This window comes from Lepisosteus platostomus, chromosome 7 (assembly GCF_059453375.1).
Source record: "Lepisosteus platostomus isolate fLepPlt1 chromosome 7, fLepPlt1.hap1, whole genome shotgun sequence".
Taxonomy (NCBI): domain Eukaryota; kingdom Metazoa; phylum Chordata; class Actinopteri; order Semionotiformes; family Lepisosteidae; genus Lepisosteus; species Lepisosteus platostomus.
The window spans coordinates 41,440,105-41,495,242 of NC_142617.1; the positions used below are offsets into that span (position 1 = coordinate 41,440,105).

The 55,138-nt window shown below is 42.6% G+C and overlaps 1 protein-coding gene across 1 annotated transcript; it reads left to right on the forward strand.

Annotated features, from left to right (window-relative positions):
* Positions 1-356: 356 nt before the first annotated feature.
* lrrn2 (leucine rich repeat neuronal 2) lies at positions 357-54,879 on the forward strand. Its single transcript, XM_088640453.1, has 2 exons — positions 357-923; positions 49,866-54,879. Exon 2 carries the CDS (start codon positions 50,572-50,574, stop codon positions 52,711-52,713), a length of 2,142 nt encoding a protein of 713 aa, XP_088496579.1. The 5' UTR covers positions 357-923; positions 49,866-50,571; the 3' UTR covers positions 52,714-54,879.
* The last annotated feature ends 259 nt before the right edge of the window (positions 54,880-55,138 follow it).

Genomic DNA, 55,138 nt, shown 5'->3' on the forward strand with positions numbered 1-55,138 from the left:
TCGCTGGCAGCGCAGTCACAGGTGGGTATGAATTTATTGTGATTCTAGAAACCTGAGGTGTTGAGGTCGGCTTTAGGAGCCACATTAATTTATAATACAGGAAAGCGAGAAGCAGCAGTACATCTGCATACAGCTGTAGCTGTAAAAAGGACAAATGATTCTAATCTCTGCGCTCGAACGCACCCCACACACGCGCACTTGCTCTGCTGTTGTGTCCAACCTGCGAAAAGTGTACAGCATATATCCTGTAAACCTGTTAAAACATTTATGACACGACTTGTCAAGAGCCGAGGGGAGTGGGGGAGCCCACCTCAGTTCTGTCTGCCGGCTGCTCCCCACTGTGCCGCTGGGGAAAACGAACAAGCAGCAATTACAAGCGAGGCTGCAGCGAGGAGTGACAGGGGAAGGCAGACTGCACGGAGGGGAATGAGACAGAATGAATGGGAGAGGGTGAGAGAGAGAGCAGGAGATGCAGTAAGAGGGACGAGAGAGAGAAAAAAAAATACAAGGAGAGAGAGAGCAGGGGAGACGAAGAAAGTGGAGGGTGGCGAGAGGGAGGAGACAAGCCTGAGAGGAAAGGGAAAAAAATCTCAGCTGAATTCTTCTCCAGTTTACCTCTCTCTGCTCAGCCGCGCCAGCCTCTGACAGCAGCGCGCAGAGGAGGAGAAACAGAGACGCGAGAGAGGGAGCCGGAGACACACAGCTCTGTCCTCCTCAACTCGCCCACACACCGTCAGAAAATAAAGGGATGTTTTGTGTATTGGGTGGGGGGGAGAGATTTCGGTAAAAGCCCGGGAGATGCACTGATGCCCTGATGTGGGGAGAAGAGAAACCGATTAAATAGAAAAAACAAAAAGAAGACATCAGGCAAACGGGAGGACAGGAGGATCCGAGGATGCTGTAGTATTCTGCCTCTTCTCACGGTAGGGAAGTTTATTTTGTTTCAATATTTTCAGTGCTAAAGGATTGGTTTGCGTTATGGGCAAAAACCGAAAACCAGACAGATAACTGTAACTCCTTGCGTGTATTTGAATCCCAGGCAAATAAACACGCAGGCAGAAAAGGAACGTACAGTGAATCCTCTTTGCTCTAGGGGGCTGTTGCCCGTGGTTTGCCACTGTTGCCAGTTTTTGCCCGCATGACAAACATCCACGTCTGATTCTGCAGTTTCGGATTGATGCATTGAAAGGGAGGAAAAGGGGGTTCGTTTTCGCAGTTGGGCTGGCAGACTCCCGTTTCTTTTCAGCGCTTCGTTATTGCACTTGTTTTGTTAGTGGGGAAGGGAAACAGTGTCACAGGTAGCTTGGCCGCCTTAAAGCGTTTTCATGTATAATCGTTCACTACAAAACGAAAAATGAAAATGCATCACTCAAAAAGGACATTTCCAAATGCCCGAATCCATTCCTAGTGCGTAAATAATGGAGGCTTTATGGCCCCCAGCAGAATTTTTAGGAGCGACAGAGTTCCGTTTTCTCGTGTCTGCCTTTTTACCGAGCAGAGCTGTAAGTAACGAAAGAACGATTCCAACGTCGCTATCATCGGCTCAGGCTCGCCTGCCTACGTCGTTTCAACATTTCCCCTGGTATCGCCGGAGTCCGCCTCGGCATATTGAAGGCTCCTGAATGCTCATCCGCTATACAACATCGTGCAGGCTTCAGTCTGCATAGTGTGCTCTTTGTGAGGGGGGGTTAGAAATGCGTGTGGGTGTCTACGGTAAAGGATTTGTTCCAAGAACATGTATGTGCGTGGTTGTGCAATACATGTAGGCGTGCTGTATGCTGTTATTGCCGAACATGTGTGCGCGCGGACGTGCTCAGTGGGAGAGCTTATCGCTTTGCGCGAGTGTGTGTGTTTTTCGCGGGGTGGGTGACTCGAGTACGTGAAAGAAGGAACAGGTGTATCGTTGTAAGTCGTCCTGTAACACGCGCTACAGCGCACGACAGAGCGTGTATAGGTATGGCCATTACAGAAAGAGGCACAGCAGGATTATACACACACACTCTCAGCAAGAACAACAAGGTCTCATTTTTTTTTCACGTAGCCCACGCGTATGATTCCACTGTGCCCGAAGAACATCCAGCCACAGTTAACGGGTCTTAAACGTCACAGAATAATACAGAAGCGAAAAACGTATGATACAGTATACAGCATTAAAATTTAAAAAGGAGGTAGGTGTTGATTCTACCCCACATGAAAAGTTTTTTTAAAAGCATCCTCGCTAAAAAAAAGTAGGCAGGAATATAGCTCTGACCACATTCCACCGACACCCGCAATCAAAACCAAAATAGGAAACGGGGACTTTGCCAATTTGAATTTGCAGAGAGTAAAAGAGAACGGTGGAATTCCGAATGCAAAGAAATTCTGAAAAAAAAATCAATGCAAATAAACAATAGTGAGAATAAGATTGGGACTCTTAGTTTATGTTTACACTTTGGGTCAGCAAACAGGCCTAAGACGGTGCGAAAGTTTGTTTTACAACACGATGATGTTCTGCTGTATCCGAGAAGACTAATTTATGTTGCCATCCGAATACTGGGTTCGTCGGGGTTGAGATTTATCTTCCACCCTTATGCAAACTACAGAAATGAGTGCTAAACTGAGACAAACCACGACGTCGCTCCTAATCCATATTAAATTCCATCTAAAACACGCAAATAATAGTAGTAACAATTGTTAGAGGAAGAGGAAGAATTGGTGGTATGTGCAAGTCCATCTTTTCAGTTCTGATGACTTCTTTCACCTTAATTTTGTACGAGACACAGGGAAGATAATAAAGTCTTTTTATTAATTAACATAATAATCACCCCCCCCCCCCCCGAAAAAAATTGCCATTTAACCTCGTAACCTCGCGAGGTGCTCACATCAAAGCTAAAAAGTCCCTAAAAGAAAGTGCTCGTATTTTCTTATTTGCAATCCCAGCGGCTCTTGTTGTTATGCTATTGCTTTGATTGGATTTGCAATTAGATTTCTTAATTTTCTGGCATTGGTACAATGTCTTTAAATCAGCAGTCTGACAGAGTTCTGCTGTATTACTGTCAATTCCAGTTGCTCTCCTCTTTTGGGGTGCGTGATGAGATGGAACAATAGCTGGCGTTTCATGATTTTATCCTGGAGCGCAACGACGATTCCGATCTCCTGCTCAGCGTGTAGGCTGTTAATTGGACAGATACACCTCCTCAGATGAGTGTACTGGTACAACAGGGCATCAAACACATGATAGGCACCCCCCTTCCATAAGCCAGCAGCCTTTCTTCTGCAACTTGTAGGGTTTAGATACTGTAAGCAGTTATTTAGCAGACGTGCAGAGGTTTGAGAAAGTACAACATCAAAGACGCCCGCTGCCGAGTCGCTCGAAGTAGCACTTCAGTGCTATACTTCAGCTGAAGACGGGGCACAAGCGGTTCACTCACCCCCTCCGGGGGTACAGTGACGGAGCAAAGGTTTGAACCAGGAACCGCTGCGTGGCGAAGCCCTCTTTTCTTTAACCGCCCAACAAACGACCTTAACATAACTCCCTTGCTACGAATTGTTTTTCAAAACCCGTTTGAGGTTGTTTTTTTTTTTCAAAATAAAGAAAAGATACTTTAAAAATAATGACACTGTAGAGCAAACTATGGGCTTCGTATAACATTTCTAGCAAAGCAAAGTTCATTGAAAAGGTACAGTATGGGTCCATGCATTGCACAGGGCTTTGTATTTGAGGCGTGAAGGGTAACATATTGCCATACTGTCAGGGTCTTACTTTGAGTGTCGCAAATTATTACTGTGTTCTCAACCGGTCACACACAGAAATGTGAACACCATCAACTTGGGTTATTGCATGATCCATACTGCACCTTTGCAATCCCAGATATTACCTGTTTATACAACAATGGATTTGACCCTGAATAATACCCATTGTTGTAGAAATACAGTGGCGTGATAACCTGACAGTGTCATCGTCTCACAGCGCTTACACACTTCTTTCTGGTTTCATTTCATTCGCTAATTCCTGAATTGGGGTGTTGGCCCATCTTCCAAACTTGCTGGTGTGGTAAGCTGGGGTTTCAAAATGGACCCTATGTGTTTGTGTGTGCAGGAGTAAGTGGCTTTTCTGATACTGGATGGGTAGCTGGATAGTTCTCAAATGGGTTTCTGGTATGGCCCTGAATCTAGTAGCATCAGGGCAGAAGTTAAAGACTTCACATATGACAGCGTTAACGCCTTGCAATGTGTGAAACATACAAATCAGCCCCTGAGGGTTCTCAGCGACTGCAGCATGCAAACAAAATCACCTAAAGCCAAGACATTCTCCTTTGCCAGGCTTGAATGTTTACAATCAACCCCTTGGTATGTCAGTGCCTCCAAACCGATACCTAGAGTAGTAAAATCTCCTGAGTCATAACTTCTGTGATTTACTCCCACTCCATCTTGCTTCATTACAAAGTTTGGAAACTGCCTGATATTACCTAATAGCAGTTGTTTTTTCCCTACTGTTTGAGTTGCTTTGGTAGAACGCCTCAAGGATGTACGATGCTCCAGCTTCTATATAAACATCTGTTTCATCATTACCATTGTGTTACACTTACTAACAAGCCTTGGACATGACAGAGCAGATGCTTCCAAGCGTTTAAACACTGTACAGACAGCCTGGTAACACCCCCCCAACCACCACCACCAATTAAGATATTCATTAGAGACAGATGTTTAGCTTATTTGTTTCCCTAAACTATAGCATTTTTGCGTCTTCTGAAATCTTGAATGAAATAGGACCCTAAAAGAACTTTGCAAGCAAAAGCAGAAAAGTACTGTAATTGATCACACAGTGATGGGCAGTGATCGTGGAGCTAAAGAGAAACCAGATGCTGACACTCCAGTACAGTGTCAGTATTGGCTTCTGGGCTGCGAACCCACAAACCGCAAGAGTTCCCCCTGCCCAGCTGTGCAGTTGCTCCTGAACTGAGCCTTGAACTCCACCATCAATTAGTTGTGGGATGTGTGAAGGCAAGTTGACCAAACCTTGCCACTAATCTCTTTGGCAGCTCTGTGATCTTAACACATATCCACCGCAGGCTAAACGGAGACCAGTAAACTGACATTCACAGGTTTTCTGACCTAGATGGAAGCCCCAGAGACCTGCACAAGGACAAGGCTGGAGTAATTCGAGCTGTCACCTTCCTCACAAGTTTCAAAGCACTTTCCTCCTCCTTTTTTTAATCACCAAGAGGTGAAAGCACCCCCCCCCCCCCCCCCCCCGCCTCTGTCTCTGTGTGGTTATTGCTCTGCTGTACCGGAAATGGCAACCCAGAGGAAAAACAGCCCCCATAGCCGTACGAACACAAACATTAACTTTGTATTAATAACACCAAAATAGAGAGATAAAAACAGGGGCAGCCAAAATCAAAACCTCAAACTGCAGGCCGTAGTAACAACACAGAGATTCTATCAAAAAAAGAGCCAGTTAAGGACATTGCGAAGCAATATTAAGATTGGCAAATGCACACTTCTTGTCTTTACAAATTAAGAAAGGTTTAGCAGATAAGGCTAGGGACTCGCCGTGCCAGTTATTTCTGTGAGCTGTCTTTAATTACCTCTGCCCAGAAGAGGTCTTCCCCGTGTGTCTGCAGCCTTGACTTATCTGGATCGGGCAGCCTGCTAAAAGCCCCAGGCTGAGTTGTATCTGGGACGCCTAAGAAGCACGGCTCTTGGAGAGACAAAAATGTCTTTTTTTCCGAGGCGCTCAGATCCAAGAGGTTCCAGGGCGGCGTCCACAAAGGCAGAGACAAGCCAGAAGATGCAAGATAGGGAAACTGTGTCAGGTCTTTAAGGGGAAATGAATGTCATCACAACTGAGTGCATTGTCCGTGACTCCAAACACTCAGTCATGACATATCCAATAAGAAACACTGTACTTGGAGAATCCCCTCAAAACAAGTCAGCTAAAGCAGCGGTCCAGTAATGCATTTTGATGTTCATCTTCTTCAAAGTACTATTGCCAACTGGTCCCCAGATCAGCTGGACACCATGAGACATTAAATCCTTTCATTTCTTTTCCTGTTACAACCAGCTACTCACAATGAGGCGATGTGAACTAGAGAAGTGCATTAATTACCAGAAGGCAAAAGGCAGCCCATAATATACTGTAGGAACAGTGACTGCAGAATAGAAGTAATTGTTTAAAAGACATGGATCAAATGCAAAATATCAAAGGTAACTTTCATTTTCATCCCATGTTACATTATGGTATTTTATAGCTGTCTAGCTATAATTAAGCTGGATTAAAATAATAATAACAACAATAATAATAATAATAAACTTTATTTTCTATAGCACCTGAGGTGCTATTGTGTTTCATTTTAGAGGTAATGTAAAACTGCTGTCCCGTCTGTCTGGTGTACAATTGATCTGGAGCCTGTAGAAAGCCCTACATCAAAAAACACTTGGGCAGGTTTGGCTTGTTCCGGTAGAGTTTAAATTAAAACCTAGAGCCTGGTTTTACAGTGTAGTAATTGCTAGTATACGCCTGGCATACTGTGCTTACTATCAGACTTCTTTATTAACATAAAATTGTGTGGTTAGACTTGAAATTACAGAATCAAACACCTCCATTACTCAAGGTTTAAATAAGAAAAACTGTAATTCTATGAAATATGTTAGAATACTTCACACATACAAGGATTCAGGATAATAAATATAAATCTTCAATGTGAGATTGCCTTAATTCATTTATTAGTAACATTCCCATTAAGTGTTTCAATTGTAATGTCCTTTAGAATGCAGTTATTTCTTAGCCTGCAGCCATTCTGAATTATGTGTATTGAAGCTTTTGGAGAGCTGGCCTTCTGTACAGCGAGCAATATCGTCCCTGAGTTTAGCAGCCCTCTGCATGACCTCCTTTTTATAGCTCATTGGGAATTCTATCTATAAAGTGAATGCAAAAGAAGTATCCATATTTTCTCACTAAAGAGGCTTGGCTGACATTTCAGAACTTTGCAAGCAGATGCAAAAGAAGGGAGAAAGGGCTTCTGAGCCGCGGTGGCATTTTCCAATTACAAGTTACGAGGGGAAGCTCCTCGCCTTGTGCAATGCAATTACTAAAGGGTATCATCTGCACTTTCTGTGTTTCTAACTAAAAGAAGGCAAGGAACATGTCTGCATTGTTGGATGTAATTTTGGCAACATTAACAGATGCATCCCTTCTGCCAAAAATGTATATCCCCCAAAAAGCTGGAAACGATAGCCAGGGATCTGCTGTGGAACTGATGGACCTTGTCGGAGCTTCAGGAACATCTGTCCAAGACAGACGGGACACTTCCTGCAAGCTCCCCGCTGATGAGAGCTAGGTTTCGTTCCTTGTGCATTAATGGACCAAAAACAGGAAGAAACCTTCTATTCCACGTGGCTTTTTTCAGCCACCTTTCAGATTCAGCACGGCCAATTAAAGTAAATGAACAGCTTTCATTCTGCACAGGTCTGTCCTGGGAGAACTCGGCCTAAAGTATTTGCTCTTCAGCGTCAGAATAAAGACATAATAAAGACACCAATCCCTGTTTTACTTAGAGCTCACATAACAGCACAGAACACCCTGGGTAGCGAATTGATGATAATGTTAAATGCCCTAATTAAGAAAACAAGTATCAGCATTTAATACCAATGTTTCTTGTTATGTAACCAGATTCTGGGCTATAATCCTCCCATAAATACTGTCTTTTTCTGGGGTTTTCGAGCTTCCCTTAAAATAGGCCTTAACACTGGTTATCCTATTATTACAGCAGGTACGGCAGCCAGGTGGACCTGAGGTTAGGGCTCTAGAGTCGCAGTTGTGGGCTCAAATCCCAGGTGGGACACTACTATTGTATTCTTGAGAAAGATACATCACTCATATTGCTGCAATAAAATACCCTTTTCTTTAAATAGCTGTGTAAATGGGTTCCAGTGTTTGTCATTTTGGATAAAGGGGTCAGCCAAATTAATTATTACCACTCATGCCTATTCTTCCAAAGTACTGTATATTCATGTGATAAACTAAGTGAGGCCAACAAAATCAGTTTGCACACAATTCAGATTCCAACCCAAGCCAGCTATTGTTAATCCAATGTGGTGTGCCACCAGCACATCCAATTCCCGGTGGAAAACAAGGATGGGAAGTCACTTGTGCACTAAACTCGAGAGGTATTAGATGGGGGGTAGGGTTGACAGAACTGTCAATGGTTACCAAAATGTTGCCTAATTTTCTGCTCCATTTCCCTTGTAACCCCGGTGCCGTCTCCTTCAATCAGGACGCTCTCATGTTTCAAACATCTTTAACAAGGTAGATCGATCCAGTATGAAATGACTACCTCCCTGTCGATGGCTTTGGGAGCCTGTTCTTCGCCCCAAGGGGAGCTGTTTTGTTAGCCGTCTCTGTGTTGATTGACATCGACACACACGCGTGCCTCTGGGAGCTGTGGCCCCATGTTCCCACAGCGCCAGAGCAAAAGGGGAAGTCAGATCTTAATGGGTGAAAGAAACCCCTCAGCACCCAGGGGATCATAGTCACAGTTTCAGTGCTTGTCTGATGTTATGGCATCGGGATCGGAAGGCACCAGGTTTTATCCTGTTATGTGTAGTACTACTGTAGGATTCAATCAAGGATACATGCTTTAGTATGGAGTTAACAGCTGGGAGACGGCACAGGATACAGGCAAGTGAAATGAACAAGGAAGCACAAGGCACACATGGAAAACAACATTAATAGTGAACGGATCTAATAATTCAATTTAAAAAATCAAACAACAAGTGAACAAAGGAAACTTATTGAAAAGAGAATGTGGTGTTTAATATGGAACTCCCAGGACCGTAACACAAGGGTGGGGCTCTTGTGGGGCTTTGGTCACTGTAGCTATATTTTTAAAAACTGCACAAGAGCTGTCATGTGGGCAGAAGCATCACAAGATATACATTTAGTGTTCTAAACAATATTTTAAAACACTTGGCAACTTTGCTGGTATGCACACAAAGAAGGAAAGAAAGACAAGAGGGTCAAAGACGTTTTCCCTTGCTTTGGAATCTGTGATATTGATTGGTTTTCCAAACATTTCCAAATCTCATCTTTCTCACCTGCAGTTTGGGTGCAGTCTGGGGGCCACTGGATCTGAACATCCTAATTCACTGCAAGTGTACAGCACAAGCGGCTCCCGCTATGTAACTGTTGGTTAGTTTTCCAGTAAAATAGGGTTTTAGCCTACGGATAAAATGCCAGGTCTTTGGTGTGTCAGCTTTTGTTTATTACATAAATGCCTTGAACTCTGCATACTTCTGAAATCCAAAGAAAAACTCTTTTTCAAAAGTTAAAAACAGTAGTACGGAATGATCTCCAACCTGGAAATCAAAAAGATACAGCGGCAGATGACCTGTGATGCTGACTTTGCCTTAAAATCAAGGAATATTTCCTAAGAGCAGTTCATAATTGCACTGAAAAATACTGTAGTTCAAATGGAAAGCACAAAATTCTGACTGCGATGCAAAACAACCTGTCAAGGTACAACAAAACAATTAAACTAGCATATGGCAGGACACTTTTATTCTCTCAATATTGTGTGTCTAGTACGAGGTACTGCTGAAAGGCAATTCACACATATGGTATCCAGCCTGCATTAGTGATTCTGCAATAGCTGCACTTGGGTATGTAGCTAGTGTACTACGGTTAGCTTGGCTTTGTCTTTTCTACTGAAGCTGCATTCCAATTGTACATGTAAAGTCTCCTTGCAAACCACAGCTTTTGCCTTTGATTACCCTGGAAGCTACTAAATGGGTTACGTTTCCTGGTCTTGTTTTGACAGAACACGACACGGACCCTGATTAGTTACAGTAGCAAGTTCCTTAAACGGAAGGAAGAGAGCTTAAACGTCTCAATTCTCCAGGTGGGGAGACGAGGCAGAGGCTCTACATTGAAAAGGCGAAAAGGACGGTGGTCCGTCTTCTAAGGCAGGCAACACTGTACCCCGATGGAGCCTCCCCCTCCCCATCCCAACAAGTTCAAAGTCTGGTCAATTCCTTGGACCGCTCAAGCATGACCCTTATACTTCCTTATACTTCACAGAAGAAAGAAAACGTGCGGCTGAGCGTATTCGCACGGCTGTCAGCATGCAAAGGCAGAGACGTAATGTAATTATGCATCAGAGCTAATGCAGTTTAAATCTCTAAAGTCTCAATGATAGCAGAAAATTGGATGGCTAGTCTTGCAGAGCTTTAGTTTCTCTGTAATTTCAATCAAGCCCTTTTGATATAGAGAAAAAATAAATAACCTGAGAAACTTCTGTAATTGCTCGGGGAACATTTCATCTCATATAGTAAAAGAAGGACAATCCTTGTCAGGGCATCTTGGGCTGTGTACACAGCTACTGAAGCGAACACCTCTTATCAGCAGACCACCAAACCGATCCATACTAATGAGGGAGTTCATTACAATAGGCTTTAATTGTTTAATTATTTTGCCGATCATTACTCAATGCTGTTAAATGATGAAGGATCAGGGTGTAAGGGATGCTTGTGGTTCAGAAATGCTGTGTGTTGATGAGACATCTAGCAGATTGTGCACAACCTCTGCAATATGATTTTAGGATTCTCAAATTTAACACACTCAGTATGCCTAAAATAAAATGGGAAATTAAAATAATAAACATCACATGCTAAGAAGTAGAATGTACTTTTATTGCATATGTATATTAATTTTAATTTGTAGTAGTTCAGGTGGGTAGCTGCATCAGCATGCATAGGCTGCAAAGGAACCAGTAATAGGTTTATTCCACGCTGGAAAGAGAAGAAAGAAAACACAATGTTTCGGCCGTGGAGCCTTCTTCACGTGTGAGCCTTTTGTAATTATAATTGTAATTTGCGGTACACTTCCAGATTCTTAACAAGAAGTACAGCCATGAACCCCGTAACCACCAGCCTTCAAGGCTGTAATAAAAAAACAGCTACATTTTAAAGAAAGGGAGAAATATTAAAAGGGAGCAAGTTATTTCAGGACTTTCTCCAGACAGGGAGGCTAAAGAGCTCAACAACCTGCTGGGACACGGGACCGAGAAGGGGGCTCTGGGATAGCGAAACTCCTGACAACCAAACGGATGAGATGAGTTCAACGGCCTCAGCTCTTTTATAGCCTTTCTCTAGTGTTCTCGGAGCCCCATCGGATTCAAAAACTGCACAAAGCGGGGCCCATGCGAGCGCGAACAATAAAACTCCAGTCAAACCCCGGCCTTGCGAACCCTAACCTGATGCCCACCGTGGCTGGCAGGCTGGCAGGGGGTGGGCTGAGCGCCACGCTTGCTTTCTTGATTAACTGCCTTTACAGCCTGGAAGCACGCACCCAGCTGAGCCTGGTGAGAAGTTAATTGTTTCCCCAAAGGGGTGATGCTTTTAATTAGCATCAGAAATTACGTCTCCCGTCTTGCTGGGTTTGGATATTGCTTTCGGGGGGAAGAGGAGACACCCTCTTAGCTTTGCAGGCCGCAGAAAAAAGTCTTTCCCTGGGGCGTCATTGTGGAGCCCTTCAGTGGTGATCAAGTTCTCCTGAATGCGGCAAGAGACAGTGTTGTTGTGTTTTATTGCACAAACACAAATGCAGAAATTCAATACAGCTGAGCTTATTTTAATTACACTTTCTTTATTAAATATTTAGGCTTCATGAGGGAGACACAAGATGTGCGTTGAGACGCGATGGTCTTATTCCATTAGGGCTGAATGATGTTTGCAGACGCAATGCACTCCTGCAATCTTTAGAATAAGGAAACGTTGCGAAATGCATTGAGGTGGCTGTACATCACCGGGAAGCTTTTAATTAAAATCAGGTTTATTCTTCAGTGAGCGTTGGAGGAATGTGGAAATGAAATAATTGAGTTGCAGCACAGATGTAATAAGTCCGGCTGTGACACAGCAATGCAGATGGTTAACTTGAAAATCCAAACGCACGCCTGAGTCGACATGAAAAATGTAAGCTTCACACCTTTTCTTTTTATTCAATTTAGTGTGGGGCTGCCTTTTAGGAATGATGTTCTCTGATTCTGCCATTAAAGGAAGTGTTTAAACAGCCAATTAAATTAAATTCTCACACATGCTTTTACTAATATAAAAATTCATTTTGTAAAATAAAATGTTCAGTTGTGAGCGAATACATGAAACAATTATAGTGATAGGTATTTTATCATACTAATCCAAGCGCTGAAACATTGGCAGGTTTAAATTACTGGCTTCTTTCAATTGCTGTTGTCCACAAGTATCCCAAAATGTGCCGACTCTTTCTTTAAGAAATGCCAATTTCTTAAATTCCACTCCAGGCTCTTGTGTAAGAAGTGTAGACACTAGTCTTACTGGAAGAAATCTGGGGAGGTGATACCCTGCTGAGTTCTCACACAAACAGCTCTCAACACTCATTTGCCAAACACCTCGAGACAATTAACAGGGAAGCACAATCAGTGCAAAACAAAGGCACATGTCGTAATGAGAAATCTGAACAGCTCACTTATGGTACATAAAGTAGCTTAGGCCCATGAAATTGCTGAAATTCAATTATGCAAAGTGCACAGAGAGATTTTAAACAACTGTCCTCATCAAAAGGTGGACTCCTGTCAGAGGTCATCTCTGTCATTTAGCAAGGACACCAGGATTTTGAAAGAAATCAGTATTCGCAGTCAAGGTTGTGGCTTAAATTTGTATGGGTCAGATGTGAAATTCACTGGATATTTTTTTGTATCAGGGAGGCAGAAGGACATTCTGCTAGAACAGTATAATTGCATTATCTGAAGTCACGCACTGTTCCTATCTGCAACTGAGTCAAACAACGAGTGCTATATACATCCATCATTTCCATCGCTGGGTGCAGGACTCTCTGCCTACAATAAACGACCCCTAATGCAGATTTGTTTCAAAACAAATGTTCTGCATGACTGGGACCTTGGATAAAAGTGCTGAGCTATTGTATTGAACATTCACCATCTTATCCATGCCTGCTGCATGGGTATCTGCTGGTTTTACATTTAAAAAAAGCAACAGAATTTCATCATACACAGCAGATACAGCCTAAAGCATGGTTCTTTTTCTTATTGTACATGTGTCATTATTTCAGTTAAAGAAAATCCTGTTTAATTCTACCTGTTTGGTCGGATATTTTTTTCTTTTTTTAATTTACCACGGTGCTTTGAGCATACTGGGTGTTTTTTTTTTGCAAAAAAACATACAATTTGTTAAAAAGCTTTTGTCATTTTTCTCATAGCTGCACTACACGGGCACTTGACGGAAAAGTGTGCTTAAACTGCAAAAACAATCCTGGAAAAATCATTTCGGCCACAAAGATTTGTGTTTGTGGAATTTGTTCACATTCCCTATTTGTAGGCTAGAAGCACCTCTTGTCTGAAGTTTAGCATGCTAATGGCTCATAAGGTTTTCTTGCGCACTAGAGCTGTTTCAGAAAAAAATCCGCAACCTGCAGATGGTGAAGGGAGCCTTGCGAGAAGATAATGCGAATAAGTGTTTCTTCCGGCATGGAGTGCATCTTGTGAAGGAATCCATAATTCCAGCACACTCGATTCGGGAGCTGAAGGAGCCTATTTCTGTCAAAAGCCATGCTTATTGCCCTTGGTTCCTTCTATTGCAGCTGAAGATTTTAAGAATGAATGCAGCACTAATAGGGACAAACGTTTTAAGTAGCCCGAGGGTGCTGTTATTCATATTCATGAGGCCCTGAAGTCTTTTAAAGAGCTCCGTGTGAATCCGCAGTGATGTTAAACTACACTACACAATACAATCTAGGCACAGATATCTGAGTCTGTTGGTTCAGGAACGATCAATGTTGGTTCTTTTTAGCTCAAGGTGATGAGAGTTTTTTTTCCTGGGGGCTGTCTGCTGGATGAAATTGACTGCAATGTTTCATTCCAATTCACCCGGTGTATTCAGGGCCTATAGTACACACATTTAATGACTGAAGCTTGCTAACTTTATAACACTGCTGTGACCCAGCGCAGTGCTTCTTTCTTTCTCAAATGGAAAACAGAACTGGTCCTCCACGGACTATGTGCAGTGAATTTCCATTTCTGTCCTGCTGCACAGCACAGACCTTGCCCTAACAGCCACTCAACAGCTGAAGTTGGAAAGTAAATCTTTTACTACTAATTCTGTGTAAAGTACGATTATCTAAACCTAGCTCCTTGAACAAGACCATGTCTTGTTACATCAGTAACACTGGCATGGTGGCTAGCACAGATGTCTCACAGCTTGATTTGAATCTAGCCTTCAGGCTTTCTGTGTGGAGTCTGCATGTTTCCCCATGTGCTCATGGGTTTCCAGTATTTGACAGTCTCCCTGGAGTTTGTCCCTTTTACATGCTTGGGTTCCCCTCTGCTTTACCCCCAGTTCAGTTACAGGACTGCACAACCACAGAATTAAACCCCATCATCATCGAGACAATTTGGAATCACAGTCACACCACTGACAGTCCAAAAAAAAGTTTGTCCAAACAGAGTAATTGCAATGACATTACGCACTTTAGCCCAAAATAATAAGAACACCGAGTGAACACCATATTGGGCCTCTGAGAGCACCAGAAACAGCTTAACCTGTTCAACAAAGGCTGTTGAAAGAATTTGCAGCCTAGACCCAATAATGCAACTCATTAATACAAACATGTTTACATTATAATTAGTTTTTAAACATGTTGTTGCCTCGAGGCTTTATTCCTATGGGATCCTTTGTGTTACATACACAACATCACACAAGAGAGGTTACAAATGAGGATGAGGCCATTTTGTCCATCTGGTTCACTCGGTTGCTCGTAGTTAATTAATCTGAGGATCTCATCCAGTCACTTTTTGAAAGGATCGGTTTTGACAGCAAGACTGGTCAGCTCGTTCCAGATGCCTACTGCCCTTTGTGTACAAAAGTGCCTCCTGTGTTTAATTTCAAACACACACATCCTCTTCGCTTCTAATGGCACCCCTGGTTTGTGTTTCACTTGATCCTGAAGAACAACCTCCATGTACATGACAACACATGCAGGATCTCAGATTACTGATTTAAAACACGTTTCTTAGCCAAAAGATCTGAGATCGTGGCCTCTAATTACCATACAAACATTCGGTGTCCAATAATTTCTTTACATGATGTTAATTGTTATTTTTAAAATGGACCCACAGATAATTTTACACAGATAAATGTTTCACAGACAAGATTAATAAATTGATAATTAGAAACATTGTCCTGCATCCAGATCAAGGTACTGCAGTGATGTTTGTTACTTTTATCAGGTTAAGTTCCAAATCTAGGCTGAAAAAGCTATGGACTGACTAAAATATGCCAACCCTGGAGCTAGGGGTGGACAACCTCTCTCTTAAGCTTTGAAGTGCACTCAGGCTGACACTCACAGTGGTACAGCTGGGCATTTTGTGGGCAGTTTGAAAAGTACATACAAGAAAGAAATACATGACTTCATGGGAACATTTTATCAATAAATCTTAAATATTTTTGGGGAAACAGTTTAACAGTTTTGGGGGAAAAATGTTAAAACAGAATATATATAAAAGTGTGGGTAAACACACATTTAATAAACAACATGAAAAAGAATATCAAGCACCATCTGTACAAACAGTGTTTTCACTGTGGCCACTGCAGGCTGGGCTGTCCACAGACATGGAGACTGGCTGAGCTCAAGGACAATCTGTACAGTGTGGTCACTGTGTGACTGCGCCCCCTGCAGGCTGGGCTGTCAAGAGACATGGAGACTGGCTGAGCTCAAGGACAATCTGTACAGTGTGGTCACTGTGTGACTGCGCCCCCTGCAGGCTGGGCTGTCCACAGACATGGAGACTGAGCTCAAGGACAATCTGTACAGTGTGGTCACTGTGTGACTGCGCCCCCTGCAGGCTGGGCTGTCAAGAGACATGGAGACTGGCTGAGCTCAAGGACAATCTGTACAGTGTGGTCACTGTGTGACTGCGCCCCCTGTAGGCTGGGCTGTCCACATACATGGAGACTGACTAAGCTCAAGGACAATCTGTACAGTGTTTTCTTCGTTCAAAATGATTACGTTATTCGTGTCAACCAAGAGCACCATGCATTTGTCAACAGCTTAATAATAAGAAAGTTACTGAAGGAAAAAATGTTCATAATGAGCCAGGTGTCTATTTATAAATTCCGTTTCACATGAAAAAAAAAATAAGTTCCAGTATAATAAAAGATTTAACTTGAACTAATTTAGATTTTTATTTTCTTCCTAACAGGGTATTGAAATAGGTCAGTCTAAAAGAAAATGGACACAGCATGCTGTTGTACAGAGTTTACCCTGAGAGATGTGACATATCTGGGCATGACATGATGTGAAAAATCTTCACATTTGATCTCTATAGATTTTAGTACACGAATACTATCAATAAAACAGGCCTTGTCATCTTAAGAGGTTGTGTTAACCTGTTTATACAACCATTTATACAAAAAATGTAAGCATTTAGCAAAAGTATGTTCTTCACCTTTTACAACTGATATCATGGCAGCGATGCCTTAAGATTCACAAATTAGATATTTTTCAGAAAATGCAAGCGCTCGATAACCATCCTCTTTTATCCCCAATGGGTGAAGTAACTCATTATATCAGTATTTACTCTGCAGCAACAACGTGAATGTGGAAAAATACAATCTATAACTCACACCAAGTTACGAAGTGAAAAAAGCAGGTTTTCAAATCCTTTTTCTACTCAAAACACAGAAACTGTCAGAGATAAAGCCTTGTGAAATCAAAAGAGGTCTTCTTAACTTTAGTAAAAAAACGTATTTGTTTTTAAAGTAGCTCCCAATTGCCTCCTTAACTTCCTTGAGAACCTCCGCTAATTCCTGCCTGGTTAGAAATTCCTTTGTACTGCATTTAAAGCTTATATACCCAACCATGTCCTGTCCACCTGGAAAATGTTTTACACAGGCTATCTGGTAACTCTAATCACCTAAGATAAATAAACCTTTGTGTAGGTCCCTCTTCAACCCTGATACTTCACTCTGACCCACCATGCTGTCTATGCTACATCCTGGGAAGTATGCAGAAACCAGAAGAATCCCAGCAATCCAGTTTCGGCATCATCTTCACACTTCGGCCCTCCAGTGGTTTCTCTGAAGGTTTTCCTGCCTCCTTTTTCAGATCAATGGCAGGCCAATTTGGACAAGACAGCCTATCTACAGTATGAGAAGATTTTGTAAGACAAATGTGAAGGGACTTTCAGTTTATCGTGTCCTTCAAGGAGCCTCAACACCGTCTTCAACAAGGAAATATGTGTCTGGCTACTGGGTTCCCAGCCAGGTTTGGCTTTTAAGCAAAAAAAAGGTTTTTCAGCAGTCTAGGCTTGCTACTGGATTCAGTCTTTCAATTCCTTCTGTGCATGTGCAGGGAGAGTCCTTTCAAGTGAATCTTGCTGCCTTGCTTCGAACAGATAAACGACAGCCTTTACCTTCAGAAAAAAATGCCTTTCCTCCTGCGTTCTGATTAAAGGATTCTTGTTATCTGGGCCGCAAGGCTGTTTCATCCTGAAAGGCCTTTACGAATTTGCAGGACGCACCGCAGTAGGGCACCCCTGCTTCACGTGAGCATTAATAGCTCTCTGCCCCACTGGCATTTAATGCATGTGGGATCTGAAATTAGTTTTGTTTGGAGGCATAAACCTCCGCTGCTCCATAAATGTCAAGCTGACTTTCGCTCAAGCAATTATTAGATTTTCTGGACAATATCAGCACAGTCGTCTGGATCACAAGAAAATTGGATTTGCTTTCTTGTGCTCTCTCCCAGTTTTTCCTCTCCTCTGCTTCTGGTTCTCTCTTCATCTCTAATTTGCCTATTAGTGTGTGTGTTTTTTTTTCCTTTGTTTTGGAGACCTAAATGCACAAAAGCCTTATATATTTAAGAAACGAAGGGAAGAATGCACAAGAAATTTAGCGAGTAAAGTCTTTAGAAATCCATCTATCCATCTTTCCATTTTCTAACAACTTTATCCAATTCGGGGTAGTGGAGGAGCCAGAGCATATACCAGCAAGCAACAGGCACAAGGTATTGTACACCCTAGATAGGATGCCAGTCCGTCACAGAGCACATACTGTACACAGAAAAACACACACACCAGGGACCATTTTCCCAGAAGGGAGAACATGCAAACTCCACACAGATAGCACCCTATAAACAATCCAGGGCCCTAGTGCTGCAAGGCAAAAAAGATACCCACTGTGCCACTGGCACCAGTTTTAGAAATCATGAGATTTTCAAATGAGATTATTTTATTATACTGTACATGCTATGGCTTCTGAAACTAAACCCAGTCACTTAATATAACTTCAACTGAAGCAGGGCAAGCTCATATATTGATAATCTTTGAACTGCAAATGTAATTACACTGTTTGTCTGTAGATAACTATAGCTGTCAACAAATATATATATATATTTAATGATCTTGATTATGTACTTGGATTTACTATCTGCTGTTTCCAGACTATCTGTGCCATTAATAAATACCACATTTTTCAAGCAGGGTATGAAACAAATATATATTTTTAGATAGCAGAATTTGTTTCGTTTACTTTTTTTAAATAACAGAGATTATACAACACAATTTAATGTGTTACCAGGAGACTGTGATTTTAGAAATCAATTAAAAGAAAATACTTTGGGTTATCCTGTAATGGAAGAGCCTTTATGACAGCATTTTGTCATGCATTGGAGATGGAAAAGGAAATGTTTTGTGGAATAAAACCTGATTTAGAAAAAAAAAGAGCAGGTTTCAGCCGATTACGATGAGTCAGGCATTGCAATGAAGCCATCTTTAAGAATACAAAAGTGCTTCTGCTCTCGCTAATGTTCTTGTTGTGCAATAAAAACTGACCTTTGATGAGCAGGATGAGCTGAAGGCTGTGGTAGGGACAGTTTTACTGACAAAGAAGAACGCCGTTAAGGAACGACACGCAGGAAGAAAGCAGGATCTTTAAATGAGCACATTAATGATCTAGGACTTTTGAATAAAATGCCCTAGCTATGGCTGGCATTAAATGTTAATTTACAAGGATAATCATCTTTTAATATACAACAAGTATGACTCTCCAAGCTCCACAGTTCCGCAGTAAAGCTCTGCGCTGTGTTGTAAGTGCACACAAGAGACATGTCAGCACACCCAGGGCTGTCTGCAAGGCCTGGGAACTTGGGAGGCTGTGTTTGTGCAACCCCTTGCCAACAGATCGTTCACAGGCCATGTGCCACAGAGAGAAGGAAATGTTGCCTCAGCTTTCAGAGGGGTTTAAAAAGAAAATCTTCACTGAAAGCCATAACCCTTGGCTACAGTTTCTTGTGCAATTTCTCCGGAAAGATTTGCTTTTAATTGGATTGGGCTGATGTGGTTAATGCAGGTAACGCAGCCAACTTTAAATGTCAGAAACGCTTTGAGGAAAAGTAATGTTTCAGACAGGGAAACCTACAGCACGAGTTGTCGGTCTTTGTATCTTCTATCTCTACAGTGGTTATACAGAGTTCTCTAATGCTTTGAATCCTATATAGTATTTCCTTTTGCTGTGTTGCCCCAGTTTAAATATGCTGGCCAGACTCCTGTAGTAGGTCTGAGCTCAGTAACTCAGCGCCTAGTGCATCGGTTTCTTAGCCCTTTTATTGTTGGTGAATAGGGGTTGATCTTTCCAGCATAGTTGAAAACGTGGACTGCCAGTTATAAATATATAATGTATGTAAACAGGTCCAAATATATATAAAGTCAGACACTGCACTAGGAGGAGGGGAAACAGCAAACAGGAAAAAGAAAATACAAAACCAGCACAGTCTCTTTCAATATTTAAGCAACAGGAGTTAAGAGACAGCTGTGTGTGGAAGTAAAGAACCAGAAGGCACGCATGCGTATATACAGTTTGCACATTTAGATTATCTCTAGGGTGGCTCTGCAATCTTTTTCCAAGAAGAATATGTCTGTAACCTCTCTCTCTCTCTGTCTCTGCAAGTTAGATTTTTCAAGTAAAGGGTAACAGATTTCCTTTTTCGGAAGAGACTGGAAGAGTTCATAAGCGGCCCTGTATGTAGTCTCTATTAACTTTTCAGTGGACTTGTATCCTGTGGTGCAAATCCATCGCAAAAAGCTTTGGACGTCATCCTTTATTCAAAGTCATTTCTGGCCCCCCTGCTCCTGTTACTGGCGAGTGCTTCTCTGATTGTGCTGCTACAGGGATGAGAACAATGCGGTCTGTGCACTGTGTCTTGGCTTTAATGATCTAGATGGCTAGCTGAGGTAGTAAGGGGGTAATTTCTGTGAGAACACGCTGTATGTCACCAGGCTGCTGAAATGAAATTACAGGTATTCCTGCTTTATTACTTTTCATACGGACATGCACAGGATCAGAGACAGGTTTACACTACAAGTCGAGCTGCAGTTAGCAATGCAGTGCTACTGTGCCTTTCACTCAGCTCAGCTGCAATTATATTATTTTTCTCACCCATTATAGCTTATACCAGCGTTCCAGCAATTGTACGGTCATTTACAACCACTCTAACAAGACCTTTTATTTAGAGCATTGTGGAATTAATACCTTCTTTTTCCCAATTTTTTGGAAGCAGTGCTTTTTTCTTAGTTTTGAAACGGAGGAATACAACAGCAGCCCTCAAAGGCAAACACACACCGCGAATCATCCATACTATCATTTCCATGTTTGCACCGTAAGGATGCCTAAACAGCTTTACACAACTACAGCAGAGGCACTACTCAGTGTGAACTCCCTGTCCAGGGCACACTGAGGATCTAAGTGGTAGAAAACTAAATGAGAGCAAGACAGGACAGGATCCAATGATGCCAGGGAGGCAACATGGAGTCTCTCAATAAACCACCTCTATTTCAGAAACACCAATGACAGCTTTTACAGTGGTACAGACAGCATTAACTGCAACACATTGTTCATGCAACTGAATGAATTACACAAATACAACTGCAATTGATCCTCCCAGTCTTTACAGTGCGTGTTCTATAGATGCCTCTCTAGATTTGTATGGATTTTTTTTTCACTCTCTTTTCTTCTCCAGGTAGCTCAGTCCAAATGGAGGGATTACTGCCAATAAGAATAGACAGCCACAGAGCTCCACTGGCGGCAGGCTCCTAACAATGACTGATAAACACTGTGATCAGGGAGACAAACTGAAATGCCGGGAGACTGGGGGATACAGTATGGATTGATGGAGTGATGGATACAGACAGACCTGAGCTGTGCCTGGCTCCCAGACGGACAGAGAAAGCAGACAGGGAGGGATAGTTTTCACAATATGAAGGGAGGAGGTCAGGCAGGTTTGTTTAAGTGGGTAGCTGTTAGAGAAGATATGCTAACAAATTGGCTCCACAGCAAGAGCAGCCCACTGAAAAAAAGTTACCTTTTTGCCCCAAACACAAAACAAATTATTCATTCATGATGAACCTGATTATTGATGAGATCTAAAAGACAAACTACAGAAGCAACAACAACAATGAAAGAACAGGTCTGTCGTATTTGCTGTGTCCCCTGATGTCTATGGGTGTTGTTAGTAGTAAACGGGAAAATTGCTTGTTTACTTTTAGATATCCATGAAGTTTTCTCTCCCTCCTCTCAGTGGAGGAACTTTTTTCCCTTTCGTTTGACATGAAGGAAAATTATGACTGAGCATCTGGTGGCTTGGTCTCATCCAAAGCTCTAAAAGGAATCATTTGCTGAGCCAATTGGCTTGTTTATTGCATTTTCCTGCCCTTGACATGTGACTGAATGAGTATGAATTGAACAATTGGCCCTTAAGAAACTCATGAGCAGTAGAAAGGTTGAGCCCCAATGCTTTCTGAACATCTTCCCCCATAACTTTTCATTTCAAACAGTATCATGTGAAAACAGACCATTGCTCAAGGACAATATTTTTATATTGTTTAATTTTAACAGAAGAAGAAGCTATGTGAAGCCTGTTAATAAGAGACTCTGTTGCTGCAAAAATGTTGTGGTTTTCTTGGAGAAATATAAGAGGTGTTGCAATCAATCAGGTTTTTGCAACAATCTGCTAATTATTTTAAACTGAGTTTCAAAAATCAACAAAAACACAACAAAAAGGAGTGGTGCCAAAAAAAGTTATATCTTTGCAATGTATTTATTTTTTTCTGGACTATACCTTTACAATACAAAACAGGTGTTTACAACACAGGTTTAACCATGGAGACACAACCTTTAGGAACCACTTGTGGTTCAGAAAGAAGGCCTGGAATCATTCCTATGACTTGTTTATCCTCTTTAACTTTTTATTCCTAGCAAAATACAAAATGCATGGTTTAGGCATTAAAAAACCCACAGACTGCTTTATCAGGATAAAACCTAAATTTGGTAGAGATGGATGCTTAGAAGGGTCTCCAGAGACCCCAAAGATATGCCCTGGAGTTCCTTGAAAAAAAGTGTCTGAGGAAAAAAAAACAGAACTTTTAACTGTGGCAATAACAGATAAAGTATCCGTATTTGCAATAGTTTTGCAAATGAAAGATTAGATCTGAGAAAGTCCATGCCTAAAGGGACAGACAAAGGTCTGCATGTCTTGTCACCTTGATTTGGTTGGTGTTCAGAGCTGTATGCTGGGGAATCTCGACTCGGCCTAGATGTGAAGGGTGTCAGTGTTGCAGATATCTCTTAATGGAGACAGTGCACTGCAGGGAGGGGTATGAGCACTGTGAAAAGGGTCAGATACAGAGCAGATACACAGGAATGCAATTCTCTGTCAGACACAAGCCAAGCTGGCACATTCTCACCAGGTGTTACCCAGAGCAGATTTCAGGAAAGCACTGAACTTCAATAAAATAAAAATTGACTGGGAAAGCTAATATCTTGGGTACAGCGATTCCTATTATAAACACATTGAAAAATTGATACCATGTACTAAGGTCTTACTTTTTGCTTACTTTCTATTCTTGCCACACTAGAGAGGCTTTTCTCCACTCTGTTTAATTCAAGAAGCATGTTGGTAGTCTGGCTCTGCTAATAGGCTCTGTTTTACCCCAACTGTATCATGTGACAGCTTGTCTTTCACCCCAAATTACTCAAATAAATTCACACCACACTGCACAGAGACACTGAATAATAACCTGTTTCATCTCTTCTGCGTGCCAGGAATATGTGTCATTAGTGTCTGAGCTCATTCACTTCATGGGATGTTGTGAGTACTAATTGCAAGCATCTCTAAGACTTAACATTCTGAATATTTTTTTCCCTTACGGAACCTGAAAAAAAACTCATATTCAATGCAAACATTTCTGATTAAAGTTTTCCATGGCAAATATTTAAAAGACTGTTAGAAGCAGCTATGAATATCTAATGCGCTACAATATGGAATATAAATGTACTGGGGAAATAGGTGACTTATGTGTTATTAAAAATTAAGAAAAACACAGGAAATCGCTCAGATAAACCACTAATTTATTTGCAGTTGCAGTATTACAACAACCTACAGATATGTTTTAGATTTTGTAGTTTCTCTACAACTCCTCAAGTATCTCTGTGAACTGTAGTGCTGATTATGTATTCTAAGGTCAGAGAACTATACTTGACGTCTTGTTCTCTACACAGTGGAGTTTGTTTTATTTTCGAACTGATAAAGAAAACAGGAATCTAAATACAGTGTTAATTGTATGTCTCTTTCCAATTTTAATCATTCAAGTTGAGTGCTTTGAGAATTAGGAACAGTCCAACATTAATGTCACATTAATTATGCACAGTAGTATCCTATGTATTTGTACCAATCGTCCAATTAATTTACAATTTTTTGTCATCATATGTCATCATTATTTCTCAATGTTTCTCATTAGTCTTACTGTACCATTGAGTTCTGATACATCCATTTCTACACAGAATGAAAAGCCCCTAATGAAGACATAATGACATAACATAATGAAGATATGTTGGATGTCTTTACATTTGGTTTCTCTCCTGAAATTATAGAACCTGTGGATTGACTATCCAGGTCATCCAAGTGCAAGGATAGGGATTTGATCCAGGGAAGAGGTGATTAACCTGAAAGTGTGACATGTTATGAGCTTGTCCCTGGAAAGTACAAGGCTGTCCCATGCGAGAGTGCTCTGCAGGAGCAGGTGTAGGAAATTCTGGGTCCCTGTGCATTATTATTTATTCCAAATGGGAAACCCCCTTCCTCTGTCTCCTCACATCCGTTAGTCAAATTGAGAGCATTTCTGCTCCATTCCAATGCAGATGTTGCAGTTTTAGCCATGCAGTGGTTGTGTGAGAAGGGATTTGTGGGACTGCTGGGCTATAGGGGTCTCCCCTAAATGCTAGCAAAGCAGGAAAGAAATTGTAAAAGTAAATGTGGTAGAAATAGTCTTCAGTCTTCAGTGGAAAAAGTCCGCATCACCATGCGGAAGATAAGATGTTGTGTATTGTTCCATCTGGAGCTTGCAAGGCAGGGTGGGATTGTAAACCGAGGCGCCTGATTGCGTTTGGAGCAGAGGAGAAAGATGCAGGAGGCTTGGCCTCAGCGGGACTAAATCACAAGAGGAAAAGCCTGGCTTCGCCCTGGCCGAGCCCAGGGAGTTTTGTCATCCCACTAATAGCCTTGTACAGGCGGAGATAAATGACTGCAGCTGAGTGGCTGGGTTTCTACTGCAGCGTGTCTCTTGCTCTTTCAAAGGCTCTCTGACGGAGTTGAGCAAGAGACTGATGGACTGTCCTCTCACTCTCCCTGTCCCACTGCTTATCCTTGCACCCTGACCTTTCTTTCCCTTTCCCTTCACAAATGGAAGTATGCATTTTTGTTTACGTATGCAGAATTGCGGAACTTGTTTGGCTAGCTCTTGTGAATGGCACATTACAAAGGGCACAAGTTACTAACACTGAACTAAGCACTTGGTGACCTTAATTAATAACAAAACAATTCACTGCATGTATACAACACTTTTTATCTCATAAGATCCAAAGTGTGTAGCCCCACTACAGATCAGGTAAAGACATAAAAATGAATATGGTAATTAATGTGGTAAATGAATTAACCAGTTTAATTAACAAGATACTTCAGGGAGATCAGAGTGTCCAGTCTCACAACAGAATTTAGCCAGGACCCCAGGGTTAATATTCTATTCTTGATCAGTTCCATCTTAAATCTAAATCTTAAATGATCAAATAATCAAGACCTGTTTAATGTCACACCCAAAGGATGGATCCTCCTATATAATAGTGTCCTCCATTACCATAGTGGAGCATTGGTTTAGAAATTCTGGTCTAGAAGAAAGAACACAACCTACTTGTCTACAAACAATACAGCAGCCCAGTTTTTCATGCAGGTCTGCCAATCCAGTGCTGACCAGCCCCAGCCGTGCTTAGCTTCTGAGATATGACGAGTTCAGTCTGGAAGGTGATAATGCTGCTGTCAATTATGAGATGTAAATTATCATTAGTGGAGGTCAGTTGCTAGCAGGTTATTCATATTTTTGCTCATTTGCACTAATGTTAATGCAACCCTTATGCAGCCTTATGTTAAATGCTACCAAGCACTGCGGGAGTTTGTCGGCCTGTTCTGTTTCCCCTTGAATTAACCTCTCTGGAGGCTCTGACGTCCCATTGGTCTCTGAACACCAGCCACTGGGTCACAAAGCCACTCTTCCCAGCTCCTCGATCCCAACCTCAAGGCCGCAAGCTGGCCTCCCAGTCCCTCTGCTCTAAGCACCTGTTTCTCCCCCAGTCCCTGGGCTCTAACTGCTGGGGCACTGCTGCTGCCCTGCTGATCCCTCACGGCTGACTGAAACAAAGCAAACTGCCCCAGAAACTCGAGTCTTAAACAGCTGTTTGACCACCCCTCAGCCCCTGTGGGGAGATGTGATAAATTCCTCAGGAAAACTCGCGGACTTGGCTTAGAAGCAGCCAATTTGTGTTCATCGTCTCCCTCCGCTCCATGGTAACCTTCAATTCCACACCGCCAGACTGTGAGCTGCTCGCTTCAAGTGTGAGCCATAAATGTCAAGCCGCATTAAATCTGAGGTGATGTCATTATAGTTACTGCTAGTGTTTGTCTGGCGAAGGGACATATTGTACAGCACAAACCACACTGCCAGCTGTGAAAGGCATGCGCTCTGTCGAACACTGCTTCAGCCCTGGCAGAGAGGAGGACTCTTGCACATCAGACTTGCATTGAACCACTAGTCAGGAGGCGCTGCCATCTTTCTGCTGCCCTCCACAACATCCAGATCCGACTTCGCTTTGCAGCTACATAGAAGAACTACATTGCTGTGCAGGTTTTTCCACATGCACTGGGTGTCCCCAAGATGTTCTCCAAGCTGATCAGCTTGAACTGATCCTCTCTCGCCTATCACTGCCTGTACTGGCTCGTACTCCCAGTGACCAAAACAGCGAGCAGACTATCTTTCTAAATAAACCCATCGGGATTCCCAAGTGGCTCAACCACAAGTACGGGCAAGCACACAGAGAGCAGGCTGAGCTCCGGCATGCACACATCTCTAGTTCAAACCTGGTCATGCCACTAGCTGATGACTGTGCCCTGGATTATCCAGTTGGCAGAGTGCTGCCAGGGGTGGGAGATTTCCTGGCCAGTGCTCTTTTGACTTTTTTGCAAACAGCATCGCAGGTGGGGCTCTTTCAGACTTGCAGTGAAGTCAGAGAGAGAAGCTGCTGTCAGTCGCTGTGGAGCCGCCAGTGTCAGCCTACGGGGGGGGGCATGCCCACCTCTCATTCTGCACCAAACAGCACAGAAACTGCTGCTGGAAAGCCAAGCCATAAAATAACAGGCAATTCTACATCATATAATCACAACAGACTAGGCAGTTCCAATTTAAAAAAGAAAAGGCATCAAGCTGCGCCCTCCCCTTCATCTAATCGCAAACTATCCTTTCACTGTTACTACACTAGTGTGCACATTGGTGTGCTTAGGGTATTCCACAGCAATGATGGTTTATGTCACAAATTGCACTCAGACCACAGACATGATCTAACAAACTTCCACATACCTTTATTAGTATTGGTATCTGGTAATGTCGTAGGCTATGGAACGTTTTTTTGCTCATGTTGCTGGACAACTAACCAGGCCAAAAAGCTTACTGTAGGTCAGTATTAAGAGGGATTTTTTTTTCTCCAAATCACGTTTACAAGGCAAAAGAGCTCTTATGCACAGGTTTCCTATTTTAGAGAATGAACACCTTCCTAGTGCTCTATAATGTTTATTACCGGATATGGTGCAAGTAATTAATCATTTGAACACAAGACAGAATTTGTAAGTCATCTTGAATTAAAAAAAAGTGATTTTCCCTGCACAGCAGTGCCAGCTTAACAATTTGACTCACCAAAAGCTCTTTTTAGCACTCCTGCTAATAGGGTATTGTATTCATACAGCTAGATAATTATATAAACTAAAAACATGAAAAATGAACTCAGATTCCACACCATTCATCACAGCAAAAAGAGTGATTTGGGGCTGAAGACTCAGCTGTAGGAGCCATTAGGCTTCTTTCCTTTCTCTTCATACAAAGTGCAGAGATGCTACATGTAGCAGCAAGCGTGGTAAGGGATGGATAAACACTCTTATACATTCCTGAAACTGTTGGATTCATTCACAGGCGATGCAGTGAAATACTGCAAGATTGATGTGGACAAGCTTTAATTATGCTAGCCTCAGCTGATTCTCTCCTTGTAAAAAATATTCTAACTGAAGTGCATATCAAACAAAAGGTAGGAACTGGTCCTCAAGGAACAAAAAAAAAATCTTTTCTTGTTCTATTCCAACATCAGCATCTGCCCTAAATTTAAATACGCCTTGGAAAAAAATAACATGGAATTATGTTGCTGTTTTCCCCTCTAGCCGTTGTAAAAAAAAAAATGAACTGAAATAACACAAAAAAAATTGCTTTCACTTTTTGTATCTCTGGGAGTTTATACATGTTAAACTAAGGTTTTGACTGTGTGGTCACTTAAGATCTCTTCTTAAGAATAAGACCAGGTGTCCTGGTTAAGTTCAACTATGGTACTGTACAGTCTGATCTCTCTAAAGTTCCCCTTTAATTCAGCTGGTGCAGTATTTTCTCTCTCCTCCCCCTGATCTGCTGTGCAGTGGGGCTGCTGGTGCATAATGGCTGCTGTGTGTCATCCAAGTGGGGCTGTACTACACTGGTGGGTGAAGTATTGGCATTCCTACCAGTATGTATAAACAAGGCAATGTGGGATCTTTTAGAATGAAAAATGGAAAAAAAGGAATTAATTCTATACTAATTTCTATTCTGTAAACCCATTATTACAAATGATCAAAAATTAGGCCTTTACACCATATTTATTTTAAAAGGGCATCTAAACAGTTTTTTTTTTAAAGGTCCACTATATCATTATACTTTTGGGCTATACAAACATCTCTGAAAATGTCACTGGGACCAGGGATTTAAAAACAGAAAATATCCCATTCTGCCAGTTCAGACTGGGTTGTGTGCTGTAAAGACAAAAACAGATTTATGGATGTTTTCACATGCACTTAATACCCTGGTTAAGCTAAGGGGCAAATGAAATGAAGTTCCAGATTACACTGCATAGACCTTCCTTACAGTTTGCAATGTCAGCCACAATGTAAGGAATTGAAAAAAATGGCATAAGTGTGCAAGATAAACTAACCATGGTTTTGGTTTGCTTTTATTCTGAAAACCAGCTGTGAGCACCTCTGCAATCCACAAGCCCTTCTATGTCTTCTACCTGAGCTAGTTTCAATTTATTAGACTTAATTTCCATCTAGCTTTAGGGAAATTGTGATTTTGATACTTCTAAAAACCTGCAAGATTGTGAGTCACAGTAACCTATCCCTACAGCTCCCACATAAAATACAATCTTGCATGATTCATGCAGAAATCCTGTAAGATTTAATGACCAAAATATTGTTATCTTGCAGAACCTTTTCAGGAGTTTTATTTTTCTTGTGAAAGATGTTCTGCAGGGTTTTCCTTCATGGGAATCCTAACAGATATTTGTAGGAATCCATTAAGGCATTTCTGCAGCAATAGTGCAGGATTGTTTATGTGGTGTAATAATCACCTTATTCAAATTTCTACAATCTCTAGATAAAGTCCTTCTCATGAGCTGAATAGCCATACTTGAGATTCTGCGCATTTTAGTTATTTATTCAGGGGACTTCTAATTCCGAATACTAATCAATATTTCAAATGCATGTAAATCTAGAGATAGATAAGGACAATTACCGCATTCAACTGCTGATTTGAACTGTCAAATTGCCTTCCCTCTTCGTCATCTCTCCACCTACTCTTTAGGTCAAGACCTGGCCTGTAAATGTTTTTATGGGGTTACAGTGCTTGACAAACGAGAACGTGAAATAATCCAAACAGCAGCGGGAAGACAACATTGCGCACGAGAGGGAATCAGTGGTTTGGAGTGGGATGGGGGAGGGAGTCTGCTGTTGACCCAGGGACGCTGAGGGACAGGAATGTGTGATCTGCAGTTGTGAGAGAGCAGGAGCGTGGAAGTCTGGGTAATATGACTTAGGATCAGGGCTAAAGGACTAGGGGACAGGGAGAGTTGACTGAGTCCATAGCAAGTCAAGATACACAAGCTAATGCACTATGTTTTCACTAATTGTTCGAACACACTGCTGACTTTTCTGTCTTGGGATGTGAGAAGCTATTACTTCCTCAATAACTTTGAAGTAGAAGTTACGATAGCAGAATGTCCAGCTTGCAAGCCTGATCTCATCAGACCTCAAACGTTAAACAAGCGTGGTGAGTTCTGAGATTGCAGACGTCTAAGGAAAAGCAGATTACTTTTGTAAGGGGTGCTGGTAGGCCAGTAGGTGGCACTCTTACCTCTAGGTCAGAATTTCCCAATGCCCTAGGATGGTGACAAGTATGCTGTAGGAGGTGCCATCCTTCAGATGAGATAATTGAATAACTGAAATTTTCTGGCTAAATTTATATTCTGGGATTATACAGTCTTGCCTCTCTATAGTTGCCCCTTAATTCCCTCCTCCCTCTGAGTTGCTTTGTGGGGGGCTACTGGTAGGCACATTAACCATCTGGGTGCTGTTTTCAGTTTTGAATGATGTGGCTACAGTACTACTTGAAGCACTTTGGTAGGAAATACACTACATAAACGCAACTCTAACTAGTTACCAGAAAGCACAACCTTTCTATGAGTGATATTCCACCCCTTACTGCTGACTATGTTCTGTCCCTGCTTCCCATTACATGTTGTTTTATTATTTCAGACGCACCTCTTTCTACTAAAATAAAGCGAGATGAGGGGATCAGAGGAGAACTTTCTCATGAGAAAAGATACTTCCTTCACCTAGCCTGCCTGACATGTTTAGCAAATACTGTAATTAATACTTGGTTTCTGCTGCTTTGCTTGTACATGTCATTTTGAACTCATTTTGAGTTAATACATTTTGAATCCAAAATGAATACAAAAATACAAAAAAAAAGAAAAGTACAAAACAGCCCTAAACTAATTTCCTTTCATACCACGCCAGTAATTGTGTAGATTTTACAGTGAGGAATTTTGTCTATAATTATGTTTAGGCATGAAAGAATTCAACAGCGAGCTATTGACATTCAGCAGGAAGAGATGTGGGGACTGCTCTTCTTCTATCAGATGCTCTTGTGAAGAAAGGACATTAAAATGAGAAATTAATGTGAAATGAGAAGATCAATGGAGTAGCAACTTTTTAGAGGAGATATTTCCCTCATCTAGCCTGTCAGTCTGACATTTTTAACAAACACATTAATACAGTAATTACCGCAAAATAAACCCTCTGCACATCTGCCTTGATAAACAAAAAGGTTAATGGCCATTCCAGTTCAAGCCCGCATTTGTTTGCAATGAAACACACCGTGCCGTGCAAATCAGACCCAGAGCTACAACAGCAGATGCTCCTAAAGGCGGCTTTATTTTCCTTTCTTGCCTCTCTCTCTTTGCAAAGCCTATTAGGACTAAATAAAAATGTTCTTTCGCTGTGCATGGCTCCATTCACCCACTCTCCTCAAAGATTGCTTGCACTTTCCGGTTTGCACGGTTTATGAGAACATCACCCCACTGGACAAAAGGGGAGAATCAAGCTAGTAATCGACTGGGAACCATTTCACGTGAATGAAATGTGCAATCAGTACAAGAAGGTCCATTTGTCCATCATGGCTATTGTGTTGTGAAGATACACAAAATATACACATCCATTCCCCACAAGCTTTTAACATCCAGCTACTATTGTTTGATCTAATGACTTTGGGTTTCATTTTTTTTTTCAGTCTCAAGGAGGATTCTGTGCTTTTATCATGTTGGGATTTTAAGATCCTACAGTTCATCCCTTTCATGCACAGCTCATTCTTAATTTCTGTGCATCCATCACAACACAGATATCCCTGTGTATCTGGGAAGCATCCAGTACTCACTCACAAAATGTCATGGTCTTCAGCACCATTTTTCATGCAGCTTGCTAATTTTAGCATGCAGCGCACGGCAGTCAACTTTTCAATGCGTATTCGCCATCCAACTGACGTGAACCTCTTGGGAAGATGAGTGCATCCTCTTTAATCACTCTCTCCAGGGGTGAAAGGTCACCACGCCACAGCTGAAATCCTATGACCTCACACTACAGTCTGTGTTTGCAACGTGCTCTATCAGCGACCTGATCGATGCGCTATTGGCAGCTTGCTCCGCCAGGTCTGGTGAGCAGGGCTTATTTACCGGAGCACTGAAAGAATAGCTCTAATTAATACAGACACACCCTGGATGAGAGCAGACAGCCAGTGCAGGCCAGTTAACCCTTCTGCTTCTTGTTTTTACTGTTTTGTCCACAACCCCCTGTATAACACAGCGATCACTTCTACTTTCTAAAAACTACTCTGCTGTTTTATCAGCACTTAGGTCAGCACCATTGTCATTCAGCAAACTCAGGAAATTATGTTGCTTGTATGCATGCTGAATACTCTGTTCTCATTGAGAAGGGCCATTCTCCCAGCGAAAGCTGAACTCATTTCAACATTCAACACAGTGAGACCATTCTGCAAATTTTCCTATTTTACCAAGCTATCATTGATTTCAGCTAAAATATCAGAAAATGCAATTGAACATTGTTAAAATTCAGGATTTGAAGACCAATGAACTGTTTTTCTAGGGGTTGGTGGGGGGGAGCGAGAAATATTAGATTCAAAGAGGTCTACTCCTCTGTAGCCAAGTTCAGATTCTGGGAGAGACCAAACAAAGACAAAGAGCCGAAAGGGAAGAGTGTGTGTGAGTGAGGACCAGGCGCACTGACTGTGTCTTTCAGATGGAGGCAGACACACAGTTAAGTGAAAGACAGATAGGCTGCACACCTTTGTGAGAGTGAGACAGACTGTAGGTGTGGGTGTACGTTTCACTGCAGAGTGGAATACCAGCCTGTGCACCATGTCTAGAAACACAAATCGTACAGGCAATGACAGAAGGGACAGCACACAGATTCTGACTTAGGGATACAAGGTCTATAAATGAGCCATATAGTACCAGGTAATGTCTCATGTATTTCGTTAAGGCTGACTGTTTTTTTAGCTCGAGGGAGCTGTATCTCAAGCTTTCTATTCCCGCTTGATGGATGTCTTTGTTTCAATTATCTTTGGTGATGGGAGTACAAGCTGTTTCAGTGATTTACTCGCAGCCTGGAAAGAGAGAAAAGCTGAGGGAGGACAAGTGGCCTTTTGAGAACACTCGGGACAGTTTGCCTATGAGCTGCAGCACATGAGCCCTTGGTTATCAGCACTGGGTAATAAACAGATATTTTATTGCACTGCTTAGTTTAGGGCTGTATCAGTGGTTGAGGCACAGCACTAAAGCCTTTAAACATTTACCCCTAAACTACCACTATATTTATTAAAAGGAAGCTTTCATCCCAGAAGAGTCCAAGGCTCCAAATGTATGACAATGCTGAGCCAATCCAGCTGTTTACACTGAAGATGCCTGTTCCACCTTGAGCTAGTAGCTCTCTGATAGCCTCATCTGCTGACTTCAGAAGTCCCACGTAAAAAGGGCAAAAAGGGGACAAGAAACTGAACCTGACAACAACATGGAGCTGGGAGTGATTTGGAGAGGCCAGGCTCCATGGTTAATCTCATTTGGCCTAGGGTATCATTGATTATAGTGATATCTGTAAACTTCACCCACTTTTCAAATGACAGATAATAAACAGGCTGCAAGCACTTAATTGCACAAAAAAAATAAAAACAAATTTGACCACTGGTGATGAAATGTTGTCCCAATCTGTTTACGCTTGGAAAATCCCTGCTGGAAGGTTTTGTCACATAGCCTTTTTTTATCAAGGTAAAAGTGGCCCACAGCAGGTTAAAAAGCTGGACAATACCCAGCTGTCATTCTCAGTACCCTCGGCCAACCCTTTCAAAGCTAAATCTAAAACGCAGCTATGTCCAGCTAACGAAGCCTGGAACGTGATTGCACAATAAATACATCCAAATCTGCAGGAAATTATTTCATACGCCGAGAAAACCTGGTTCAATGGGAATTCATTATACATCAGAATGTGTGAGATTGAAAGAGCGAGTGAGAGCAAGAAAGGCAGCCATCTGTGTCACTGCTGGGCCTCTGAGAAGAGGAAGGAAGCAGAGGTAGGGAGAGGAGAAGAGGGAGAGACAGAAAGAGAAGACAGATCCACTCTATTCATGCACACGTTGTAAAGGGACCACAGTAATTGTATCACCCTGTGGGAACAATGCTGTCTCCTTTAATTAAAGGCTAATTAGCTGCAGTGGCCATTTTCCTCAGCTGCCCAAGAAGTGTGAGGGGTGGTTACAGGCCGTGTCGCTTGGTGGTTTGCACCCCAGATTAGTGCCACCACGCCACCTTTCATTAGCTCACTGTGCCTTAATTACCCACTCCAGACTGTGTACCATTGTCTGGGGGATGTCTAGGGGACACTGAACAGGGAAGAGCAGACAGCAGTGGCGGGTGAAGGGCTGGCTGCTGGTCCCTCAGGCGACAATCCAGAAAAGCCTCACATCCCGCAGACAGGCTGAGACACCAAACAGACACTCCCACAGATCTCCGCAAGGCCCTTCTCCGTGCTCTCTACTGCACAGAATACACACGTCGGCATTTTTTAATGCGATGTACAAGAATGATACTGTACAGGAATAATGTGAAGAATGGGCACATGAAGAACAGACCCTGCCGTACGAGAGTCTCGTTAGTGCTCAAAAAAACCCAGACTGTATCCGGGAAAGACCATGAAGCAAAAGCAATTAGCAGCGCTGAAAGAAAAACACAGTGTGCATTTGTCCACGCCACCTGTAAAGAAGGTAACATGCTCTGTTTCAGGAAATGTTAATAAGGCTGCTTTGCACTGTGGTTTGATGAACCCTTTCAGGATTTACAAGCTGAAATACACCTTAAAGCTAAAAAGCAAATGTCTGAACTTGACTATGTCAGTTTAGGGCAAGTAAGGTAAAAAGTATAAAATATCCATCACCCACTGTTGGCTGCTGTATACCTCTGCAGCTGGATAAACACACATTGGCTCTAGATGCCAAGCGGGAAGAGATGGCAGCTTGTCAAAAAGTAATAATAGTCTTCAATTTACACAGCACCTTTCTTACATGAATCTTAAAATGTGGTACTGTATGTGGAAAGCACAAAAAGGCAATAGAAACATAGAAAAAATGACATAAAATAAAGAAGCAACAATAAAAATAGAACAGATTAATTTTCAGATTTGATTAAAGTTTCCTTCAGTCCACTAGAGTCTGACTGTTTTGGTGCATTGCAACAAAATTGCCAGTCCTCCACAGAACGCAGTCTTGACCCGAGGATGCTGAGCATCCAGAAACAGTATTTGTGTGTTCTGTTTCGGGCAGGAGTGCTCTTCTTAGATCTGCCAGTTACAAAGGAGCCGATTCTCCTAAGGGCCTAGAGTTCCTTCCCTGTGTATTATCAGGCATGGTTCATTTCCGGATCTGGGTTGCTATCCGTGTGGAGTTTGTATGTTCTCCCTTTGTTCGTCTGGATTTCCTCCTGGTGCACCGTTTTCCTCCCACAGTCCAAACACATACTGCTATGTTAACTGGCTTCTGGCAAACTTAGCCCTGGAGCGAGTGTGTGCCCTATGATGGCAGGGGGTACCCTGGCTTGCTCCTGTTGCTTGCCAGGATAGGCTCCAGCTCCCCCACGACCCCGTACTGGATGAAGACATTAGAAGATGGATGGGTGGTTGGTGTTCTAATTTTTTTAGACAGATTTAAGATGACAGCTTACGGATTTGGGGGAGTGTGAGGAGGAGCAGTACGTTTCTCTGGGGATCAGAAGGAAGGCCGCAGTCTGGGGAAAAGCTGACAAACTGGGCGATTCTGGCCTGGATGTCAAGAACAGGAATTTCGGAAGCAGAACCGGGTCAGCTGGCCTAATGTCTGAATCAGAGAAAATAGGACTTTTGTCTCCAGCTACTGGAGTCTAGCGGCTTCAGCCACTGAGCCTGAAGCTACACAATCTAGTAAGGCGGATTTCTGAACAGAGCGCCCTGGTAAACTGTTTGTAACATACCACTTCTCAGTCCCACTCAAAGTGCTCTATAACCCGCAGGAGGTATTAGTTAATCAAAGTTAAACTCCAGCACCAGAGCCATGTGTTTCCTGGTTTAGATTGAGCTCCAGGAGCAGCTTTAGTGTATCAGTCAGCACATTGAAAGGACTGGCTCATTTATCAAGGCTGCACCGATCAATACCCAGGGCTCTGTGTTTCTCTGGAAGCACAAGCTGATTTTATTACACTCCCTCGAAATAAAAAAAATTATCTCCGTGACACCTCTGCAGGGGCTCCTGTTCAACGCGTGCCGACATTTTAGAAAATCTCATTTTGATCGCCAAGAGAAAAGCAAAATGATGACCCTGTACCTGCAAAGCGATTAAAACACTGCAAGAGGGGCAAAACACGAATTTAAGCGCTAGTGTAGACTATTCAAGAGAAAGAAGGCAGGGCTGACCTCCAGAGGAAGTTTATTTTTAATGGAAGAACAGTATTCTCTCCTGGCCTTTCAATCTAAGTGTGAGAAATATCGATTTTGTTCAACACTTTGAGCAAGTTAAGACATTCATATTTGTTTTATCTTTTATAATCCCAGGTAAAGCTAAAAGCTTACACTAGTATTCATTCATTTCATTTCAAAGGTGACGATGCAATCAAAACTTAAGGTCATGTTGGATGGAAGCAGAATGTTAAATTTCTTCCAGCTGGGTAACTTCCACACCTTATTTTACTGGCATTTAGTGCCAAATGTGTATTAAAGCACATGTAAAGAAATAAAGCCCCATAAGCCAGACACTGGGGGTGAAAACCTCAGGTGAACACCTTCACAGAGCTGTTTATGGTCAGGGTGAAAGGAGCCCAAGCCCCAAGCCCTAAATGTCCCGACACACATTGCTAATGAGTAATCTGGAAAGAGGGGGATGCTCCCTGCGTTTCTCCACAGCTCATTCTGAGCCGCAGTTCCATTCCCATCACTTTCCCATTATGACACAACCTTCTGTCTTGAAAGATCTTCCTACCAAAAACCGGGCCTTCAATTAGCACATTACATGAATACACCAGAGTGCTCCCATAATCTAGTTAATCTCATTTACTTCCATGCCAGTCCATTTAAAACCAAATCAGCAACTCACAGTGGCTTTTCTAAATCTGCTCCAATGTTTTAGCCTGAAATGTGACACAGATGGATTTCTCTTACTCACCTGACAACAAAAGAATCTACGTGGTTCATTTATGCAGAATAGTTTATTTCCCTTGGTTTAAAAATTACAAAAAACAAATGCCAAAGAGTTTAAAAAGACTGAACTGAGAGTTTATAAGTACAGGAGAATGAAAGCACATAGACAAACTAAGCAGAAAGCCTACATCAGTAACAGCTACACTGCCACTGCGTTGCTCATTTCCAGCAGTCTTATGAAGCTAAGCAGCAGTCATTTTCAAAGAGTTTCTATCAGTTTTGGATCTTCGTATAAGAGCCATGTGCATTCCCCTGTTGTCACAGATGAAAATCCCTTAGGATGCCATTTACTTTGGAATTATCAAGTCCTACTCAATTCCCACATCACCGATTCACATGTCATGTTCAGTTCTATTAATAGAGGAAGACAAAGTATACAATGAATTTATGATGGTAAAAAATGCTCTCCTGAAGGACTGGAAGATGAAAGAGGAAAGATGTGAGTTTAGCTCTCTGGGAAAGAAATCCAAAAGCACTTTTGTCTTTTTTTCCGAAAGAGCCCGATTGCTGAAATATTCATCTTGTCTCATAGGTAGGCCATGCCAACTGTTCAACACTGACCTCCTGGGAACGATTAGTTTTGATAAATAAATGAACGCGCTGTCCTGTTTTTTCGTCTGTGAATCTGGATGTAAAAACTCTTCCAGGACTGATTGCAAGCTTTAATGTTCCCATCAGTGGCAGGATCAATTTATTCAATGATGTAGTTAGCAGGGGGTTGGTTTGAGCCCTGACATTCTTAGTAGATAGGTTACTTGTGAAACATTCATAGAGCAGGACTCAATAGGGACAGGGAAGAAGCTGGTTTCCTTCAGCCCTCCAGAACGGTAAATCTGCTACTTAGAGAAGTTCAGTGATATACTCTAGTATGCTACAGACAGACCAGTACTGTACAGACTGCTTTGGCTCTCTGTAAAATATCAAGCTGCTCACAGAATCCTGCTCCATAATTGAAAGGTATAGCTCCTGATTGTCCAAAGAATTTGCTGCACAATTCCTGCAGATTGTTTGAAATTTATTGATGCTGCCAAGACCATATAGATACTCTGAATGGGTGGTGGACATTTCAAACTCATGTAAAGATGCACTTTTTAAGGTCTAAACTTTAAGTTCTTGCACTGTGCTTACTTTTGTTTAATATGAATTTGACTGAAAGGCAGTTTAGAGATAAACATAAGACTGCGTTGGAAAACCAAACAAGCCAGTGTGGCAGATATCAAGAAATGTTCCGTTACCACTCAGGGAAAGGCTAAAACAAAACAAAAAAGCTAGGAACCTGGAAGTAATTGAAAAGGTTAAAGAACTGACAGAATGGATACACTCCCAGGGAATTGTAGAAAACGAAGATGGCTCTGTTTGTTCACTGACCCAGAAGAACTGAACAAGTGTGTGAAAGGGACAACTTTCAGTTATTAGACAAAGGAAGTGCCGAGACGTGCACCTTTAACACGCCTTTCGTAAGGTGCTGCTTTAAAAAGCTGCCTTTTGCACTGCGTTCTGACAGACCTGAAGGCCGACACAGGGCAGTGCAGCAAATTTCCTGGTGCTCTGAGAATAAAACTGCACACTGCTGATGTCCTGATCTGGTGAGCAATAGAGGTTGCCAGACCTAATAGACTGGAGACTGAAACTGAACAGAGACAAATGCTTGGTCAGACAGCACCCCTATTAATGTGAGCGGCTCTTTCAAACAGGGGTGCAGATTGCCTAGAGTGAAATAGCAGCAGTTAAGAACACACCCACAACCACTGACAAGAGATTTTCAACAAGAGATTTCTGGGCATGGTGAATGATACTGGAAAATGTGTGTGTAACCTTGCCCAACATGAAGAAGCTTGCTTTCCAAAACAGTGGAATTGGAGCAGAAAGTACCGAACAAGTTTGGTGATAAGTTTCTGAAAATGAAAGGACACAGGGACTGTCCAGGCTCATCGTTCAGAGTCTGAATGTTCGTTTTGTTCTGAAAAGAATGTTGGAGCCTTTTTGATTTCATACCAGGCGGAGACTTAAAACTGAACCTTGCGAAGTCGGGATGCAGCAAGTGGTCTCCAATAACAGGTGGCGCGGAGCCCTGCCAGTCCCTGTGAGGCTGGGAGGCGTCGGCTCGAGAGAGTGTGCTTTTTAATGAGGCTGGATGTCGGCTCGGAGCAAGCCGGGCCGCGGTGGAGTAAAGTGTGCGTTTACTGCAGAGGGCAACAGCGCGGGCTGGAGCCATCCATCAGGCAGAGTGCTCAGGAGCTCTAATGAGCTCAAACAGAGCCCAGCCAGAGGATGCCAGACACTATCACACACATACTGTACACACAGAGAAACACAAATGAGCCTCTCTTGTGTGGCTCGCAGGTCTCCTTGCGGGAGCTGGCGGTAACCCTTATAAACCCAGGTTTCTCACTATGACAGTTTGACTATTCCCGCACGACCGCACTGATTCGCAAAGACAGTGTAGACGGAAGTGAATGTTTTTGGCTAAGACAGATATTCCTCGCTGGCACGGGCCTGGCTTAAAACTCATCAGTTTCAACTCATCAGTTGCGGATGGTGAAAGAAAGTGGAACTGCGCTCCTCTGAATGAAACCCGAGTTCAATGCCAAAAACGCACTCACAAAGCTTGAATGCTCTCAGTCAAGACGCTGCCCCCCCAGGGTCTGAGCAAAGGACGAGAGAGAATAAGGCAGAGGGTTTGGGATTTTCTTCCGAACCAATGCAGGAAAACAAGAAAGACGGCAAAGAAGGGCAACAGCTGCCAAAGAACTGGCACGCGTGAGAAAATGCAAGTGAAGATGAATCTGGAAACCACTGACTCGCTTCTGTCGATATTATCGAAGGTTTTAAGATTTGAGGCTGCGGGTGAGCTGAAGCACAGTCTTTTCAACACAGCAGAGATGAAAATGTTTGCCACCTGACTGGAGAAGAGAGCTACTTCGGGTATCGGAGTGACATCTGCAAAGTCAAGAGATTTCTGTACTGTTGTTTTTATGAGGATCTTGGTGGAAATTCCAACTGACTGCCACTTTTGTAAGATGCTATTGATCCGTTGGTAATTGACTGAAATTCTTAATTAAAGCATTAGGGACTAGCTAATTGAGCAATGCATTCATCTGCCTCTGCCACATAATGTGTTAACGGTTAATTTACTCAGTTTCAGCCACAGACATGACTCTTGGTTTGCTGTCAGGTTTTTTACAAATAAATGGGACGAATTTTAATTGAAACCTGTGAGGGAGTAAGACAGGTAATGAGCTGGGCTTTTCTCACCACCGTTGTGGATGAATTCTTTTTTTCCTTTTTTTCCCCCCTCCGTTGTTAAACTGAGCTGCTGACCTATCAGGTTTATGAAATGCATCGTTATTCATTCCGGGAGCATCAGGGAAAAAAAAAAGGAAGAGCTGTAGGGAGACAGAATGATCCATGTCCAATGTCTGCGGCTGAAACAAATTAGTAATGATCCATGTTAAGGCTGACATCCACACTGCAAGTAAAATTAGCGATTTTCTAAGCAGCCCTCGTGCATTTAAACAGTAACAACTCCAGCAGAGATGCCAGGCCAACCAGGAAAAGCTGTCTGGCCCAGTTCCCATTTTGAGTAGTTTTACAAAACTCTTTTTCACAGGTTGCTTTGATGTAGTAAAAAAAAAAAGAATTCAACTTTTTTATGAAATTAATGAACATCTGCCAGGTTTAACATCTAATTAAGTTAAAATGCGGATTTGGTAGGAATAATTATCAGGACTGTTTTGACAGATAAAGACAGGAGATGATATATATAAATATACACAAACCGGTTGTTAATTTTGCTTTAGCACAGCATGGAAAAAGAAGCTGATACATCCATAAACAAAATCTGCTCCAAAAAATATAGTTGCATCATATAAGCAAAAAATGTATTTAGTCTGAGCAGCAGCTCAGTGGTTTTAATAAGCTGATATGTTCTCATATACATTTTTCTGGAAAGCCCGCTTTACACGACTAGGAAACCTGTTCTAGAAAGCTTGGTTTGACTCTGAAATTCCACTCACAAATGGACTTAAAGAGGCATGGGACGCTCCAGACAGGAGGCAGTGGTGGATGTGGGGGAGCTGTAAAGGAATAAAGAAATCCCCACAGTGACCTCAGCTGGTAGCCAGAAGTACTAAGAAATGATAGGATGACCTAAAGAAACCGAAGGAGAGGGTTTCTGAGCAAAACATGTGCAGTTCCAAATGGGCTAAACAGTGTAACCGAGCTCATTCCATGTTCCTCTGAATTCATCACGAAAACTCAATTTTTATGTGCAGATCATCAGGTTTTCTGTCATTCCTTTTAATAATCCACATAAGCTCCGTAATCGGCTTACCTCTGATGGGCTGCTAATGGAAGGAGAGCTCCCTTAGGCAGCACAGCTGGGACTGGCTCTTCTCTGCTCTAACACACTGTCTTTTTACTGCAGTGTTCCCTCGCAACCACAGTGAGGGAATTAGAGCCTTTTTTCTTCCTTATCAGGCATTCGTGTGGCCAATTGCTATCCGGGAGCCAGAATGTGTGTGTGAAAATTATCCCCTGATTAAACGTACGCCTTCTTCAAGCCCTAGGGTTTTATTTCATATGGCCGAGTTTTAAAGTGAAGTCATCACGCTGGGACTCAAAAACAAAATCATCAACCCATCCATCTCTGCTATCATCTATCTTTCTGTCTGCCTAACAATCAATCCACCCTTCAGTCACCCTGGCTGACTGTGAGCCGGGAGAGCTGTGCATTTGAAATGGTGGCCATTCTGCTCTGGATTAAATATTCTGGTTGTCTTGAATGGCCGTCTCACATCTTCTGAGTTATTTTGCTTCGTTGGTCTTTCTGTCAGACATGGGGTTCGTGTCACAGAAAAACAACAGTGCAGAAACAACATTTTTCGCAAACTACATTTCAAATTACTAGCAATTCTCTGGTTTCGCTCAGCGCACAGCGATTGACATCATGCATTATTCAGAACCCTCTTCTGCAGGTACGAGTCTTGCATTCGGCCTCTGAACACACATTTGTGCAAGAAAATAAATTTATAATTGCATTTGGAGTTATTTCTACCTCTAGAGTGTACAAAAACGGAACAAAGTTGTCTTTGCTTATAAGACTAATGCATGTCAGGGCAGGCATTCAGAAAGATTAATGCTGTCACAAGGTCTGATAACGTGCGGTGAATCAGGCTCCTGTGGCATAGCTGTTTGATCCATTCCAGCTTTCAGAAGCTGCCCATACCTTTACATATATGGCTGTCTTTCACTGATGAAGGGCAATATATTTGTTAGAATTGTTTTATCAATCCTAGATTTTAAAACATCAAGCTCCTGGCTGGTAATGAATTTTTGGAACAAACTGGCTGCCATGCAACAGGAGTCTTGTTTGGTTCCCTGGGCTGGCTGTCAGAGAGCAGTGAAAAGAGACAGCATTGTTTCAGAACTTCCTCAACTTCACACTGACCTTGCGCAAGAGTGGAGATGGTCTCCATGGCAACTCTGCAGCAACTGCAGCAGCAGCAGCAATCCCCTCCTAAAAATCCACCACAGGAGGAGGAGGCTGGGAAAATGAGGCTCTCCAGAACTCTGGAATAACACCCTGTTAATACCCCTCTGCTGTCGCTCCGCTGCCTCTCCAACAATAAAAAATAAGAAGAAATTGATGAAAATATCTCAATTAACACCTCATCGGCATGACGTGTTTTAATAAGTCCCCGTGTTTATGATGGGCGATGATGAGGAGATCGATGCTGTGGGGACTCGTGCTGTTTTTATAGTTATTACTGCTGAGACCTTTAGGAAAATACCACGCCACAGTCATTGCTAGATTAACCAGCTTGTTTTCCATATCACGCACTCCGAATCCATTTCTTAATAAGAATCATCTGTTATCACTTTCTCTCCATTGTTCACGGCACCAGAATTCATCTTCTTCTAAAGGTCAGGAAACTGTGAGCAATCCAGCGTTATAAGAGTTCACATTCATATGCTGACAGAGGGAAGAAATAGCGGGAGTGAAATTAAATGTAATGTAGGGAAATGCAATTGAGCGCAAGAACACCAGGACCAGCCCCGAGGGGGGGGGGGGAAAGGACAATGGGATTTGGAAATACAGACCTGTTTAAATAAGAGCATGGGGGGGGAGTGGGGAGACAAAAATGAAACCCAGAATCACAGGTACAGCAGGCATCACAAACTACTTGATCTAGCCACGGATTAGTGTCTGCAATTGCCCTTGGAAAATGCCTTTAGATGAGGGGCTGCACACAGGGCTTGAAAAGGAAAGATGAGCAGGCCCAGCCTCAGTGCCGCTTGCTGCTCACTTGTTACAAGGCTTGTTAAGGTCCAACTTTACACATGTTCATTTCAACCTGTCCTGCATCATTTGGTTCCTGCAGAAACAAGGGGAAGCAGCTGCCATGCTCTGTAGTACGACTAAATTAGATGAAATGGAAGTCACACTCCCGGCTTTCCTCAGTGCAATGGTAGGCTACAGACAGCACTTTTCCCTCTCTGATACCAGAAAATCGCTCGACAGCACCAGTGGAGAGATGTCAGAGGAGAAATTGCTCACTTAACGACCGTACATTACACTCTCTTTGAAGAGCCCGACACGCAGATGTGCGGCAGGAATTTGGTGGAATCACACGGCACAGGCTAAACGACGCGATGCATTATTCACAAACCCCCTTTGGAAACGTTTGGATCTTGGTAACACTTTTGAAGTTGCAAATGATATTCAATAAATGCATCACAGACACACTATTAACACTGAATTATATACTTGAAGAGTACAGAAATTTAATTTTCAATTGCATGTTCCTACCTGAGTTTACATATTAATAGAAGTCACTACCAGAAGACAAGACTACCATGCTTATTGGTATTCCATTAGTATACAGTATTCCACGTTATTCTGATTTCATGAACGGAATTTGCAACCCATAACCTAAAGAGTTTTACAGACAGTTTTAGGAGCCTGCTCACCATGTATTGTGGAGATAGAGAAAACCATGGAATAACAGCTGTGACTTACCCCAGTGCTACTAACTACTAACCATGCTTTTACAATAGGTGCGGGTTTGTTTTTTTAGCAAAACAATATGCTATTGGCTGGATCTGAGACAAAAGTTACACTAAAAAGTTGTCTTCAACATCCACCATCAAGGCCAAAAAGACCAGTGCTAATTCACAAACACACACTGAGAAACAAACCACAAACCTTCATCTGCTGCACTAAGCCTGGAGACAAGTTGTCACGGCAACATGCATTCATTTTAACTCAACATCCCTTCTGAAACACAGAACCATTAATAGTTTTGCTATTTACTTTTGGTTCATGAACATAAGATGGAAATCATTCTGTCTTTCATTTGAACATCTTTAGAGATTAAATTTAACTTTAGATGTAGGGTCAGGTGTGTTCAACAACAGATACATCTACTGTATAACCTCACTTTTGGTCTGCATGAGATTATTAAGTGATAGGGGGCTTCAAAAACAGAATAATACAGCCTGAAGTCCAAAGAGAAGAACGTTAAAAATATACAGAATGCATAAAACAGTGCACATAATAAGAGGGACTGGGCCCCTCACACATAATCGCTACTGAACAGACACAGGTTTCTATCCTGTATTCAGTGCTGCGGACTTTGAAAAACGATGCATAAGCTGGTCATTTTTGTAGCAGTAAAAATAAAAAATACTGCTCTCCGGGGTTCTTGCTATAAAGTTTTTGATAAGCAGCCAGCAGGGTGGTGTTCAAAGAGAGAGATTTAAAGGGCATCCAAGACTGACAACACAGGTGGAGGTGGGGCCCTGAACTGAATGTGGCTAGCAGCTGAGTGGTCTCCAAGTTTACAATCCAGTCATTGGGCAATTAATAACAAGGCAAAAACAAACGGTGCCCCTGCCAGACCAACACACCCTTCAGGTCTCTCTTCCTAACTCTCAAAGCGCAAGCATGCAGGTCAGCGGGCACAAAGCCGGCACCGAGGAATCGATCACATCGTGCACGTCCGTGACAGAAGCAAAGCTTCGGTATCGGTTAGACACAGGCAAGGTCTGGAGGGAGCACTTTTCACTGTCGCACAACAGGGCCTGAAAATGTTGGTGTTCCAGTCATTAAAGCTAAAAACCCTGCCAAGCATGGAAAAGACACACGTTTCCTATAATGTAGGGGATTTCACGGCAATGAGCTTTCCACTCTGACTAAGAAATTATTTTCCCGGGACACATTCATCATGCTGGCAATGAAAAAAAAAGGACCTCTTTTTGGTTTAAATTGCTGAAGATGACTCTGTGACTGTTGCCCATCATTCTCATAAAGCCCATTACTCAACCTGATGTACTGAGTTGCAGTTTTGACCTCATGTCTTTCTAGTGTACTGTATAGTCTAGTTAACAGACTGCTCCCTTTTGAGAGATCTGCACGGAGGTTCAGCAATCGCTTAATGCTGTCTTTTATAACAACATCATAATACATTCCAGGAGAACAGAATTCAGTCTGCAGCTGCTTCACTCAATGTGTATATATATATAGAAGAGCAAAACCTACTCGATATCATTAGTTTAGTAAGACTGCAAACAAATTACAGGCTTGATCCTGTCTGGTTGGTCCCAGTTGGCCACGCAGTCCACACCTGCCACACTGGTGAACTAGTCTTGTCAGCCACAGTCCCTTCACTCCTGCAGCTGATGCCAGCTCCACTGTGGGCACTGTGCCACTTGCAGGGGTGTGGCTGGGAGAGCGAGTGTCTTGGGGGTAAGGAAAAAAGAGGCAGTCTCTCCTGCACTGGAAAGAGAGCCAGAGCGATCAGAAATGGGGCTTGCCATTGCACAGTTAAGAGAGTACGAAAATAAATGACAAGCACAAGTACACTTTTTTCCACATAATCATGTAAAACAACAAGCATAAAAAATGCATTTATCTTGTCCAAAATCTAGACAGAGCTGTGAACTCAAGGCTAATATTTTTTGGGGGAATGGGGGCTGCGACTCCAGAGCCACTTGCAATCCGTCTTGTTCTGATTGAGTGTGTTTGTCTGACTTCTGTCACTGTGCCAGTGAGGGTGTGGAAAAGCAGCAGTGGTGTCTCTGAAAACAGAATCTCATTTACATCAGCTGCAGGGGAGCCTCTAAATGTTGAATTTTGTGCCTTAGTCCCACTGAGAGAATAATTAGAGGTTACAGGTTTTCGCAGAGCATTTGAATTCCAACCATGCAATTTCAAAGTGCTTGTTGGGGAGTTAAAGGGGGCTTATCAATGCGGTTCAGCCCTAACTACATTCTGCACTGATTCAACAAACCCCATTTATTTCATAACCTACTGTAAGCCATGGCTCATAAAATATAAATAGCAGTCAATTCAGTACTCCCATGAAACATTTATCAGGGCATATTTTTTCATATAAAAAAGGTACCTTGCAGGAGTATGAATGTGCCAATATCTGTTTTTTTTTTTTTACCAATAACACATATCTCAAGTCTCCTTAGATCTGAAAACCACATTCATTGGCGGCCAATTGTGACAAAACCTGTGCACACCAGTGCCTCTGTAAAAAGATTAACATTATCAGACCTACGCAACTGAAAAACAAGTTGCTGTTTCTTTCAACAGGAGTTTTTTCCACTACCCCCTCCCCAGTATGCCCTGATGACCCAGGAGACATTTAAATTATCCATTTTATCTGTGTGTTTTATGGAATCTACACGGGAAGAGCATTAGCTATCAGGAATACATTTCATTAGGCATAGAGGCGTGGGGCGGAATTCTAAATGGTTTCGCTGACCTCGAGGGGGAGGAGGAGAGGAGAGAAAAAAATTAGAATCCATCAGCATTCGAGCGAAGACGGCTCATTTGGCTTTCTAGCGCTGATCAGGCCTTAATTGAACGTCTAGCTGCTCGAAAATTGACAGTGGCAAATTAATTAAGCAGCGTTCGTTAGGAAACAGAAAATGTATTTTTTTTAAAAAAAAACAATCGCGAAAGGGGCCATAACAATCAACAGCGGCAGCACTGTGGGTTTTGCCAGAGTTAGTTAGAGCTGGTGCTGCTAATTGGTGGAAACAGTGGCAGGGCAGAGTGCTTTCCTCACCTCTGGAATGCTGAACAGTGACAGCTAAGACATCCGGAATTCTTGCTCTTTTCAGAAAGCTCTGTCACAGCCTAGTAATGTGTATGTGAAGGTTCCTGTGTCGGGCGTCTTCATAAACACTGTCCTGCTCTCTGCTCAACAGGGTGCCGTCAAGCAGCCCGCAATAATGCAAATCGACTCTGGTGTTTCTCACCACCTCCATCTTCAGCTGCCATCTCTGTCCTTTCTCAGCTGCCTCTTTATTAATAAGCACTAAAGCACTCCATACACTGGTGCAGCACACAAGCCCCCTTCAGAGCACTAAACAAACACAGTGGCCTATTCTGCAGAACTTTTGCCTAACTAATAAGAATTTAAACTCTGTTCTATGCTCTCCAGCATTGCAATCTCAATAATGAGGTCTGAAACACTCTATTGTCTTCACTGCTGTAGCCCCCATAATGAATACCAAAGCACCACTGTCAGCTCTTTAGCACATTCCTCCTTATTAAGAGCTACTGAAAAACTTCCTTAATAAGGACAGTAGCCTACTACATTCACCTGTCTAGTGCATGGAAATCAAAGCCTCTCGGATCTCGTTTCCCTGTGCGGTGCCTGCAAGTCAAAGCCTTCGCAAAAAAAAACACCTACGTTCAGTACAACTGCTTCTTCTAAGAGAATGAAGAGTCGCACTCCTTGCCGCCAGTGTCTTCATTTGTTAAAGAGCATTTCCTTGTCCATCCAGCCGTACAGAGCAGCAGGAGGAGAAGATTAGTGAGAAATAAGGGCGATGCATTATTTAACAAGCAAACCGTGGCCCGTGCAAACATTTCTATTCGCTTTGTATTAAAGCGTCCCATAACGACTTTATGTGTCACCTGCTGGTGAAATTATTCTGGGGGACATCTGCATGAGGCGCAGCCTGCCAAAAAGGGACTCCGCGCGGTACCCAGGGAGCGTGTGATCATTGTCAAAAACAGGGGGATTGAAACATGACGCTCCGCAAATGAGCTCAGACACCGGCGTTCTCAGATCAGTAGCGGCAGAAATGATTTGTTGCGAACACAGCGCTGGTGATATTTCAAATTATCTGTCACTCGCGACAAGAGGTGTAAACAGAGCGGTACGTGCAAAAAAAAAATAGCAGGTAGATTTTCCAGGAGATAACAGGAATATTAGGACTAATTGGCCATTCAGATAGAAAATGGATTTTGCGAAGCTCACTTTTCGGGGGGTGACGTACGCACTGGAAAATTATCTGACAAGACCGAAGTGCACATGCCAGCAGGCTAATTGCAAACGCTGTGATGCTTGCACTGCTAATGAAGGAGAGATGTCACTTTCTTGATGTAAAGCAGGACGCTTTGACAATGCCTGAAAAAGAATTACAGAGGCAAAATGCGTTGTCTTTATTGATATAATATATATATAAAAGAACTCCAAATTTTGTCATTCCTAAAAGTTTCTATAGCAGTAATAAAGAATTGTACATTCTCTGAAACTGACACTTTCAAGTTCAACTTCAGGAAAAGTCAAGGATCATGAAATCTAGCATCAAATCCTCAAGCATTAACCACACCATCCTGTACATTTGAAAGGCTTTGAGAGGTAGTTGCAGTCCATACTAATGTACAGATCAATAGATCCTTTATTTTGTAAGTGTATTCTGCAGTTTATGAAGACTGCAGCCTTACCAGCAGCAATGTATGGAATTTCACTGTGGTAAAGCACTGGGAAAAATGAGATCGGAGACTATTCAAAGGGAAAACCACAGTAATAACGTGTACCTGTGATAAGATGCTATGAATCAGTAGTGAGGCAACAACATCCAATGTCAATAAATAAAGGTGAAGCCATTTGGTTATTTTGCTTGTTAGCATATAGCGCTTGATCATAGGTATTCCAGCCCAAGATTGCTGGAATAATGTAATCATGAACTATTTAAAACCTAAAAAAGGAGATGATTTGAGTTCTTAACTGTCCATCCCTGGACTAAATCAAATTTTTCAAAGGACAAAGAAATTATTACCACATCATAGTGGCTTACATACACCTACAGCTATTTTGGGAAAAAAATATCTTGTTCTCAGTCTTGAGTCTTGTACTTCATTTTCTTTCACATGGTCTCACTAATGTCCATGCCTGTATGTTTGAAAATGTTGGGTTGGCTTCATTTAAATCTCCCCAAATCTCCTTTATACATGTATGTCTTTTTTGTCTGGGAAAATGTGGATGATTTCTGATTAAAACTCTTTTCCTCCAGTTCCAGGACCATGGTTTGAATCTGATTGACAGAGACATTTCTATTTTATTTTTTTACACAATTTTTTCTAGTTTGTTGCAAGTGCATTTCTGTCATCATAGAAAATTTCTCCTTTTCCTTCAACCTGTGATGATTATGTGATCAGCTGTGCATACGTAATATTCAGGTCTGAATTGCATTCAAAGCTAAATTTTTCTGCACGCAATTAGTTCCACAATATTTCAGCTTCTTTTCTTGCGCCTCACAGCTGAGACAAATGCAGGTAGGTTTAACTGCACTGTCCTGGAACTAATTTTTCACAGCTCATGAAAGACAGAAATCTATAACATCCTGGACTGTGGTGTGGCTGAGTGAGTTTTTAGACTGTCAAGCCTCAAATTAAAAATGATTGCTTTTTGAAAGCTCCAAAATGCATTTTCTTCTCTACTGATATGGACAAAGTTTGAAAAGTATTTTTAAAACCAGATTTTTAGTACAACCCATACTATTAAAGATAACAGGAGAATAGTTTCAGAAGGATGCATCGAAGTAAGCAGTTTGTGACACAGAACAGGCCAAGGTAATTCATTCTCTCGCATCAACCAAAAACAAATCTGTTAATGCACTTCTCCTAAATGCCTAGCTGCTACAGAAACTATAAAATCTTCAGAACAATAAGAGACATAACCTGCACGCTTGCACCCATGCTTGGGTTAAGCCAGACAACTACACATTCTATATCTGGAATGCATCTCACCCTGATTTTTCTGACTAGCAAATGTGAAAATTTTATTTTGTTTCATTACAGATGTGCTCCTGAAAGGAGGACATCCCATCTCCACCCTCCATGACTTCAAGATGTAAAACATCTGGCCAGAGAACAAACGACAGTTAAACTGACCAGCAGGAGGAGAAGGCAACACGACCTACCAGTGAAGAATTAGGCACACATCCCATGTGTGGTCAGCGGATTACTGTAAGAATACATTTGCAGGATTTACACAACATCCCAAAGAAGTTATTATTTTAATGAACAACAGCCTGTTGATTGTGGTTTAGTCTCTGGCTTTGATGTGTAACACACCTGTGCTCAGAATAAGAAAATTAGAAAACAAAAGCTGGAACAAAAGCACTGCATTACAATGGTCTGTTTTCCAAAAGAGTTTTTAAGATGAAAAAGGTTTTGTTCACCATGAGAGCAGTAAGCAATCTGCTGCAACCAAATCAGCTTTTGTCTTCTTTGGAGAAAGTGACCTGCTGAATCCAGCTAACAGATAAGTTCTAAGAAACTCTATCCTAATGGGAAACATTTATGTCTGCTCGTCTTTAAAAGAACTAAACGAAAACAAAAACGCTCTGCATCAATTCTCCCATTAAACTGAACCTTAGAAAAAAAAAATAACACCCAGTTTCCTTTCCGCATTGGGAATTTATGAATTTAAAATTTCAAGCACACAAAAAAGCCTGAATTATTTTTTTGGTCCTGCTGTAATTTGTCGGATTTTTCATTAAAAATGAAATACAATACTCTGGTACTTCTGCAAGCCCAGCTCATCCTGAGTATAGCCAGTGCTCTGGTTATTCATTCTGTGCCCTGGAAGGTACCCTGCCCGAAACAGTGTGTCTGCCAGATCAAGCCCTGGTATTCACCCCGCTCTGTGTACAGGGAAGCCCCCACAGTGGACTGCAATGACCTCTTGCTTTCACAGCTCCCTGCTTCCCTGCCAGTGGAGACCCAGACCCTTCGTCTGCAGAGCAACCTCATCAGTACTCTTGACCAGAGTGAACTACAAGGCCTGGCAAACCTGACTGAGCTGGACCTCTCACAGAACAGCTTCAGCAGTACCCGGCACCTACGGATATCAGACATGCCAAGGCTCCTGAGCCTACATTTAGAGGAGAACCAGCTCAGACACCTCCCTGACTCCGCGTTTTCTGGTTTCCCTGGCTTGCAGGAGCTGTACCTGAACCATAACCGATTAAGGAACATCTCTCCAGGGGCTTTTAATGGCTTGGACAACCTCCTGCGCCTTCACCTCAACTCAAACCGACTTGGAGTAATTGACCGTCGATGGTTCCATGCTTTACCACAACTAGAAGTCTTGATGATTGGAGGGAACCCAGTAGAAACCATCCAAGATCTCAACTTTAAGCCATTAGTCTCTTTACGTAGTCTGGTCTTAGCTGGGATGGGCTTACGTGAACTGTCAGAGAGGGCCCTGGAAGGATTATCCAGCCTAGAGAGCATCTCCTTCTACGACAACCACTTGACCAAAGTACCAAAGGAAGCCCTTCAAAAGGTGCCAGGTTTAAAGTTCCTGGACCTCAATAAGAACCCAATCGAACTCGTCCAACCAGGGGACTTCAGAGACATGCTTCACCTGAAGGAGTTAGGACTGAACAACATGGACCAACTAGTTTCCATAGAGCGTTCTGCCCTGGAGAACCTGCCAGAGTTGACCAAGCTTGAAATTACTAACAACCCTCGTCTCTCTTACATCCATCCTCAGGCATTCCAGCACCTCTCCAGCATGGAGAGCCTGATGCTCAACAGCAACGCCTTAAGTGCGTTGCATCGAGAGACGGTTCGTTCCCTACCGGGCCTTCAGGAGATCAGCTTGCACACCAATCCCATCCGCTGTGACTGTCTCATTCGCTGGGTGGGGGCTGAAGATGACAAACCTGTTCGGTTTATCGAACCCCAATCCACGTTCTGCTCCGAGCCGCCAGAGCTCAAGGCCAGGAGGGTGAAAGAAGTCTCTTTTAGAGAGATGGCGGACAGCTGTCTGCCTCTGATTGCCCCAGGGACATTCCCATCTCATGTACGCATCAGACATGGCGAAAATCTGGCACTACACTGCCGGGCATTAGCAGAACCAGAACCGAGCATTTATTGGGTCACACCAACAGGCCAGAAGCTCTCTCCTTCCACAAGTTCTGGGCGATACCAGGTCCTTCCTGAGGGTACTTTGGAGATTTTTGGGATCACCCTGGAAGAAGCGGGGTTTTACACTTGTGTGGCAGAGAATCTGGTTGGTGCAGACACTCGCAGTGTGACAGTAAGGGTTGACGGGGTGGGGAATGCTGTTATGATAAGCACCAGGAGGACCAATGATAGCCTGGAGCTGAAGGAAGTGAAGGAGCGCTATGCCCTCTTGTCTTGGGCGGCCAGCCAAAACGTGCCCTCCGCCCGGCTTTCCTGGTTAGCCAATGGAAGCCTGGAAGATCTGCACCAGCACAGCAAGCGCATCCTAGCAGGAACCAGAGGATTCAACTTGACCCGCCTACAACCAGGTACCCAGTACAAGGTGTGTCTGCACCTGGGCTCCAATGATACCACCTGCATTCAGTTCAGGACTAAAGAGATCACGACCCTTGCATCGTCGCCCGACCTCACCCCAGCAGCTATCCTGGCAGCCTCTGCTTTGCTTCTCCTGCTTGCAGCTAAAGCCTGTCAAGGTGGCGGCTCGTCCAGTTGGCGAGAGCGGGACCAAGGGACTGAGAAACCAGAAGTCTCTACTTCGCTCCCAAACAGGGAGCACCTCGTGGTCCCAGAGCCACAGCTGCAGTCCTCAGCCAAGGACAGCACTGACAACATCCACACCAGTAAGGGAGACACTCAGAATGCTGCGAGATCTGAGGCAGAATTGTGCTGAGTTGGGAATACCACTGAAATAAAAAACTACATGAATTGAAAAAACATGCCATCAACACCAGAAATCACTGGGAGGAACCACCCTTTTTCGAGCATTTCCAACCAGCTCAAGACAGACATCCTAAAAAAACTCAACACCGGGTGGATGTTCATCACTAAACGTATTACAAAGAGACTTCATTTGTATTTATTTTATATATAAATATATTTAACAGAGTACAAACATTCTATAGATGCAGTGGTACCCAACAGTATTTTAGATTAAATTTACCAACCTAAATTCATATTTCACACTACCTGGCTTAATTTTGCCATTCTGAAAATGAGACAGTAATATTGTTTGGAAAATTATTAGCCCTGCAGGACCACAGTGTTGCAATACAGCCAATGCAGTTGCAAGCAGCAGAAAACTAAACCAAAATAATGCAGTTGCCTACAGTATATACAGTATACAGTGGACATAAGCAAGAAGGGACTGAACTGCACATGATTTTGCACACTGAAAATCTGCTAAACTTATTGCTGCGAAATACGAACCAGGCCATTCTACACATTATCAAAAGAAAATTCAAAACACATTCTAGTTAACAAGGATCAAGAAATCAGTTGGGTTCCACTGTAAATATACGAAATACCCTTTTTATTTTTAATAGATATACTGTATAGTACAGTAAGAGGAGACAGGCCTGGGATTCTGTTAGCTAAAGAACAAATGGAACGGAACCCAACCTAACGACTGAACGACTTGGAGGATATCACAATCAGGAGTTTTCCCATCTTAATTGCTGAACTGCTCTACAGATCTTAATTGTTCAATCTCGAAATGGTCCCTTGCCTCACAGTGCTTTCATTCTGTACTCCTTCATTCTGAGTTGGATGCGACCATGTCGTTTCTGAGCGGCAGAGAGATGGGACACACCAAGGACTGTGGTCTAGGAGAAGCAGTCTACAAGGCAGAGCACAGCTACATTCTGGGTTTATTTCCGCACCACACACCTGCTTAAAACGCGCGCGTGTGTGTGTGGTGGGGGGGGGGGGGTGCTGAACTTTGCCTTTTAAAAAATGTCACTCCCTGAAAGGAAATGGACTTCTCAGAAAAACGAACAGACAAAAAGAACTACAATCAAGAACTGACAGCCGGGACTTCGTGCTTCATGAGGCTTGCTTTCTTTCAGGCACATTATTGTCTCAGAGAGAGTGGCAGAAATGTCACACTGAGATAAGGGCGGGAAGACTTCCCGGAGCGCGGGGCTGCAGCAGGAGCCCTGCCCCCGCAGCGGAGCAGATGGCCGCCTTGTGACCATTTTTTGTTCAGCACCCCAATCTCTGCTCTGGCCCCTGCCTCCTGCTGCTCCGTGGTGCCTAGCAAGCACTTAGAACATCATTTCAAATGTTCAGCTGCTGAGACTGCAGCAGCCTGGGCTCTGGGAGCCGCAGATTAAAGCGCTGGAGAAAATATTACAAGCACTTCCACTTACCACACATCAAACACGGCTGCACTCACTGGAGGACAGGGATGGCACGGACAACCATGCCATTGACTCGAGTGCACAAAGGGATGGGGAAAAAAAACTGCCTTTCCTGAAATTCTAGCTCTTGTATCCTGTTATTCACCATGTCTTCTTGAAGTCCATGCTTTCTGGTGTACTTCTTGCAACCTGTGACCGTTCTGAGATTAAGAGATGTCTGAAGTCAAGCCGAGCGAAAGGAGAGGTGGAGATGTTGAGGTTGGTGGGGGCGGTGGGGAGCAATCAATCTGTGAACCTGCCAGCATCAGTCAGTCAAACAAAAGGCTGTGCTCCATTAGAATGTCATACGGGATTTATTGGCCAATCAAGACAGACAGGCAAGAACGCATCACCCAATCAGAATTGCTCATCAGGATCTGCCGGAGTAGCTATAACCTGGTAAGGGATTCCTGTTTTCTAAGGTGCTTCAGGTGATGAAGTGTCCCTCCTTTCCTCCGAGTTTTGTAAATGAAGTGGTCTATTGTGTCTTCTAGTTTCAAAAACATCTCTCCCCCACCCCACCAGGTTTTTTACCCACACCTGTACATATGCCATTCTGGATTTCCTACTTGAGTGTACTTCTCTTCTTTCAATGATTTAGATGATGATTGTGTGTTAAATTCTATTTTGAGCTATTATTAAAACATTTTGGACTGAAACCAGTGACTCAGATGGTTTGATTACTACAATGACAGTGGCGGCACTTTAACAACACTTTGATCATATTCTGTACAAGTGTCTAAATTTTGGGGGAAGAGATTAAAAAAAATTGCATCCTTACATCCATTCTCTTAGTTTAGAATCCACAATTATTATTATTTTTGTTATAAGACCAGCTAATTTCAAATTGCCAGTCATGAGGTTTTTCCAGATAAGCTCAAACCTCAGAGACGCCTGCTCCTCTGATCCACTCACCTT

Coding starts and splice junctions, on each gene's coding strand:
- lrrn2 (XM_088640453.1), top strand. CDS start 50,572: ATGAAATACAATACTCTGGTACTTCTGCAAGCCCAGCTCATCCTGAGT.